We start from the raw sequence: 72,089 nt of genomic DNA, 5'->3' as shown, positions 1-72,089 counted from the left end.
ATCCAAAAAGGTCGCCCTATGGTCTAGGAACACTCTCTTATGGTCAAAACAACTAAATACAATGATTTGAGCACTGAAATCTGCAATTAACACTCACAAACATGTAGTCATGAACGACAAAAAACTGACAATGCTTACACTTAAATGAAAGAGCAAAGAGAGAGGAACATAATGCAAGTTTCAAAACTGAAAACAGATTACCCAATCATTATTTGCGATGATTACAAGTTGGAGCTTCGTAGTCGCTTGAGCGTACATACAATAGATCTCTTTATCTTCTCCAAAGATAAGCCTCTTTCACATTAAAGCTATTGACCTTTATACCTAGGGAATTCTAAATGGAAAGTTGATGACTCACATGGACCTCTATAAATATCATTACAGCATTACAACTCAGGGAATTGATCCACTACTCTGGAATCAGGATTACACAGAGTATTACTACACTAGCTCAAAAAACTAATAGAGTACAATTTAATGGTGTCCAGTTATGTGTCTGGCTAGGTGGATTCCCGTTTGGTCTATCTCGTAACAAGTACCAAAAGGTGAGATGATTTAAAGCTTTGAGGTTGGGTGTGACTCGTAAAATTAGGGAGCATGTAAGGGCAATTAGGCAAGGGCATGGGGCAAGTTGGGAAACATTAAATCTAACCTTAAAGGAGCATTATTTCATGGAAGATTCAGAGCGAGTGACAAAAAGAAAATGAAGGAGCACACAGAAGGTAATTCAAAAGGACAAGCTTACAAACTACAATCTGACATTGAGCTTACTACAGACTTGAAGAAAGTTTTAGAAGAGAGGATTTTGAATAGCAAGGTTGAGTTTACTTTGGGCAAGGTGCTTTGCATAGCCAAGCATGAATTCCATGAAGAAATTACCGACATATTCAAGAGAAAGAGGTAGAAACTTGGAGAGTCTATTTGACCCCACAAGCTCAAGGTGATGCTGTAAAGACACAGGGAGTACATGTGCAAGCTAAATAAGGTGATGAAGCTATGGTAGGATGTTACCAATCTACTTGGAATGTAAGACAAATGAAATTTTCTGTTGATGGGGGGGAAGCTCAGAGAATTCATAGGAGCCACTATTCTAGAATCCACAAGCTGCTGCTGATAAGCACAGAAGAGCCTTAATGTTCAAAGAAAATGATTGGGTCTTACTCAATTTTCCTAAGGCTCGATTAAGGCAAACGCCGGGCAAAAATCCTACGGGCCATCAAAAGTATTATGCTAAACTAGCAAAAAGATACTATGGTCCTTTCCAAATCTTGAAGCCCATCAATGAGACGGCTTATCAACTCAAGTTGCCCAACCATTGGCTTATACACAATGCCTTTCATGTAAGCCTACTTAAGCCCTATAAAGGAGAGCCACCAACTGAACCAATTATTGAAGACCCACCCGAAGTTGAAGACCAAGAAGAGGTGCTACAACCCGAAGCTGTCCTTCGGCATGAAGACAAGGTACTACGACATGGTAAGATAATCCGACGGTATCTTATTAAGTTCAAAAATTATCCTTTTGAAGATGCTAAATGGATGCAAGGAGTACAACTTAAGGATAGTATGAACCTTGTCAATGCTTACAATGCTACATTAGAGTATGCAAATGTACAACTCTCTTTTAAATGACTCATGTTTTTGTCTTATAAGACTAATACTCTGTTTAATTGTGAACAAATTTAACTAGTATGCATGCTTAGAATCATGTTTGTGATGACGACGTCTCTCAAACACCAAGTATAATTTGTCACTCTACTTTGGGAGAATGAAATGGACTAAATAGCAGACATGCTTGCGGCAGCTATGTCTCCCAAGCACCAAATGGATTAGTCATCCATCTTGGAAAGATGTCGTAGGGTAAAAAAGGGATCCTCTACCCGCTAAGTACGATTGACTAATGACTAAGGCTTTATCTCTTCTACCTCATAGTCGAGGACGACTATGATTTCAAGAGAGAGGTAATGTCATAAAATCTAATATCTAACCAACCCAAATGATTTTCTCATATTAAATTGATCACTTAATGTGGGAGAATAAATGGGAACAAGTGTTAAGATATAGATATGTGCTTATAGATCTATCTCAACAAGGGGCCAATAGTAAAGGGGCCCAAATGGGAGATGGTCTATCAAGAGCAAGGCTAACCAATGGAGCATAAGACCTTAGGGTTAGCTTCATTGAAGACCTCCAATAATGTGTGTAAAAGTCCTTTGACCTTAGGTAAGCTAGGGCTGAGCTTGAGGTGGGAGCCCGACCGAAGCTCGAGGTGCTTGTCGTGCTTGAGGTGCTTGTCCTGCTTGAGGTGCTTGTCATACTTGAGGTGCTTGATTAAGATGCTTGAGGTGCTTGACTGGCTCCATGCTTGAGGTGCTTGACTTGGTGCATGATTAAGGTGCTTGAGGTGCCTTGAGAAGCTTGCCTGAGATGCTTGTGGGAACACCCCCTACTTCAAGTGCTTAGTCATGCTTGATGACTAAGGGGCTTGCTCATCCAAAGTCAAAAATATCCCTACAAGGAGGGGGGCGAGCCTACAAGGGGGAGGGGGGGGGGGGGGGGGGGGGATGAGAGAGAACACACACACACACACACACACACACACACAAGGGAAGCCCTAGCTTGAAGAGGTAGCAAGGACACTTGTCAAGTTCCTTCCCATGTTGCCCTCATGGTGTGCCTGAAGCCTATTGGTTGGCCACCCCAGGGGTCCAATGATAATTTAGGATATTTAATTAATTGATTTTTCATTTATCAAGTCCTCTCTCTCAAAGGGGAAAGGGGGACACTTTTCCCAAGGCTACCCATGTTGCTTGTAATGGCTGCTGCTTGTGAATGGATGGCCTGGAGGGGTCCAATGAGCTTCAAGCATGAGCTACAAGGGGGGTTCGACCCAAGCAAGCTAGGGGGGTACTTAGGGGGTATACTCACCCACACACAATCACAAACACTCTCATGGTGTACTATGAAAAGTGCAAGAGCTCCCTCTCCTTCTCCAAGCAAGTAGAGGTTGAGAGCCTACACCAACACTCTTGGCTATGGAGTGCAAATCCATCCAAGAGCCATGCTTCAATGCTTGAGCTTGCCATCTATTTATTCTTCATTACTATGCTATTATGTATGCTAGCACAAGAGTTATGATAAGTGAGGAACTAGCTCTTTCTCGTATGAAATGTTTCTTCTTTCTCTTCCCTACCCTCATTCCCTGCTAGCTCTCTCCACCTTCGAAGGTGTTTGAGGTCTTGGGACTGAGGCTTGGTTCAAGTTTAGGTTATGCTATGATGGTGATGCATGAATCTTTCCATCTTCATTGCTTCACCTAGGTCACAAGGAACACAAAGAATGTATTGTAACAAGTCTCTCTTTATGGGAGAAATCATAATACAAATGCCTATTGGAGGGGGGACCGTCTCCACATAAATCCGGTCCTCAACCGTTGTCATGTTCTCTAAATTCTCTCTCTTGCAAAAGTATTGTCCATGCCAAGTTAACTAATTGCTATAATTATGTTGCTATATTCAATTATGTCTACCCGCTATGCTCACAAAATCATTTCTTGAAAGTACTCTCATTAAATTCCGCTACTCTCAAATTGAATAGGCAAATTCCATTACATTGGTATCATAGCATTTGGTTTCTCTTTTCTTGCTTAAGAAGAGAGGTCCTTAAGTAGCCTATAAATGGTTGATGTTGTTAATTATAACAGAGTAAGTGGATCTGGGATCTAATATCGGTTTTGTTAAGCCCACTATGTGGGAGATGGTGCACACCTCGGGAGCTTTGGACTTAATAATGGAGTCTTTTTAGACTTGCCTATGGCTTTACCATTATTGAGCCATAAGAAGTCCGAAAGGAGCTAGCCCTTGGCAACTCTGCTATGTTAGACCTACTCCTCTACTCTCTATAATTAACCACTTTGAGCCGTGGGTGTAGATACTTAAGAGCCGATTTTCAAAGGCTAAGAGGAGTGGCAACTAAGGTTTTGAACTGCCAAAGCATACACTAAGTATAAACATAAATTTTGTTAACATGGCTGACAATAATCAAGAGAGTAGAATGAACATTGATAGCTTTTATTTTGCACATGAAGGTGCTAATGATGATGCTCCCATGTTTGTGAATTATCTTGTCGCTAGGTTGCAGCAAGCTATGGGCAACCCTGCTTTGCAAGCCGAAGTTACTCAACAACTTCGTGCTTATGGAATTTCCCTTCCTCTCCCAGAGGAGAGAGAGCTTAGGAGGCCTCTTGAAGAGACCCCCAAAAGAAGACTCTCTCCCATTCGAGAGGAGGAATCCAAAGAGAAAAAAAGCAATGAAAGTCTAAGTTCTTCTGAAGAGGTGGCTCCACGAAGACGGCGGTCTAGACGATCGCCTACTCCTCCCAAGAGGAAAAGAGCAATCTATAGTCCTTCTCCTCATCACTCTGAAAGGCAAGAGAGGAAACAAAGGAAGAAAAGGGCTAGGAAGAGGTCACCCTCTTCTCCTTCTTCTTCACCTTCCTCCTCTTCCGATGAAAGTTATGGCTATTCTCCTAGAGAATACAAGAGGGGAGGACATCGCAAATCATTTCCTGCATAGCGAAGGTCACAAAAGCTTAAGAAGTTCAAGGAGGGAGGAAAGAGTATCTCTTTTCTCACCTGCGATGGCACCTTTGGTGCTACCAACAAAGTGTTGGCCTTCATCTAGCAATTTGATGCGGCCTTTGGGGACGAGGTCTTCACAGAGTCCTCCAAGCTACGCCATGTAGCTATGCACTTCCAAAATCAGCTCGTCAATGGTGGGCTAGCCTTCGTGGCAATGGAGAAGCCCCAAAGACATGGAAAACTCTACAAGTTTCCATCATGAAGCAATTTCTTCCAAGCGATACTAAAGATAAAGTTCTTACCAAACGGCGCGGCTTGAAGCTTCTCTCTCATGAGTCTATCAACAAGTATGTAGACAAGTTTTGGGATTTACATCTCAAAGCTACTGTCTTTCAAAAGATAGACTTTGTCGAGCAAAGACAGCAATTCTGTGCAGGATTACCTGAAGAGATGGCCGAATACATCAACTCTCAATGGCCTGGTACTGTTACCGAAGTAATCCATCACACCATGGTTGCTTCACACATCAATTTCCATCAAGGGGCTAGACGTAATGTCAAGGCCATGGAAAACAAAGATAAAAAAGATGCAAAGGGGAAATCCAATGCACAAAATAATTCCCAAGGCACTTCCAACAACAACAATAACAACAACAACAATCGGTCCAAGGAGAAGGGATTTTACAAAGGTAAAAACAAACTCTCTCCTGAAGAGCTTGAAGCTTTTCGCAAGGACCATAAATGTTTCAAGTGTGGGGAGCAAGGACATGGCTATCGTTCTTGCCCCAAGAAGAATACTCGCAATGAGACTCCTAGGGCTTCCACCATCGAAGCTCCAAAAGAGGATGCTCATTGCAAAGGATCATCACTCTCCTATGCTTGGGGAAAGGTAAGAGAGCATGATGCCTTCATCTTGTTTGACCCTGGCTCTACTCTCAACTTCATATCAATAGAGTTGGCCACCAAGTTGGGCATTCAAGCTTTTGAGATGGGAGATATAGTAACAGCTGATGCAGCTTTCAAGGGACAACAAGCCTCTGTTACTCCCTTGATTGGGAAGTTGAGGCTTCATGTCCAAATCTATGTCGACAAAGAAGACTTCTTCATCTCTCCTCTCCAACATCAGGATGTTATCCTAGGGGCACCATGGTTTGATTGCATGGTTGCCAACATGAAGTTCCCTGAAAGGAGAATTTACTTCACCTACAAGGGAAAGAACATGTATATAGATGCTAGTGAGCGTGGTCCCACTATTCCATTTGTAAATCCTCTTTCTTTTGATAAATCAATGAAGAGCTCAGTTTCTGCGTACATGATTTATGTCAAATAGTCTCTAAAAGCTAATAATGTTTCATCAAATGAAAATGATAGGAATCAAGAAGAGTTAGACTTGTCTACTTTTCTAAAAGGATTCCAAGATGTGTTCATCGATGATATCCCTATGGACCTACCTCCAAAACGAGGGGATGATGACCATCGTATTGAGCTCCTTCTAGGAAGCTCACCGCCTAACAAACCTCCTTATCGAGTCTCACAGGCTCAACAAGAGGAGATTATGAGGCAAGTACAGGAATTGGTAGACAAAGGGATGGTGAGGCCTAGTTCTTCTCCCTTTTGTTCTCCAGTCCTTTTAGTGCAAAAGAAAGATGGTACATACCGTATGTGTGTGGACTATCGAGCACTAAACCATATCACTATCAAAAACAGATTTCCCGTGCCTCATGTAGAAGATCTGTTTGATAAGCTACAAGGCTCTACCTACTTCAGTAGGATTGACCTTAAGAGTGGCTATCATCAAATAAGGATAGTGGATGAAGATATCCTAAAGACCGTGTTTCGCACAACATTTGGTCTTTATGAATATCTAGTCATGCCTTTTGGCTTGACTAATGCACTAGCTACTTTCAATCATCTCATGGAGAAAATTTTTAGACCATATCGTAAATTCGCTGGAGTGTTCTTTGATGATATCATCATCCACTCCAAATCTTTGGAGGAACATAAGCAACATCTCCAAGTGATTTTTCAAGCCTTGAGGGAAAACAAACTTTTTCTCAACCAAAAGAAAAGTGAATTCTTCCTTCAAGAGATTCAATATCTAGGTCATATTATCTCTCACGATGGTATTCGTATGGATCCATCAAAGTTAGAGGTAATAAAATCATGGCCTAACCCAAGGAATCTACATGAGCTAAGAAGCTTTATTGGTATGTGTGCATACTATAGACGCTTCATAGCAAAATTCTCTCAAGTAGCAGGACCACTACACGACTTAACAAAGAATAACGTTAAGTTTGTATGGACTGCTAAGGAGCAAAATACTTTTGAAAAACTCAAAGAGAAGCTTACTTCCCAACCAGTCCTCGTGCTTCCGGATCTCTCAAAACCATTTGAGGTCCAATGTGATGCTTGTGGTGATTGCCTTGGAGCGGTTTTGCTTCAAGAAGGGCATGCCATAGCATATGAGAGCCGAAGGCTCAATAGTGATTACAAGTCTTGGGCATATATGAGAAAGAGCTTTTAGCTGTTCTACATGCCCTAGATACATGGAAACACTACCTATTGGGGACTCCATTTATCCTACGAACCGACCACCAAAGTCTCAAGTATTTCATGACGCAAACCAAAATTTCCGACAAACAAATGAGGTGGGCAAATTTTCTTTCGCAATTTAATTTCCATATTGCTCATATAGATGGTAGGCATAATCAAGTTGCCGACGCACTTTCACGACGACCAAAAGTTAATGCGGTGTCTATAGCTACTCACAATGATCTATCCTCTATGATAGATGAGTATGCTACTGACCCTGACTTTAGAGACATAATGTCAGCCCTTGCTTTGGGGAAGAAAGAGGAACCATTCACCTTGCAGGATGGTTATCTTCTCCATGGAAATAGTCTATGTGTTACCCATTCCCTTCGTGAGAAGGTTATGTATGAATCCCATGCTCGTCCATATGCAGGGCATAGAGGTATTCAACCTACTCTCCGAGGAGTAGAGACGTATTTCTATTGGCCTACCATGAAAGTGGACATACAAGAGTATGTTTCAAAATGTGTAGTATGCCAAAAGACCAAGTATGATAGAGGGAAGCAACCTGGATTACTCCAGCCATTGCCTATTCCAAATTCACCATGGGAGAGTATATCCATGGATTTCATCTTTGGATTACCCAAGTCTATCCATGGGAATACAGGAATATGGACAATATTCGATAGGTTTAGCAAGCAAGCACATTTTATTCCTGTCAAAAAGACTATTAAGGCACATCAAATGGCAACTCTCTTCATATCTCATATTTTCAAGCACCATGGATTACCCACATCCATCGTATCAGATAGAGATCCTAGAATGACCACTAATTTCTGGAAAGGTCTCTTTGAAAATCTAGGAACAAGATTGAATTTCTCTTCGGCCTATCACCCACAAACGGATGGCCAAAGTGAGATAGCCAATCTTATGATACTCGATCTACTCAAGACTTATGTTACCGAAGTAGATCAACGCTCACAATGGGAAAAGTATTTACCTCTAGTAGAGTATTCCTACAATAATACTGTACATACTTCTACAAGGAAAGCACCTTTCGAGATCATAGAGGGAAGACCTAAAAGTCCCTTTCTACTCAAAGTACATGGGAAGATCTTCGCCGCCGATGAGTATAGCCGTGACCTACAAGAATCTTTTCAAAAGATTAGGGAGGCTATAGCCATCTCTCAACAAAGGAAAAAAGTTGCTGCTGATAAGCACAGAAGAGCCTTAATGCTCAAAGAAAATGATTGGGTCTTACTCAAGTTTCCTAAGGCTTGATTAAGGCAAACGACGGGCAAAAATCCTACGGGCCATCAAAACTATTATGCTAAACTAGCAAAAAGATACTATGGTCCTTTCCAAATCTTGAAGCCCATCAATGATATGGCTTATCAACTCAAGTTGCCCAACCATTGGCTTATACACAATGCCTTTCATGTAAGCCTACTTAAGCCCTATAAAGGAGAGCCACCAACTGAACCAATTATTGAAGACCCTCCCGAAGTTGAAGACCAAGAAGAGGTGCTACAACCCGAAGCTGTCCTTCGGCATGAAGACAAGGTACTACGACATGGTAAGATAATCCGACGGTATCTTATTAAGTTCAACAATTATCCTTTTGAAGATGCTAAATGGATGCAAGGAGTACAACTTAAGGATAGTATGAACCTTGTCAATGCTTACAATGCTACATTAGAGTATGCAAATGTACAACTCTCTTTTAAATGACTCATGTTTTTTTCTTATAAGACTAATCCTCTTTTTAATTGTGCACAAATTTAACTAGTATGCATGCTTAGAATCATGTTTGTGATGACGAAGTCTCTCAAACACCAAGTAGAATTTGTCACTCTACTTTGGGGGAAGGAAATGGACTAAAGAGCTTGAGGTGGGAACCCGGCCCAAGCTCGAGGTGCTTGTCCTGCTTGAGGTGCTTGTCATGCTTGAGGTGCTTGATTAAGATGTTGGAGGTGCTTGACTCGCTCCATGCTTGAGGTGCTTGACTTGGTGCATGATTAAGGTGCTTCAAGTGCCTTGAGAAGCTTGCCTGAGATGCTTGTGGGAACACCCCCTACTTCAAGTGCTTAGTCATGCTTGATGACTAAGGGGCTTGCTCATCCAAAGTCAAAAATATCCCTACAAGGAGGGGGGCGAGCCTACAAGGGGGGGGGGGGGGGGGATGAGAGAGAACACACACACACACACACACACACACACACACACACACACACACACACACACACACACACACACAAGGGAAGCCCCAGCTTGAAGAGGCAGCAAGGACACTTGTCAAGTTCCTTCCCATGTTGCCCTCATGGTGTGCCTGAAGCCTATTGGTTGACCACCCAAGGGCTCCAATGATAATTTAGGATATTTAATTAATTGATTTTTCATTTATCAAGTCCTCTCTCTCAAAGGGGAAAGGGGGACACTTTTCCCAAGGCTACCCATGTTGCTTGTAATGGCTGCTGCTTGTGATTGGCTAGGCCTTGAGGGGTCCAATGAGCTTCAAGCATGAGCTACAAGGGGGGGTCAACCCAAGCAATCTAGGGGGGTGCTTAGGGGGTATACTCACCCACACACACTCACAAACACTCTCATGGTGTACTATGCAAAGTGCAAGAGCTCCCTCTCCTTCTCCAAGCAAGTAGAGGTTGAGAGCCTACACCAACACTCTTGGCTATGGAGTGCAAATCCATCCAAGAGCCATGCTTCAATGCTTGAGATTGCTATCTATTTCTTCTTCATTACTATGCTATTATGTATGCTAGCACAAGAGTTATGATAAGTGAGGAACTAGCTCTTTCTCGTATGAAATGTTTCTTCTTCCTCTTCCCTACCCTCATTCCCTGCTAGCTCTCTCCATCTTCGAAGGTGTTTGAGGTCTTAGGACTGAGGCTTGGTATAGTTAAAGCTTTCTTCAAGTTTAGGTTATGCTATGATGGTGATGCATGAAGCTTTCCATCTTCATTGCTTCACCTAGGTCACAAGGAACACAAATAATGTATTGTAACAAGTCTCTCTTTATGGGAGAAATCATAACACAAATTCCTATTGGAGGGGGGACCGGCTCCACATAAATCCGGTCCTCAACTGTTGTCATGTTCTCTAAATTCTCTCTCTTGCAAAAGTATTGTCGATGCCAAGTTAACTTATTGCTATAATTATGTTACTATCTTCAATTATGTCTACCCACTATGCTCACAAAATCATTTCTTGAAAGTACTCTCATTAAATTCCGCTACCCTCAAATTTAATAGGCAAATTCCAATACAACGAGTGTGTTGCAAATTTTTGGTCAAGATTTGATGATGCTTCGAGAGTTTGGAAAGATGATCTATTGCATGTGGAAGCGGCAAGCCATGTCTAAAGAGGAATTCTATTCTACATTTACATATAGCCAAAGAGTATAGGTATTCATGAGTTTGTTGCGATCGGTCCTTAAGATGATAATGCAAGAGAAAGATCCCAATTCCATTTGTGAAGCATTAAAAATAGCACTACAAAAGGAGAGAAAGTTGTGTGCTGCTACTACAGGCATGAAGCTGCCTTTGTCAATATGTGGTATGGATAGTGTGGATGACCTTTATGTGCATAAATTCACAATTGCAGGTGCTCATGCTAGCAAGGATAATAGCTTGGATATAGGTGTGGATGCCCATATGTGCAAAGTCAATGCCAATGAAGTATGTAATGCAAGTTTAGAGACCGTACACATGCCTATGGTGCAAATTTGCAAGGACATAGTAGATGAATGCAAAATTTTGAGCACTAGCACGGGAAGTGAAAGGACCCTGGTGGGATGGCCTGAGAATGAACCTCCCAACCTCCCATTAAATAGCCCCTTGGGCCTCATTCCCTATCCACACTTGCAATCGGCCCCTTGGGCCTGGTCCTTGAACACCGGGCATTGCCCTCGGCATGATAGTACTCCCCCCTTGGAGAACCGTTTTCATCCTCGAAAACAAGAGTGATGTTACACTAATGTTTTCCATAGTGGCATCCTTCATGGATCCAATTTTTTGGTTGACCGGAACACAGTTCAGCAGGAGGTTCAATGAAACCAATAGTAACATCTTGATTTTTCACATTGGTGTCCATTTCCAATCATCTTGTGTTGCCGATTCCTATTCAATCATAGTGTGTAGACTCCATTTAGAACACAGATGAGTATGCTAAACGAGTTATCACACAAAGATGTACCCAAAAGAATACCTCTTTTCACTTTCATGAAAGTAACTTGCTAACATAACTCATTAGAGCCAAGTTTAAATTATTGACTTGTTTTTTAATTTCAACAGTTTACAACCCCACCATAACTAGTGTTCAAGGTTGAGAACCTAATTTATACATGAATAGACTACACCTACTTGCAATCATGCTATAACTTATGATAAGAAAAATCCAAGTAGAGCAATAAATGCTTACTAATTGGATCACTTAGTGCTAATGTATGCACTATCCTCTAGCAAAAAATTATGCTTTGTAATATGCCTATCCCCTTGGATAACTGACAGTACTGAGGTGTTTTTCCCAACGGTTTATAGACAGGCTTCCCAGATGACCCGTAAACATGGATCACAATATCAGACAACATTACTAAGCAAACAACAATGTCCGAGTGAAGAACCATCTTGGTTAACGTGAAAAATCCAAATCCACAATACCCAAACTGAGCTATGACCTCTATTGGTGTTTGGTAGATCCAAAAGTAAGCTTAGAGAGATACTGCACATAGAGTGAAAATTTCTTCACAAGCAACTAATGTGATGATTATGCATGATGCTCCAAATCAGCCTTTGCTAAACACTAGGGCCCATAACACCTAGTGTGCATGCATTGAGAAAAGAAAAAGATCCGAACCTGTATATCCATGATTATCCTTCCCAATACTTTTGACAAATGAGATGCTCCTAGCACACATTAAAAAGGAATGTAAATAGTTATCAAAAGAAACTAAATACTTTCAACTGCAGTCATTTGTAAGCCTTGCTGAAACCTCAACCATAATAGAAGGTGAAACAAGTTCTTTTTTGGACTGAACTGATTCTTGAAAGGAGGTAGAAAGGTGAATCTTTGGGTCGGTATCTCTACACTTGGGATGGACTAATCTCATGTTTGGTTCACCGTTATATTTGCTAAATTGATTGCTATATTGATTAGAACTTCTATCATGGGTCATTAGTTCTTTTTTGGACTGAACTGATTCTTGAAAAGAGATAGAAAGGTGAATCTTTGGGTCGATATCTCTAATTTTGGGATGGACTGATCACATGTTTGATTCACGGTTGTATTTGCTTGCTATTCCGATTAGAGCTCCAATCATGGGTCACTAGTTCTTTTTTGGACTGGACTGATTCATGAAAGGAGGTAGGAAGGTGAATCTTTGGGTCGATATCTCTACTTTTGGGATGGACTGATCACATGTTTGATTGACCACTGTATTTGCTTGCTATTTCGATTAGAGCTCCAATCATGGGTCATTAGTTCTTTTTTTGGACTGGACTGATTCATGAAAGGGGTAGGAAGGTGAATCTTTGGGTCGATATCTCTACTTTTGGGATGGACTGATCACATATTGATTCACCGTTGTATTTGCTTGCTCATGTTTGAGTACATTGAGGTTTATTCCCTTCAGGCTTCACTAATACGCTTGTGTGTGATATTGATTATAACACTAATGTTTGGTTTGAATAATACTTGAAAGAAGAGATAGCATACTGAGCTATGTTTATTGGTATTGCAGGCATCCAATAAGTATGTATTCCACTGGGAATGTGAGCGGTGATGTTGGTTTCTCAAGCCTAGCTTCCTTGAGGAGACCTCCTACCTCGATGCTAGGTCCTGCTTCGCAGGGCACCACTTCGCAGGGCAAGCGAAAGGCAGGTTGAAAAAGTCCAGGACCCGAGTGGAATTTGGCCACAAATTTAAATAAGTATCAAGATTGGAAATGTAGCTTTTGTGGCGAAGAGAAATCTGGAGGAGCACCAAGAATAAGGGATCATTTGCTAGGTGGCAATACTAGAATCCAAGGAGGAAAGTGCAAGGGCTTAGGTGCAGAAGAAGCAGCTATGGGCTTAAAAGCTTTAATTGGTAAGCTAATTTCCACGAGCAAAAGATCAAAACTCTCTACTTTCGACCATCACACCCCCGTATCGATAAGATCAAACCAGTATGAGGGATCATTGGGTGTAATGCCCACCAATGGAAGCACTCAAAGTAGGGAACCAACTTCTCATATCGATGGAAGTACGCCTCCAAACCATGGATCTCCTGACTTTCAGGTAGGATCGTCAAAAAGTAGACAGGTTAGCTTATAGACGAGCTTCAAAACACTTGCCTTAGAAGAAGCACAACTTGCACTAGACAAAGCCGTCTATTTCACTGGGGGATCATTGGCCATTGTCACCCGTGATGCATGGAAGTCAGCTTGGAAACGCATTGGGGAGTATGGTGCTGGATTTACCCCTCCAACATATCACCATATGAGAAATCAACTCTTGGATAAATGTTACACAAGCACACAACAGGATATTCAAAGGGTAATATTAAATGCAACAGAACAATCTGGATACACCATAGTTAGTGATGGTTGGTCCAACATTCAAAGGTGGCCATTCATCAACATCATGCTTGTATGTCCTCGTGGTGAATGTTTTATCAAAGCTGTGGATAGCTCTGGTCAAATAAAGTCTGGCAGTTTTATAGTTGTCATCATTGGCGATGCAGTTGAGGAACTTGGAAAAGAAAATGTTGTCCAAGTAATCATGGACAATGCAAAAAATTGCAAGGCTGCAGGTAGAATACTTGAAAGTCACTTCTCTCACCTATATAGTGCTGGTTGTAGTACACACAGCTTGAACTTGGTATTGCAAGATTGGTACAAGCGGGAGGACACAGAGTGGTTCAAATGGATAGTAGACAATGCTCGCTTAATAGTCAAGTTTGTTTTGAAGCGTCAGAGGGTTCTTGACATGTACCGTCAGAGGATGTCTACTATGTTAAAACTGCCGTGCGAAACTATATTTTGCACCAACTACTATACGGTAGAATCACTAATAAAAAATAAGAATGCTTTGATGGAGACATTTGTTTGTGCCACTTTTTCAGAATGGGAGGCTGGTCAAAGGGAGAAGATAAAAAGCAAAATAGGGGTGATCAGAGATATACTAGCTGATCGCCACTTCTGGGATGATGTGGTGGATGTGCACAATGTCATGATGCCAACTATGCTCGCATTATGCCAACTGGATTCTGCCTTGCCTAACATAGGTAAGGTGTGGATGGCTTGGTGGACTGTTCAAGAAAGCCTTGCAAATCCAGAGGAGCCCCATGAGACAATTGTGAAGCCTTGGAAGACACCATTCACTCAAAAGAGGAGAGAAATTTTGAGAAAGTATGTGCATGGTCGATGGGTTGGAGCACATAGTCCACTACACAGCGTAGCTTTCTTATTGGATCCAGGGTATTGGGCAATGGAAATAGACAAACTTGATGAGGAGGTGCTGGAAGACTTTAATGATGTGATAGGCAGGTTTTATGATGATCCTGATGAGCATGCATCAGTTGTTACTGATCTTACGAAGTTTCAACTCAAAGAGGGTAAGTTTGGTATAGAATTTGTGCAGAAACTTGCCACGGAGCAACCAGTGTGGAAGTGGTGGATGATGAATGGTGGTAGTGCACCCACCCTTAAACGCCTAGCTGTTAGAATCCTAGCCCAATGTGCATCCAATTCAAGTTGTGAGAGAAACTGGGGTACATATAAATATGTACATTCCACCATCAGAAACCACCTTCTAAATACAAGAGCTGAAAAAATTGGTGTACATGTTTTGCAACCATCGGCTATTGGCAAGAGTGCAAGTTGAGAACTACAAAGAGGAGATGCCGCGCTGGACTTATGATGTAACCAATGATGAGGTGGACGAAGACAGTGAGCTACAAGGGGAATCTCATGAAGTAGAAACTACATGTACTTTAGAAGAGATTGAAGAGAATTTGGAAATTGAACCAACTTTGACCCGTTGCAGCAAGCGACGATGGTTTAATTAATAGATTATCGAATCCATTGAGTGACTTCAGGTTAAGTTCAGAAACTGTTTATCTTATAATATTTTTTTTATATTTAGTTTAAGGTTTAGACATTTTCCTAATAATAAACAAAGCCCTTAAAAACCTTTACAAGGCCACAAATCACTATTAAAGCTTCATAATATACAAAGCCCTAACAAATCGTTGCATTATCACATATCATAATTGAAGCTGAAGTGAAGACAATTCACAATTCACTAATAAATTCTCACAAGACAATGAGTAAAACTATCCAAGTGATAGTGAAATATTTGTGAGAATATCTTCATTCTCCTGTTGACTCTGACCTTCAAGCTTATTATAGTCTTCAGACATTTTGAACATTGCATATAGCTTTTTGGATATCTCAAACTCACATATAGCACTATGAAATTTATTCATCATGCTTTGCATCAAGCATGATATACGATACATATGTCCGCATGGCAAGCTGAAGTGACCACACCACTCATGAAAGAATGATCTACATATGGGGCAAGGACCACCGTGCTCACCAGAAGCTAGAGGGGCCTCAATAGATGTTGGGTGCTCAATCAATGTGGCAGCATTTTTTTCTTTTATAGTCGCCTCTAACTCTTTTACGTGGCGAGATAGCACCTTCACCTCCCTTTGCAAGTCTCTATTTAGGGTTTCTTCTGCATGAGAGCTTTGTGTAGCTTGTGATGCTTTCCTGAGTTGAGTTTGAAGCTCATCCTTAACTTGGTGCACTTCCATTGATGCACCTTCTAGTGCCAATGAAATCTCTTGCCGTGTGACGGTGATTGCAGTACTGCGAATGTCCTCAACCATCATGTGAGGTGTCCTTGAGCTAAAGTCCACTGCTTCACCCAAGACATAATGCATGTATAAAATCTTGGCAAACCACAATGGACAATCCATATGATGCATAGGATGAACCATAACATCAAGATATATGTTCTCTCCATTGTCTCGTATGTCTGCATTAATGCATTGTGATAGCTTGAGTCGGCCTTTCTTGATGTTGTCATCTGCAACGCCTGGGCATATGGATTTGACCATTTCTCGGTCAATCCTAGTGTTCACCTCTTTCCATTTTGTACCCACTGGGTTGGCCCACTAGGAGCAACGAGCAACAATTCGAGCGGTGTCGTTCACTCCACCGCCTTGACACATGGATCTGAGCCGTACACATATGTGGCCTTGGTCCATGGGCATAAATTCTTGCCATCTAGTAACTCAGGAGCTTGCCAAGGATGAAGCTTTTGCCAGTTTTCATCGGTATTGTTGGTCTTTTGTGTCTCTAAGCCAACACGCAGAGCCAATCCCCAATCAATTATTCCAATACGGGGAGTGAGATCCTTGGTAAAGTCCAACATGATGTTCCATGGATGGAGATCATTGTGGATCACTCCCTCGTCATATGCGAATCGCAATGCCTTCACCAAGGCAAGGATCAACGAGGGAGCATGATTGCACAGGCTCTTGATATGTGTTTTCTTGTCTTCAGAGGGCTGCTCCCATTTAAAGTCTTCAAGGATCTTTCCTTTCCCCTCTTGATGCACAACAAGCGTCGTGAAAGAGCCATGTGGAAGGGGCACTGTCTCCATAAGATCACCTGAAGTTCCCCCATTGAAGTAGGGGAATATCAGAAACCATGGCAACGTTACAGAGTGGGCAATACTCCTCACAATCCCTCTATGGTTGAGATCTACTCCACTTTCTGATGCAAATCTTTTCCACTGATGCTTGGTCTGTCCTTTGAACTCCTTGGCACAATAAGTATTCATTGCAGGAAGGAAACTCATCCCTTTGATTTGAACTTGCCACCCTGTGCCATAAGCCCCTGACCCAAGTTTCTTGATCTTCTTAATGGACTTATTTGGAATGCCCAAAGTCATACTACATTCAGAATTGTATATACTTCTCTCCAGGTGATTGGCAGAAAGCAGTAGAACCCGATGTTCCCTCAATGGCAGCCTCCTCAATAAACGGTTCTCCAACTTGGCTGCTCCCCATAACTCTGGTGATAGCCATTCGCATTTTCTTGCTTAGGCCAACAAACTGTGTGTCTATGTGGGATGCTCGCCTTGACCTCTCCTTCTCAGCTCTCCATCTCACGTTCCAATGCTCTAGCTTACCCTTGTCTACTTCTTGAGGGCATTCCTCTTTCAAATCAGAGGCCACCTTGGGCAAATTGCCCACCCAACTTCTCAATAATGAGATTATTGATTCGGTTGTTTTGTCCGGATATAACAACAAAATTTTGCGGGCAATCTCACAGTATAATGATTGCAATCTAGACTCATCTGCAACAATCTACGCTATATCATCGAGATCTAGTGAACTGATGATTGTAATCAACAATTTTCTAATTTTCTTTTTGAAATCTATCATTGAAGTAGCAGAAGGATCCATTTTGCTTGCAGTGATATTATTGCAAACAACACATTGTGAAATATAACTATGTGCCACTCCATTTGGATCTTTTCTAAATTCTACGTGAAAGAAAAAGTGCAGTATAGACCATAGATCTCGTACGCTTTTGCAATGACACACCTAATCACAATTGCAACCATGTGCCAATGCCTCACCGTACAACAACTTACAAACAGATGCTCCTGTCATTCTAGCAGCAACACACATAGTCGCAATTGCAACCATGTACCGAAGCATGAATGACTGGGAGCAACATAAAACATAGTCACCCTACGCTTTTGCAATGACACACCTAGCCGCAATTGCAACCATGTGTCAGTGCATCCACGCACGGTGACTTCTTTCAAACAGATGCTCCTGTCATTCTAGCAGCAACACACCTAGTCGCAATTGCAACCATGTGCCGAAGCATGAATGACTGGGAGCAACATAAAACATAGTCACCCTACGCTTTTGCAATGACACACCTAGCCGCAATTGCAACCATGTGCCAATGCATCCACGCACGGTGACTTATTTCAAACAGATGCTACCGTCAATCTAGTAGCAACACACCTAGTCCCAATTGCAACCATGTGCCGAAGCATGAATGACTGGGAGCAACACAAAACATAGTCATCCTACGCTTTTGCAATGACACACCTAGTCGCAATTGCAACCATGTTCCAGTGCATCCACGCACGATGTCTTCTTTCAAGATTCAAGCATATGAAACATTATGAAATTATTTAAACACACACATTCATGCATTAGATGCTACCGTCAATCTAGCAGCAACACACCTAGTCGCAATTGCAACCATGTGCCGAAGCATGAATGACAGGAAGCAACATAAAACATAGTCATCTTGCGTTTTTGCAATGACACACCTAGCCGCAATTGCAACCGTGTGCCAGTGCATCCACGCACGGTGACTTCTTTGAAATAGATGCTCCTGTCATTCTAGCAGAAACACACCTAGTCGCAATTGCAACCATGTGCCGAAGCATGAATGACTGGGAGCAACATAAAACATAGTCACCCTACGCTTTTGCAATGACACGCCTAGACGCACTTGCAACCATGTGCCAGTGCATCCACCCACGGTGACTTCTTTCAAACAGATGCTCCTGTCATTCTAGCAGCAACACACCTAGTCGCAATTGCAACCATGTGCCGAAGCATGAATGACTGGGAGCAATATAAAACATAATTATCGTACGCTTTTGCAATGACACACCTAGCCGCAATTGCAACCATATGCCAGTGCATCCACGTACGATGATTTGATAAAAGAAATTTTATACCTTTAAGATTTAACGCAAAAAACTCAAAAAAAAATCAATAAAATAAGGAAGGGATTAAAAAATTACTGCTACACTGCTTTGAGAATGTGGAAAGCTGCCAGAAAGTTTGGTGAAGAAGACTTTTCAATGTACCTCTCTTGTGAAAAAGACAAGCACCGGCGTCGTCTTTATATAGCCACAGCGGGCCCGGCGGGCCTCGAGCCGGTCTCCAAGTCTCCTTGCAGGTCAAAAAAGATGAATGTCAATTAACATAATATTTCTTATTTTGCATTTATATTGTTATTAACCTGAAATTATACTGTGATCACGTCATTTTGAAATCCTTGGTGTGAACTTATCCGGAGTGACAAGCACCTACCCAATTTTCCCACATGCAAAGTCCTAGGAACATGAAGTGAAATGCCTGCAATATTGCACAAGTAACCTTGGGTGTTTCTCTTGCAATCCAAACCCCGTTTTTAAACTTTGTAAGAAAAGTGCTCTACTAGCAGCCAGCCCTTGGCCTTTATCCGGGACCCCCTTTGGGTTGCCCATGTCATACATTCCGTTGGAACTAGAAAGGCTTCCACTACTCCTTGAAATGGAAGTGTGAAGGTTGCAAAAGTTGACCTTCAACCCTTACTAAGTGCTCTTGACCCCAAAACTGGACTCATATAGGCACTCTTAGTGCTAATAGGATCTCCACTGAAATTGGAGTCATATGCACAACTAGATCTTCTTCATACCCAAAAATACATAGTCTAGGGTTTTGTGAGCAGTTGTGCGGTTTGAAATGCTATCTTCATCCATACACCTTGGTAGAGATAAGCCCTTAAGAGTTTAAGACGTCCAAAAACTCAACTTGACTGTCACACTTAACACTAGGTTGGTAACCTAATAAGACATAAAAGTGTCCTTTCAGGGTTTTGAAAAAAACCTCCAAAACCATAGTAGATCCACTTATTTTTTAAAATCCTTTAATGAGGTTATAGTTCAAGGCCTACTACACATGGAAAAAATAAGAAACTTGTAAAATTTCTCATCTTTTGGTCACACCAAGCCTCCAAGGTTGATGGACCAGTGCATTTTCATCAAAACAGTCATTTCTTACGTTTTGTTGCATCAAAATAAGATTATGGATTTTTGTAGGACTTGATATAAACTCCCTAGTTAACTTCAATGGGTTGGTGATCAGAATATATGATTGCTTCTGACTCACTATTTTTTGTTTTGCCAAAATAAATAGGTACAAAAAAGTTGAATTTTTACCATTCTGCAAACCTATTATCAAAGTTTCTATAGCCACGCTCAATACAAATAATATATACATGTTTCTTAGTTCCCTATTGTCCTTTATGTTCATAAGGAGCCATGGAGGATGTCAAAAGAATAATACATCTCTTACCAAGGGGAATCTTGGGGGCAAAGATGAAGTGCTAAATACAGCAAACATGAAAAAAGTGGGTTCAACATTATGAGTTGTAGAATCCCATAGAAACTATTCAATATCTAGCCAAATTTGATCCTTATGACTAGATATGGTTACTACCTACAAAATGCATGTAGTTGTCACAAGAAACTAAAAATATTGAAAAAGCTATATTGATATACTAGAATGTTTCATTTTCTTCTATAATTGAAAAAATCAACCATCGTTGTGTACTATGAAAAATAGGGTATTAGGTACCCCAAAACTCAAGGAATATTAGCTTTATGTTACAATATGCGGCATGGAAAATCAAAAATGCATTTGGATATCATAAAATCCACCAAAAAAATCATAGAAGAGCTAATCTTGGCTAAAAAACTGGATTTGACAATTTTAGTAATTTGGTCATAGCTTACAACTTTAATATTCATTTCTCCCTAGAAGCATCAAGACATGTTGAGGACTACTAAAGATAGTTCTCTAGCATTATAGACCTCACAAACATAAATTATAGAGTGGTATAGTTGCAAAAAGTTGAAAAAAGGAAAAACTAGGACTCGTTTTTTAACACAGTTTAGGTTGTGAAATGTTGTGCAAGGACAAGGTTAAAGATGGAATTGATATTCCAAAAAAATGTCGAGTTTTTTTCAACTCATGAGACAACTTTCTAGATAGATAGCACCTCAAAATCCATTTTGAAACTCTTGACATAATTCAAGGAAAATGGTCACTTAACAGGACATAAAATTGTCCCATTACCAACCTAGTGTTAAAGTGTGGAGTGCGAAAATAATGTCCAAAAAATCACAACTGGCAAGACTTTTGCTTGTCCATGATATTCGATGGTCACTGAACTAAATAGAATTTTTCAATCTTGAAAGAAATCACTTATGGATTACCAACAGATGGCTCTTAGTCTTTCCAAAATAGGTAGCAATAGCTGGATCTTAGCCCTTCTTTTTACCATATTAACATAGAAAGTTTTCAAGAAAACCATGCCTGGTTTCCTTTTTCCTGCATAGAAACTGGAAAGAGAGAGAGATAATTTTGGACGGAGGAAAACCCCTTATTTGAATATGTTGTATGCCAGACCATGATGTGTTTTAGCTTATCCTATAAGCGTACAATGGCACACCCTTGGAGAGATAGGATTAGCTTATCCTCTAAGCATACAACTATGTACTTGTACCATACCCTCATAGAGAGAGGTACCATAAGTCACATCTTGACCCACTGACCGTGTATGTGACCGTGACTGTATCAGGGTAACTTGAAATGTGGTACTTTGACTGTGAATAACATTAATGATGTTTTAAGATATTAGTTACGTATTTTGTCCTTGACAGAGGATCTAGTGTGATAGAGGAATCATATACAATGATGGGTGTTGTACATCCATCATACTATTATGTCATTGAAAAATGGAATGATAAGCCTGCGGCTTCAATGACAGTCTCAATCATGTGAGTGGTTGGTACACATGCCTTGCACAATTAGACTGGCATGGATACATCGCAGTGTGCCATTGCAAAAACTATGAGCTTATATCCTCATAGTGCCAAAGATTTGTGCCAGTATCATTGATCGAAAGTCAATTGATAATACCGTGACACATAATAGAAGACGTTCTTCACAAGTAGTTGGTCGAAGCACGTTGCTTTGTAAAATTGCTTCTTATGAAGTCTGTCCAAGCACTTTGCTTTGCAAAACAAAGAGATCTTTTCTACAATGAAAATTAAAACATAGACAAAAAAAAAACATAACCTGAAATGTACTAACTGTGTCATCCACTTGTGGCGAGGGTTCTGGTAGTAAATTTGGGTAGACATCTTCACAAGGTTCCCCAAGTTTGTATGCTAATAGCATATTCCAAACCATAGAAACCACGATGTCAAATGCCAAACGGGAAGCCTTGCTTCACATAGGTACTCATGGAGTTCTGATGTTCATAGCTAACATATACTCTGACCAATTTGCAATGGCATAGCAAAATAAAGTCAGCCGTGTCTAGCATTCAAAGATTATCGACCTTGTCGAATTGTACGACATAGTGAAAAGCAGAAAAATAGTTGAAAACTATGTACCTCGGATTTGCTTGGCGTGATTACAGTTGTCGTTGACTGATAAATTTTTCTCAATTGACGAAACCTCTGGAAAACTTTGTCAAGGAACCATATCCAAGCAACAATGCAAATCTATAATGCAATAGAGACAAACCCCTAGCAACTTCTCAAGCTGGAATAGGGACTTTTCCCGTCTCGAATGCGGCCCACGGCCATTGTGCATCTTTCATGATTGATTGATTTGTATATATAAAAAACAAAAACTCCATACTGCACCTTACCTTCGGAGGAGTTGCCACTAGTGCCATGCCAATCTCCTTGAGATGCTAGAGAGGCGGTTTTTATGCAAGCCGTGCGTGATTTTGGTTTGCAAACTAATCACTTTGGAAGTACTCACCTTGACTTTCCTTTCCGTAAGATCTTGGCTCAATTGAAGCATGTCTTGCATGCTTTTGTGAAATGCCCTATGCCCTTTACTTTCCCTAGCTGTTGTCCGGACATGATGAGCATGGTGTGATGTGAATCGGTGCCGAAATGCCTTGCACTTCTTGTTAATTCAATTTAGTAGACAACTTAATGGGTATTGCACATGGTGGTGCCTGTCGTGCATGACCAATGCAAGCCGCCTTCTCGCGGTCCTCAACACCTGTATTTCTCAGTAATCAATCGCTGCAACAGCCTGGCAATGGAAATCCCCATCAAATTGGATACTTATCCCACTACAATCATCTCCAATAGACAAGGGATGGGAGAGGGGTATTTTCTCTTGGGCACCTCCCCTTATTTTTTATTATGATTCGCGTAAGTCCAATTTCCCTTGGCCGCATAGTGTGAAAAAAAATACATACAATAGTCCGCCATGGTGCAGCAAGCAATTGAGGACCCCTTTCGCCAAAGAGCTCGCACTCAATTGCTCCCTAGCAACTGCAACTGTGTCAAACCGTGATGCTCTCGGTCTCATGCACCTATGAATCCCAAGCGCGTTGTGTTTTGAGCGGGTCGACACCCCGTCTATTCTCGCTTGAAGAGGCCCTGCACACGAAATTCTCTTGCTCGGATTCTTTCCCTGCTGAGCGGCCATGCCTGCATCCAAGCTCCTCGCCCCTAGTTTGTATGCATGCAAGAGGAAAAGCAGGCGACTCCACGCCCTCATCACTAAAATAGCCATTGCTCTAATACTAGTCAAAGGCCCTTGCTGGGACTACCTGAAAGTGAACCTCCCAAACTCCCATTAAATAGCCCCCTGGGACTCATTCCCTATCCACACTTGCAATCGTCCCCTTCGTCCTGGTCCTTGACCACCAGGCATTGCCCTTGGCATGACATGAAGTGAAGATGATAAGAGTGAAATTGACAAGGATGAGGAAACCTATGATGGTGACACATCTGATGCTTGTGAGAGTTTGTATAATGATATATGTGATGATGGCATAGAGTCACTAGATCCATTGAAGGATATGGTATCCTTGCACAAAGAGCAATGTATCATTTGGGAAGAATCTTTCCAGCAACAAGATATGGATGCTTGCATTGATGATGAGATGGTGGGCTATGGACAATGTAACATTTAATGGCCTAGTAATTTGTGTGTAGTGGAAATTAATATGAACATAGTGGGCATTTCATTAAAATAGATTCCTAATCAGAATTGCAAGAGTGCTTGGATGGAGAGAACAACAAAAAGCATAACACCTAGTTAGATATCATGAACAATACTTTCCAAAGAGAGAGAAATTAAGCTATTGACAACACTTGAGAACCGGATTTACATGGAGCCGGTGCCCCCTCCAAAAGGCTTTGTATTATGGTTTCTCCCATCAAGAGAGACATTGTACAATATAATTCTTTGTGTTCCTTCAAAACTAGCTAGTGCAATGAAGATGAAAGCTTCATGCACTAAGCAAAACACTTATCAAACACAACATCAATTCTCTCCAGTCTCAGACCTAAGACCTCACACACCTTCGAAGATGGTGAAATCTAGGGGGGTATGAGAGTAGATTGAGAGGAACAAGGAGTATTCTTACGAGAAAGATGTACATCTCCTCACATAATCACTCATATTAGCATGGCTTAGCTTAGTAATTAGCATGGTAGAGGAGATGATAATGCATTGAAGCTTGGCTCTTGGTTGGATTTGCATCACAAATCCAAGAGTTGTTGGTGTAGGCCTCCCTTCTCACACGCTTGGAGTAGGTGGTAAGCTTTCCATTAAAGCTTGAGAAGGAGAGAGATTCTTCTTTACTTCACACATGAGATTGTGTGAGTGTGTGTGTGATAATGCCTTGCAAAAATCAGCCCCCTCTCTCTCTTGGTTGACCCCTCTTGCTATTTGCTCATGCTATAGTCTCATTGAACCTCCCTAGGGCTAGCCAATGATAATTAAGCAGTATAAGTGATAGCCTTTTGACATGTGTCCCCCTTTCCCCTTTTGTGAGAGCTTTATGTAATTAATAAATGCAACTAAACTCTCATTGGACCCCTTGGCCAATAGGAATCAGGCAAGCCATTGGGCTGCTGAATGCTCATTGGACCCCTTGGGAGGGTGTCCAATAGTCTTCTAGAGAGCTTAATTCTCATTGGTTCTTTTATTAAGTGTTTTTAAATTAATTAAGCTATATTTACTCTAGACTAATTCTCATTGGTCCACCTCCAAGGCCATCCAATAGGAATTGGGTACACCTTGTGGGCATCTGGGCTAGGGAGGTGACATGTGTCCCTCATTCCCTTTGTGTAAAGGGAGCTTGTGTGTGTGTGTCCGAGTTTCTCTCTCATCCCCTACTCCTAAGGCTTGCCCCCTCCTATGTAGGGATTGATACAGACTTTTGGACACACACAAAGCATCCAATTCCTCCCATGCTTGACCTTTGGACACAACCTTTGAATTTTGGAACCTTAGCATTTTGGAAGTATTAATGGGCTGAACCTTAGGGTCTTTTAAGCCCATTGTTGCACATGGATCGTTTGCAGATGGCCCCCCCTTTGGATCCCTATTTTCCCTCATTTGGATCCCTATTTTCCCCCCTTTGAATCCCTTTTTTTCCTCATTTGGATCCCTATTTTCCCTCCTTTGGATCCCTATTGTGGCCGGTCTACTAGCTTAACCAATATTCTAGGCTTTTCTCCCCTGGAACTTCCTCATATTAAATGATCAATTTAACATGGTAAAATCATTTAAGAGAATTATATATTGATTATTATGACATTACCTCTCTCTTGAAATCATAGTCGTCCTCGACTATGGGGTAGAGAAGATAAATAATAGTCATTATTCCTTCTCTTAGCGGGTAGAGGATCCCTATGCTACCCTACGACATCATTCCACGATGGATGACTAGTCCATTTAGCACTTGAGAGCCTGAGGCTGCCGCAAGCATGTCTGCACATTAGTCCTATCAATCTTCCATAGTAGAGTGACAAGCTCTATTTGGTGTTTGGGAGATGTCGTCTCCGCAAACTTGATCTAAGCATGCATACTACTTCATTTTTGTGCACAATAAAGAAAAAGAGAGTCTACAAAAACTTTGTTCATTTTTAACATTTTGTACATTTGATTACTCTTGGGAAGCATTGAGAAGGTTTAGGTTCCTTTAATTGTATGCCTTGCATCTATCTAGCATCTTCAAAAGGATAATTCTTAAACTTAATAAGATATCATCGGATAGTCTTACCGCCTCTTAGTACCTTGTCTTCATGTCAGAGAATGGACTCGTGCTACAACACCTCTTCTTGGTCCTTGATCTCCGGTGGGTCTTCAGTAGTTGGTTCTTGAGGTGGCTCTCTTTTGTAAGGATTTAATAGGCTCACATGGAAAGCATTGTTTATGAGCCAATGATTGGGCAACTTGAGTTGATAGTCCATCTCATTGATTGGCCTAAGAATCTGGAAGGGACCATAGTACCTTTTTGCTAGTTTAGCATAGTACTTTTGGTGTGCCCTAGGATTCTTGCCCATCGTGTGCCTTAATCGAGCCTTGGGAAATTTTAATAAGACCTGATCATTTTATTTAAGGCTTGGGATCTTCTGTTCTTGTCAGCAGGAGCCTTTTGCCTTTGTTGTGAGATAGAGATAGCATCCTTAATCTTTTGAAAAGATTCTTGTAGGTCCGGCTATACTCATCTGCAACGAAGATATTCCCATGTACCTTAAGTAGCAAGGGACTTTTTGATCTTCCCTCAATTACCTTGAAAGGTGCTTTTCCTATGGAAGTATGTACAATGTTATTGCAAGCATACTCCACTAAGGGTAAGTACATCTGCCATTGGGATCTTTGATCTACTTCCGTTACATAGGCTTTTAGTAGATCGAGAATTGTTAGGTTAGCTATTTCACTTTGGCCATCCGTTTGTGGATGATAGGCCGAAGAGAAGTTTAGCCTTGTCCCTAAATTCTCAAAGAGACCCTTCCAAAAATTATCGGTCATTCTAGGATCTCTATCCGACACTATGGACATTGGCAAGCCATGGTACTTGAAATTTTTTGAAATGAAGAGGGTTTCCATTTGATGGGATTTGATAGTCTTTTTGACAGGTATAAAATGAGCTTGTTTACTGAACCTGTCTACTATCGTCCATATTCCTGTATTCCCATGAATCGACTTAGGCAATCCAAAGATAAAATCCACGGATATGCTCTCCCATGGTGAATTAGGGATTGGCAAGGATTGAAGCAATCCAGGTTGCTTCCTTCTATCAAATTTTGTCTTTTGGCATACCACACATTTAGAAACATACTCTTGTATGTTCACTTTCATGGTAGGCCAATAGAAATTTGTTTCAATTCCCTTTAGAGTAGACTAAATCCCTCTATGCCCCGCATAAGGAGGAGCATGAGATTCATACATTACTTTCTCACGTAGTGAGTTAGTAACGCATAGTCTATTGCCATAGAGAAGATAACCATCTCGTAAAGTAAATGGTTCTTCTTTCTTTCCTAATGCAAGGGCTGAAATCACATCTCTAAAATCGGGATCATTGTGAGTTGCTATGGAAACCGCATTCACTCTCAACCGTCTTGAGAGTGCATCTGCTACTTGATTATGCTTGCCAGCAATGTGAGCAATATGAAAATGAAATTGCAAAAGGAAATTTTCCCACCTCATTTGTTTGTCAGAGAGCTTGGTCTACGTCATGAAGTACTTTAGACTTTGGTGATCCATGCAGAATGAAAGGAGTCCCCAATAAATAGTGCTTCCATGAGTCTAAGGCATGTAGAACTGCAAGGAGTTCCTTTTCATATATGCCTAGAGCTTGCTCAACAGGGTCGAGCCTTCGACTTTCATAGCCTATGGAGTGCCCTTCTTGAAGAAAAACAGCTCCAAGGCAATCACAACAAGCATCACATTGGACGTCAAATGGTTTTGAGAGGTCCGGTATTGTAAGCACAGGTTGAGAGATAAGCTTTTCGAAAGCATTGTTCTCCTTACCAGACCATGTATACCTAACACATTTATTTGTTAGGTCATGTAATGGTCCCGCAATTTGTGAGAACTTTTCTATGAAGCGTCTATAGTATGCACACATACCTATAAAGCTTCTTAGTGCATGGATATTCTTTGGTTTAGGCCATCCTTTTATTACCTCTAACTTTGATGGATCCATTTGGATGCCATCTTGAGAGATAATGTGACCTAAATACTGAATCTCTTGCAAGAAAAATTCACTTTTCTTTCGATTAACATAAAGTTTATTCTCTCTTTAAACTTGAAATATTACCTGGAGGTATTCACTGAAAGAACACTCCAGTGAAGGTTAGATGAGGCCTGAATAGCTTCTCCATCAAGCGGTTGAATGTGGCTGGTGCATTCCAAAATGCATGACAATGTATTCGTAAAGACCAAATGTGGTGTGAAATGCGGTCTTTACAATGTCTTGATCAACTATCCTTATTTGATGATAGCCACTTTTTAGGTCAATCCTACTTAAGTAGGTCGATCCTTGTAGCTTATCAAATCGGTCTTCTACCCGTGGAACGGGAAACCTATTCTTGATAGTGATCCTATTTAGTGCTCTATAGTCGACACACATACGATATGTGCCGTCTTTCTTTTGCACTAATAGCACAAGTGAGAAAAATGGAGATGAGCTAGGCCTAGCCATACCCTTCTCAACTAGCTCATGCACTTGCCGCATAATCTCCTCTTGTTGAGGTTGAGAAACTCTATAAGGAGGTTTATTAGGCGGTGAACTTCCTGGAAGAAGTTCAATTGCATGGTCATCATTACCTCGCTTAGGAGGTAGCTCACAAGGGATGTCGTCAATAAAAACATCTTGAAACCCCTTGAGAAAATTGGATAACTCTAATTCCTTTTGGTTGCTTTTATTTTCTTTTGCTAAAGCATTAGGTTCATTTTGAGAATCTTTAACAAAAATCACGTACACGCAAATAGAGCTATTTATTGACTTGTTGAAAGCTGGTGTATGTACAATGGGGATAGTGTTACCCATTTCCTTAGCATCTATATACATGTCTTTTTCCCTGGACTTAAAGGAGATTCTCCTTTCAGGGAATTTAACATTGGCAGCCAGGCGATCAAACCATGGTGCCCCTAGGATTACATCCTCATGCTTGAGAGGAGAGATAAAGAAGTCCATTTGTCCACATAGATTTGGACATGGAGCCTCAATTTCCCGATTAAGGGAATGACTGAAGCTTCTTGCCCCTTGAAAGCACTGCCTATGGGTAGAACATCTCCCATCTCATAGGCTTGTATGCCTAGCTTGGTGGCCAACTCTATAGATATAAAATTGTGAGTAGAACCAGGGTCAAAGAGAATAAAAGCATCATGTTCTCTTACCATCCCCCAAGCATGGATTAGAGGAGATCCTTTGTGGTGAGTCTGGTGAGTCTCCTCCTCTTGGATTTCAACCAAGGTAGCTCTAGGAGGATCACGGCGGGTGTTCTTTTGGGGACAAGCGTGGTACGCATGGCCTTGTTCGCCGCACTTGAAACATCGGTTATCCTTGCGATAACGCTCAAGATCTTCAGGAGAGAGTTTTTTTGTACCTTTGTAAACCCCCTTCTCTTTAGCTTTGTTGGAGTTGCGCTTAGGAGACTTTTGGACATTGTCCTTCTCCTTAGGCTTGTTGAACCCTTGTTTTCCGTGGGCTTATTATTTCTTTTAGCCCCTGTTTGGGAATTGATTCGAGAGGCTACCATAGTATGGTGTATTACCGCCGATACGGTACGTGGCCTTTGGGAGTTGACATACTCCGCCATTTCTTCGGTTAAAGCCCGCACAAAATTGTTGCTTTTGCTCTCCAAAATCCAACTTTCTAAAGACAGTGGCTTTGAGTTGTAGGTCCCAAAACTTGTCTACATATTTGTGGATGGCTTCATAGGGAGAGAGCTTTAAGCTTCACCATTCGGTGAGTACTTTGTCTTTGGCATCGGTGGCCAAAAACTGCTTCATAATGGAAGCTCTTAAAGCTTTCCAGGTTCGTGGAGCTTCACAGTTGGCTCGTAGGCTAGACCACCATTGCCTGGCGGACTTTTGAAAGTGCATAGCTACATGGTGTAGCTTAGAGGACTCCGTGAAGCCCTCATCTCCGAACGCCGCATCAAATTGTTGGATAAAGGCAAAGGCTTTGTTCGTAGCACCAAAGGTGCCATCATAGGTAAGGAAAGAGATGCTCTTCCCTCCCTCTTTGAACTTATTCAGCTCGGACGACCTCTTCCATGCGGCATAGGATTTTATATGGCCTCTTCTTTTTGATGGTTCAAAGGTTGCACCATCACTTTCTTCAGAAGGTGAAGAATTTGAGAAAGGTGGAGAAGAGGGTGACCTCTTTCTCACCTTTTTCTTGTCTTGATCTTCATCGTCTTCACCATCACTTTTATAAGAGGAAGAGGATGAAGAAGAGGGTGTCCTCTTTTTCGCCTTCTTCTTCTCTTGCTTTTTGTCATCCCTCTTTGAATTATGGTGTGGAGAAGGGTGCGATGGTCTGCTCCGTTTTGGAGGTGATGGAGAGCGTTTAACCCGCCGTCTTCGTGGAGCCATCTCCACCGAGCTGGAGGGAGACTCACTTCTTTCTCGTTCCTTCGATGGAGGCTCTTGAGTTCTCCTTCGAGAAGGAGATGCATCATCAAGAAGTAAATTCTTGAGCCCTTTGTATGGATTCTCTTCTTCTTCCCTAAGAATCCCATGAGCACGGAGCTGCCGTTGCACTTCACTTTGGAGAGATGGATTTCCCATGGCTTGTTGAATCCTAGAAACAAGATAGTTAACAAGCATTGGGGCATCATTATTAACTTTCTCATTAGCAAAAGCAAAGTTATCAACATTAATTTCACTCTCTTTAATATTGTTAGCCATTCTAACAACTCTCATGTGGTGTAACCTTTTTAGGTGTACTTTGGCACTTCAAGCCCTAGTTGCTACTCCTCTTTACCCCTTTAGAAAAAGCACTCAAGCTACTATACCCGTGGCTCGAATACCATTAATTGCAAGGAATAGAAGAGATGGTTGTTCAACACCAAAACAACACCGGCTCTTGTCAAGCTTCTAATAGCTCAATAGTGGTTAAGCCGTAGGCAAGCCACGTAGGAATCCACTATTAAGACCATATCTCTCAGCATTGATGCCCCATTAGCTGCATGAAGGCAGGCACACTGCAAGGCTGAAAAATCCCTATTCTACTTACTCACAACAAGCAATTAATAATACCAACCATTTATAGCTAGCTTGAGGACGTCCCTTCTTGAGCAAGAAAAGAGAAACCTTACCAATCTAACATTTAATGGCCTAGTAACTTGTGTGTAGCGGAAATTAATATGAACATAGTGGGCATTTCATTAGAATAGATTCCTAATGAGAATTAGAAGAGTGCTTGGGTGGAGAGAGTAACAAAAGGCATAACACCTAGTTAGATAGCATGAACAATACTTTCAAAAGAGAGAGAAATTAAGCTATTGACAACAGTTGAGGACCGGATTTACATGGAACCGGCTTTGTATTATGGTTTCTCCCATCAAGAGAGACATTGTACAATACAATTCTTTGTGTTCCTTCAAGACTATCTAGTGCAATGAAGATGAAAGCTTCATGCACTAAGAAAAACACTTATCAAACACAAAATCAATTCTCTCCGGTCTCAGACCCAAGACCTCACACACCTTCGAAGATGGTGAGAGCTAGCGGGGTATGAGAGTAGATTGAGAGGAAGGAGTATTCTTACGAGAAGATGTACATCTCCTCACATAATCACTCATATTAGCATATCTTAGCTTAGTAATTAGCATCGTAGAGGAGCATGCATCGAATCTTGGCTCTTGGTTGGATTTGCATCACAAAGCCAAGAGTTGTTGGTGTAGGCCTCCATTCTCACAAGCTTGGAGTAGGTGGTAAGCTTTCCATTAAAGCTTGAGAAGGAGAGAGATTCTTCTTTACTTCACACATGAGATTGTGTGAGTGTGTGTGTGATAATGCCTTGCAAAAATCAGCCCCCTCTCTCTCTTGGTTGACCCCTCTTGCTATTTGCTCATGCTATAGTCTCATTGAACCTCCCTAGGGCTAGCCAATGATAATTAAGCAGTATAAGTGATAGCCTTTTGACATGTGTCCCCGTTTCCCCTTTTGTGAGAGCTTTATGTAATTAATAAATGCAACTAAACTCTCATTGGACCCCTTTGCCTCCTGGCCAATAGGAATCGGGCAAGCCATTGGGCTGCTGAATGCTCATTGGACCCCTTGGGAGACTGTCCAATAGTCTTCTAGAGAGCTTAATTCTCATTGGTTCTTTTATTAAGTGTTTTGAGATTAATTAAGCTATAGTTACTCTAGCCTAATTTTCATTGGTCCACCTCCAAGGCCATCCAATAGGAATTGGGTACACCTTGTGGGCATCTAGGCTAGGGAGCTGACATGTGTCCCTCATTCCCTTTGTGTAAAGGGAGCTTGTGTGTGTGTGTCCGAGTTTCTCTCTCATCCCCTACTCCTAAGGCTTGCCCCCTCCTATGTAGGGATTGATACAGACTTTTGGGACACACAGAAAGCATCCAATTCCCCCCATGCTTGACCTTTGGAGACAACCTTTGAATTTTGGAACCTTAGCATTTTGGAAGTCTTAATGGGCTGAACCTTAGGGTCTTTTAAGCCCATTGTTGCACATGGCTCTTTTGCAGATGGCCCCCACTTTGGATCCCTATTTTCCCTTCTTTGGATCCCTACTGTGGCTGGTGTGCTAGATTAACCAATATTCTAGCTTTTTCTCCGCTGGCACTTCCCCGTATTAAATGATCACTTTAACATGAGAAAATCATTTAGGAGAATTAGATATTGATTATTATGATAGACAAGGACGTTCTACAGTGAGTGAAGATGATGCTATGACGGTTGATGTGACCTTGGGTCCATGTGCTCTACCTAAGCTAGGCGTTGGGCAAACTCTAAAGGTTGTGATGCAATGGTATTGGGTCATGAAGGTGATAGAAACCACTTCAATGTGTGCAAGGATTTGATGTTATTTCTATCTCCAAGGGATGTCTATGAGATGATGATATGAGACATGTGGTTGTTAAGTATAAACTTCTTGAGGATGGGGTAGACAAGGAGGCTAAAGTGACCTTTTGCTTGCACAATGATCATTTATATGCATTTCGCATGTTTCGATGTATGTTTGCTCCATACCCTCTTATCTGTGAAGATCCTGATTGGCAGTTGATGAGTCCTAGGACAATTTGGCATGAAGAAGTTTGGTTATGATGTGCTATGTGGATTTTTATACATGTTTCCATATTTTCCAATGGAAGATGCCTTGTTTGTAAGAAGAGGATGCTGATGATAGTGTTTTTGAAGAGCGTTTTCAATTTTGGCATGGATTTGTTCCTGCTTGGAGTGATGGTCTCTTGGACATAGGACATGAAGAGCAATTGGTACGTCAGGAAGATGATGTGAGATTTATGATTATTGATGGGATGAGCTTAATTCATGAGATGAATTATAAGATAGCTATGGTTTGGAGTAATTGTGATGACTTACCACATGAGGTGGTACATGCCAACCATGTATTAGATTTAAATTATTCTTGGGATTCAGGTGGGTGGTGGTGTTCTGGCAAGAAAATAGATTATTTTTCATTTGGTGTGAGTGGCATGCTTGGCTACATGGGTGGTTGTATGCAAGTGGATGAGTTTACATATGATCCAGGAGGAATTTTGGGGCTCATTTTGCAATTTTATGTCACTGTTTGATCTGAGTGTTGAGCATAAATGCTTAGTTTGGGGTTGGGAAATGATGATAAACCAATTTTGGTTTGTACAAAGTAGTGCCTATATGCATGTTCATATGTACAAATGGATGTAGATACATGCATTTGGGAGATTTGCAAAGTGGTTTTGAGTTTCAAACATGGTGCAACGTGTGCACATTGTAAGTATTCATGCTTGTGGGCCGACGGTCAAGCACACACACATATCTGGAGAAGGTATCAAAGCCTTTGATGTGGTCCCAAGTGGCTTCTTTTGGCTCTAGGGAAAGTGTGTAATCTTTCTAGAATGCAAATAATTCAAAGCCACAAGTGTGGGCACTCTCATCCCACTTTAAATGGATGTGTGTGTGGCTTTCTGCAAGACTATGTGACACTTTATCGATGCCATTAGGGTTGGGGCTACTCCAAAGAGTCCAACAGAGTGGAGTTTGGTGACGTTTTTGCAATGGTTTGAGAGAGTCCTTTCGTGGTTGGAATTTTTGAGTTTTTTGTTGTTTTTCTTGTATATTTTAGTCTCCATCAAGTGTGATTTTAGGCATGGATCAACTTGACACACTTTGTAGTGTCTGCGCGGGTAGGCAAGGCTCGTAGGTGGAGGTGTTTGGAGTTTGAATTGAGCTTTTGGGTAGTACTTTTATTGAGCTCTTGAGTGGTGGTGTGTGTGGGTTGGAATCTAAGTAAATTCCTTGTGTGGTGTTGAGTTGTCTAGGTGTGTGAGTGTGCGCACGGCGTCTTTTTCTCCATCAGCGTGCCAATTGAAGATACAATCCCCATATGGATGTTGAGGAAGAGGAACAAAAAAACATAAGTGAAAATCAAAGTGCAGATGAAGCGTTGGAATCTATCAATAAAGATGAAATTATGGAAGATCTACAAGGTAATTAAAGCTGCAAAAATTCAAATGTGGCACATACCAGAAGATGTGCAGGTTTAGAGGGGGTGAATGTCGTGTTGTGGCACATACATAGTGAGAACAAATTTTAGTAGATTTATTTTGTGATTTTTTAGATACATAACTATATTTCTCATAATTTTCATATGCAGATCTAAGTATAAACAAAAGCTGTCTATCTCATCCTATTATTCTTCTCAAGGGTAACATATTCTTACTTTACTCTTACTAAAGTATTATGGGAAAAAGAGTCAATAGATGTGCCTCTTTAACTTCGGGAAAAAATCCTTGGTTCTTTATTTTTAATATCTCATTATCACCTCACACTCTAGATGGATTCTATATCTAGCGTAATTTCCAATATATATATATTTTATGTATTTCCCATATTTTTCTTAGATTTGTCTTTTATAGCTACTAGGAAGGTATGAAATCCTAGCAAGACATTAGCTTGCAACAGAGATGCACTTATTTTAATCCATTATTAGCATGATTCTTACAAAAATTTGTCAAGGAGCAATGCCATGATTTTCTATTGCATGAGGTATCCATTGGAATCAAATGGAAGTCTAGGCTGGCGGGATCACAAGTAGACTTTTGCTACCATAAAGATATCCTATTTTGATGATTTTTTAACACATGGTTCCCATCCAAATTGGCAAAATCATATATAATTGGGGTGTATCTTATGAGTTGAAGTCCCCCCCCCCGCCCCCTTTTTTTTTCTTGGAGCCACGATTGAGGATATATGCTCAAAATGGTGGACCCTAGTATGCCCACATCATGCAGGGATAGGCCATTTCAAACTTTGCTAGCTCTTGTTCATTGGCTCCTCTCTTTCTTGTGTAACCCTTGGAGGTTTTCTTCAACAATAAAAGGGACCTCTTATTCCTTGAAAACAATCCATTAGAGAGTGAGTATTAATGCTGAATTGTATTTAGCCATAGACATAAGCCTAACACTACACTTGATCCTTGAGGAAGACTAGCCAATCTTGTAAAAAATCCTTGTAAGTCAACTCTAATCAAAGAAAAACATGGATTTGGTGCATCATTCAAAGTTGGAAATCTTTCCTCTCCTTATCTCTGCATAAAATTAACGAATAAATCTCAAAGGGTTTATAAAAAAAGGTGTATTTTGATTTGTGATTTTATTGGTTGGTTTCCTTGTAGTTATAGGAACGTTGTGGCTAGATTTAGCAATTTCCATTCATCTACATGGATTTGCAATTAGAAATGATCATTACCTTTACAATTGCACATGCATATGAATTTTGTTTCTTCAATATATTGGAAGTTTGCAAGAGTGGGTTTCTACGTACCATGATGCATCGTTATTCTTTAGTCTGCAAAATATTTAAGGCAATGATGGCTTACATTGAGTTACAGCACAATTATAAGTAGATTGGGCCAAAATTTCATTAGTAATATCTCTTTCAATATGCTCTCTTTATTCTGTCAAGAAAAGGGAAAAAGCTAGGCTTCCATGAGCACGGCTCAATATCTATGTATATGCATTGGGTGCATGGAATTTGAAAGCTTGCTAGAGTGCGGGAAAATAAGTACACAAAGCACATTGAAGTGCAGCTATGAGCTAATTTCAACATCGACAATCAGGCCATAGGAGTCCACAATTTTCGGTACCAAGGACAATGGTTACAAAAATTTGGTAAGTACCTTAAATTTAAGTATCAATTTTGAACTCATTCCATCTTGCAAGATTTTCTACAGTGAAAATTTCATAAGAAAATGTTGCTTCGGTCAAGAACAATTTTATAATTAGATGAAGTTTGATAACTAAGCTTCTTAGACTATATTTTTAAGATTGGAAAATATACATATTATTAATCAAATGTGCGATTTGGCAAGGCCAATTCTCTATGAAATCTTGAAAATGTCGATTTCCTTTTGCTTTGACAAGAGTACCAGTTAGCAACTATGAGCACTCACACTATGTTTTCTCTCATATTTTTTATAAACTTATGTGAAGCAAGGCTTCACTTGAGGGCATATTGTATGTGAGCCTCCAAAGTTTGGAACATTCTATTAGCATAAAAGCTTAGGGAATTTCAAACTTGGCAACATGTCTACCTAGTGTTCTAGGAGGTCGGTATGAACCAAGCCACGAGGGCATATAGGGTACAATTGACAAACCCTAAATCTCTCAATATACATGGCTATGAGCTAGATTCATCAACATAGATGGCTACGAGCTAGCTTCAAGCACACGGACAACAAACACGGATTGAAATCCACTCTCAAATGAGAAACTCCTTCTAAATTTCAGGATCACGGGCCATCGAGGGGCAACAAGGTTAGCCAATTTCAAGTTCTTCTCATTTTTGTGTTCAACTGTAAATTTTACATGGATTTTTGGTTGTGCAAAGCAAGTCCTTTTGCATTTCTAATGAGAATCAAGGCTTCCATTTTATACCAAAGTACTATCCATTGACTTGGGATCAAGGATACGGTCACACAAGTTTGTAAAATTGGTAGTGATAGTATATAAGCTCACAATTATGTTTAGAAACAATGAACTATGATGTTTCCATACAATTACAAATCATGCAAGGTATAATGTATGACATGGCTCAAACTGTTGAGACCGTTCTTAAAGACAAAGGCTTATCACTCTACTTTCTTTACATTCACGCATGGCGTGCCATTACAACGAGATTCATTCCACAGAATCATTGTTAACACTTCCAATATACCCTCAGCTACTCTCTTAAAAAATATTTGAGGCTAGTAAGTTTTCTTGTGATCGTTGTATATGTGTACAATGTTGGGAGATTTCAATCATTGTCTTTAAGACTCTATGCACAAGGTGCATCCAATATTGATGAAACTTCCTATGGGTAGCAAGTAGGCATGGCCTAGCTATCCAACATTTGATTCATGAGACATCATAAATAGACTAAATGAGCCTCAAAGTAGAGGATCTATTGTTGAAACACCTAAGAAAATTTAATATGAATATTTTCTTAGGGTATAAGATATTTTTCTCTTCTATTTATGGAGATTTAAGATTCTTTCACAATCTAGTTGTGAATAAGATTATATCTAGAAGAGATCTATTGCTTAGAGATCTCTAGGAGTGGCATTTTAAGTGGCATGACCCAGCTAATATACAATCATTCCATATGTGTTGAAGATCATGGTTTGTTCTCATCGCAATTTTATTTTCAAGAAAATAATACAAAAATCTACCAAGGGATAGTGGACAAGTTCAATTTCCCAAGTTGATTCCAATCACTATTAGACACGGTAGACTATGTTCGTAATTGTTGATTACTAGCTTGAGAATTTTCCATACAGATTCAAACCAAGGGATTTGACATTAGAGACTTTAATCAAGGGATTTAGAGTGAAAATACAACACCCAAGGTTACTAATGCACTATAATTGATTTTTACTAATCTTCTAATTAGTGTTACTAGGTCCTTTCAGGTAGAAGATATAGTCATGTGTACCTGACTCCAGGTAAGTGAAGGCTATGTTCAACCTCTCGGTATCCTTCTAATTTGGTTTTATTTTATTCCTGAGTAGGGTTTGATTGACTTTTTAAAGTAGAATGTATTTGAATACATGACAAGGTCATATGCAAACACAAAATTTGGGCCGTAATGTCCTAGATACATTTTTGTATTATGCAGTTATGGACCTACATGGTAGGATTTGTTTTGGCACATATTGCTACAAGAGGATACACCATGGACTAGGAACTCGTGGAATTTGCTTTAGATGGTGTGGAGCAAAGCTTATGAGGCTCTATCTTACTCATGTCACTAGTGAGTGTTTTTAATAACTGTTGGGCGGTTACGCCACTAGGGGTGGCTATGATAGCGAGAACTCAACCAACAAACAAGAATGTGAGACGAGGACGGAGCTTGACCCGCAGGCGCATGGAAACAAATAGGTGGGTGTCAAATCACCTACTCGACCTTCTAATGACAATCACTACCAAGGAAATCAAACCTAAGTTCTCAAATACGCAAATGACTGAAATCCGCACTACAAACAAATTCTATCTGAAACATGATCTAAAGTCATCGAATCAGCCCCAAACTCAAAGGGGGGTCTCTACACTAGGTAAGGACAATACTCTATGAATCTACAATATAATCTCAACATGTAACCACTCCGTGCGGTAAACGCGTATGAAGACAGGCCGAAAAATTCAGGTGACAGAATTCTGATTCTGATGGTACTTATGTGTAGCTCTACTTGCTGCAGTTCTATAGATATATGGCACGCTCAATTCCGACACATAGATAGGGAGAAAACTCACATAGAAGCTCATGGGAGCTCACCTCGTGTAGAAGCTGAATGCGTGCACGCTTGGTATCGGTGCGTAGTTCTCGCCGTTGCTAACACAATGGCGATGTCACTTCTCCAAGGGAGGCTTCGTAGCTTGCGTAGCAAGAGGATAAGACTCTCTGTCTCTCACTCTCTCAGACACAGTCACGGCGCTTCGAAATTTATCTTGATTAATGATTCAAAACTTGTCCTTAGGTTTACAATAATTGGCTCTTATACTTGAGCCGTGGAGGTGTGAATACATCTCTAATCTAACTACATAAGCAGGTGAAACTACTTGGGGAATACAAGCTGGAAACTCAATTGAGTCTCGCTAATTACAATGAATCGGCTCCATGAAAAAATGAAATGTCGAAAAGACATTTATTACAATAAGTGTTTACAAAAATATGAGTGTGAGCAAAAATGTATAGGTGTAGTCCTATACTCAACACTCCCCCCCTCCATGTTCATGTCGTCCCTGACATGACATCCTTGCTTTGTCTGTAGTGGAGTCCCGTTGATTTCAGCATCTGAAGATGTGACTCGTATCTTAGGTTTCCAATGGTCAGTGTAGGGCCGAATATCTTACTTTCATGAGTAAAGAAACCAGTATAGAATGCCTCCTCAAAGGCCTGCAGTGGAAACTCCGCATAAACATGATTCTCTGATAAAAGAGGTGTAATACTTTTGGAGATGGCTGCAAGGCTAAATCATACATCATATATGTGACTGTGTCGGCTGTTGACAACAATGTTGAGTTGGTAGCTTTATCTGGCGTGAACACTTCAGTGCAAGCCAGTAATGTTCTGCAAATCTTTTTGAGCATTTGACACGAAAGGTCAGGAGAGCTAGTAAAGAGCTTAATGGTGCCCATTAGGGTTTTCACCATGTAGCCCTAACTTATTCTCTCTCCCACCTTCGGTCCTGGCATCTTGGGGTAATTAAGCCAATTCCATTTCTTTGCTGTGATTCTATCATGTTCTTTCCAACTCCTGACTCATGGCACTGGACAGAATGTTGCATCTTCTCTAACTTCCTTGGGTATTTCCACCAAATAGATTAGGTAGGTTGGATACTTTGTCAACCACCCTTTTCTCCATCTCGGCTCGGAGTCTACTATCTTATTTGATTCCTCCTCTTTGGTGATGTCGCCTTCGTATAGCGTGACATACTGCTCTTCTTCTATCCTTTTCTTTTTCTTTATCACTTCAAACTTTAGCAGAGGAAGGGGCAATGTAGGTTGCATCCACTGTTCTTGTAGCACCTTAGTATCCACCCCTTGAAGTCCAATGGAGAGCAAGAGTCTTCTTTCCCACTCCATGGCCGCCTTTGCACTCTCCTCTGTTGCCTTCTCTATCTACTCGTGCAATCTTTTTTCCTCATCCTCGGTAAGTCTTGATGTTGCGGTCTCGTCTTGTGCAGGGGCTCGATCTTCACTTGTTTTGGCTTCCCCAGTCTGTGGAAGCTCCACGGCTGCCCCGCCCATTTCTTCTTTCTGATCCTCTGTATATTTTATCACTTTGTCTTACAAATCTTCGAGCTGCTTTTGGAGGGCCTCATTCTCCGCTCTTAGTGCTTGGGTCTCTGATGTTAGTCGTTCTTCAACAGCCAATAAGCCCTCCGCAATGTGCAATCTCTACACTTGCTCTAGCCGCGATTCTCTTTGTAAACTCCGGATTTGATCTTCCAGACTGGGGATTATTGCTCCCTCTGGGTCTACTCCTACTCTGCTAGCTCTTGGTGTGGATCTTCCAGACTGGGGATTATTGCTCCCTCTGGGTCTACTCCTACTCTGCTAGCTCTTGGCTTCTTGTGCACTGGCCACCTCTCTTGAAGCATCAGCAAGTTGGAGGATTAGTCCATCTCTTTCATTTTCTGCTTCCAGGAGAAATGCCTTGAGGTACTCTGATTCTTCTAGTGCACTCTCATATTTTGTTTCCATCTCATTTTCTCTCTTTTTCGCTTCTTTTTTGTTGTCCCTCATTGCCTTTGATCGGGCTTTGATCTGCTGCAACAATTGATGCACTTTCTGGATATCTCTTTCATCCTCATCTTTGAGCTCATCCTGTGTCTTCTCAGGTACCAACCTTCTCTCTCTGTCGAATCGATTCTTGGTCCTCCTCTCCTTTCCTCTCTGTTATTATTGTGTTAAGACAATGCCATACACAACTTTGAGGGCCTCTTCTTGAGTATATCCTGTGTCTACTAGAACATCATATTGCTCTTTCTTCATTTGAATTGGATCCGTTGCCTTCTCCTCTTGCTGTATTTCGGGCTTTTCTGGCACATCCACCTCCAGTTCAGTAGTCGTTTCCTCCACTATCTTTTCCTCTCCTTCAGGACTAGACTCTTCTACCTTGTCCTTGCCCTTGTCACCTCCTTTTAATTCACCTTTAGTGTGTTGAACTTCTACTTCGGTGTATGGCTCTACTGGTTGCTGCTCCAATATAGCTTCTGATTCTTCATAAGCCTTGATATATTGATCGTACTGATCAATATGGGATCTGGTTGAGCTAGCTTTGGGTCTGGTATGCACTTTTCCTCAAAATCTCTTTTTAAAGATCCCTCGGCTCTAAACTGTTCAATCAGCCTCTCCATTCTGGCGGCTTTCTGGCTCTTAGTTTGCTTGGGAACAGGTTTCTTCTTGGTCTTCTTCTTGAGGGGCTCGTCTGCTTATTCTTCTGGCTCGGCAACAATCTCTAGCTTCCGCCTTGACCTTGTTGACACTCTCTTCGTGACCTCTGGCTAGTCTTCATCTTCATCTATCTCTTTTAGCCATTGGTTTTGCGGGGGAACCTTTGGCCATTGGTCCCTTGCTTTGATAGCTTCATAAGCTATCTTAGTCAACACTTTGGCTCCCCCAATGTACTTTGGCTTCTCTTTTTGCAAAGCAATTACTTGCTCATGAATGTGCTTAGCATAATTGACTTCCTTCGGGATGTTGCTCTTTATTGCAAGTGATGGTTGTGGCAATGGCATGTGGTGGTGTGGTATACTTTTGTGGTCTTTTGTTGCATATGTGTAAAAATTGGTTGTAGAGCCGACAAAGCTTTGCCGCTCTTGGATCTGCCATGTCATCATAGGTGACATTTTGCTTCTTTGGCCCATACACTTCTATAGCTTCTCGTCTTTCTCTGACTGAGCTTCCTTTGTTGTGCAACTTCAGAGCATCTGCAATGAGCCGAGGAGTGATAATCACTTCAACTTTTTCTCCATCCCACGCTGTGAGTGTAGCCATTCCATCTTTCTGTATGGTGGTTACCAACTCATACACTCTTTGAGCATCTACTCCTGATGTCTGGAAGTAAAAAAATTGCGGAGATCTACTCTTTCTAGGTATCTGCTTATCTCCTCTGTTCTGTTGTAGTCCACTAGTTCTTGGGGAGTCATTTGGATATCCATTGTTTGTCCCCGTGGGTCTCTGAAAGCACCTTGGTATATCTTTATCCCCTGTTCTCCTAACACTGCTTCTTCTATCCAAGTCTTTGTGAGCTTGAGAGTCTTTGGGGGAATAAAAAATGTCTTGGCTTATGCTATTGCTTCCCTGAGTGTCGGTCTCTTTCTCTTTGATGACGACTTCCCCGAATCCATGGATCCTGTCACTCCAATTTTAGAAGTTAGCATCTTTTCAGTATTGAAAGCTGAAATTAAGCTTTTAACTATCCAAATGACTTAAAAATTGAAACATAAGCTATTCAGGGTCTAAGGATGCAATTCATATGGAAAAATATGACATTTGAGTGCAAAATCATGCTGGAGACATCGTACGCGTATGATGTCTTTTGTGTCAAAATGGCTTGATATTGGCTGTGGTTGTAGCTGATAGTGCATACATCCATTCTATATGCCTGGATTTGAATTTGGGTCCCATTTGGTCAAGTTATGGTCATTTTAGTCCTGGTCAGGTTTTTTGCAAGATATTGAGGGGGAATTGGATTTTGTGATCCAAATTGGATGAAACTTGGTGGTTGGCTCTCAAATGGCATGTAGATCCCTTCTGTGTGGTGGTTGCAACCTTGAAATGCAAAAATCAAGTAGGGAGACATCATACACGTATGATGTCTTTTTGCATAAAATTAAACCATTTTGCATTGTAAGCTTGGATTTGGCTTTATATAGGCTTAGACCATGATTTTATGAAATTTGGGTACAGTTTGGACTAAAATTGGCTCTGGAGACATCATACGCGTATGATGTCTTTTGTGTCATTTTTGCATGAGATTGGTTATGTGGGCTCCTCATATGATAGTAAAGGACTGTGTGTACTCAAATCTGGACTTGAAGTTGAGTATGATGAATTTTGGAAAGATCAGGCTTTAAAGAGAGGATTTTTTGCTGATTGGGCTAATAGAGTGATCCCCTTAACCAAATGTTACCAAACTACATATGTGGCATGTATTTGATATATATAATGGATATATGATGAAAAATGATCATTTTGGCTCTGTATGTGCAAAGTGACATAATACGCGTATGATGTCTTTTTGGCTAAAATGGTACTTTTTGGTTCCAGATAGCTTGTGCATGCGTTGAACAACATCCCTACAAAGTTTCATTGAGTTTGGAGCTATTTTGGCAAATTTAGGGCCATAAGTCGGTTTTTTGTCCTACTTTGCGTCTTTTTAGTTTCCAATTGGTTTTTCAACTCCAAATCTCATGATACTTTGAAAATTTGATGTTGTTAGCATGTAGAAAGAGGCTATGCATTCATGTGTTCAAGATGATGTGAAAATCATGTTGTGAGTCATCATACGCGTATGATGTCTATTATTGATAAAAAGTGTTTTTTGTGCAAAGCATGGTTTGTGCTAGTGCCCTAAGCCCTGCTAACTAGTTTTCAACCTTAAAAATCACCAGTTTAATTAAAAGCCCCCTTTGAAGGCATTTCAGTCTCCGAAGTCGTCTTTTGGTGTTGGAGTTGATTTTCCTCAATCTTTCTCCTCGAGAGTTGCATCCCGAGCTCATTTGAGGTGTTGGGAAGTCTTCTATGTGGTTCGACTCGACTTTGGTTCCTTCTTTTCCACCTTTAGCCATTTGATTGACCGAAAGCGTCTTTTTCACCATTGGTAAGTAAAACGGCTTTCTTTTGGGTTTTGCTTGTACACATGTGTCATTGATGACTATTTGAACTTGCTTGTGAAGTTTCATGGCAGTCGGTCGTCAATTTTGGCCGTTATGGCAAAATGATGCTTTGTGTGTCTACCGCCAAATCGGTTATTTTGACCCACTTTTGGTGGTCCAAACCTGGAGATACTCCATGGTTGCATTGTTCTCAATGTTGTCAAGCTTCTTGCGAAGTTTGGTGTTGTTTCGACAACTTTTTCCTGTTTGCCGCTTGCAGGCTCTCTTGACCTAGGGTTTTTCCAGTTGGTCTTTCTCGTACTTTGAGAGTTAGGAAGTCATCTTCTACACTAGCGTAAGCCACCTATTGGTTCTCGCATGGTTTGGTTAGGCGGTTGTGCCTCTACCTAGCATTCTACCCATTTCCCCGTCTGCTCTTGTTTCTTTGTTTTGGTTAGTTTTCGTGACAAAAGTTAGTGATAAGCATCAAAAGCTTATGGCAACGATTCTACCTCTCATATCTGGAGTCCTCTGAGCGGTCGTAGAAGGCTGTAGAAGGTCGGATGTTCCTGTGTGCTCTTTGCTCTCTCCAAGTGGGGAATAGTGCAAATGAGCTTGTAAGTGAAGTAAAAAATACTTAACTGTGCACTTCCCGGCTCACTTGTTACCAAATTTGACATGTGCTCCTATCTCGTCATGAAATGCACTTTAGGATTTGAAATTTCTCAATTTGGACTCCGTTTGACCTGTTTCTGAGAAATTTGTCCACTTTGCCAAAATTCTGTCATTTCGGGCTTTCCGCAACTTTTCCCGAATTGTGCCCAATTTTTATCATGGGTTTCTCTTGTCATTAGGATCATCACCATCTATTCTTTTCTTTTTTCTGATCTCGTTTCACCTGTTTTTTTATTTTTGTTTTACTTTCATTAAGAAAATCCTTTAAAAATAAATAAAAATAGCAAATTGAAAGAAAAAAATTCATAAAATACACCATAATTATCTGGTAGCCCCATACACTTATTTGTGGTTTCTCGGCTTGGATTACCACTTTTTGGCTCCAAAAACACACATATTTAGTCATATTTACAAACTTAGAGACTGAAATTCATCATTTGACCTCTTATTATTGCAAAACAAAGTATACATAAAGGCATAGATATTATCAATATCCGCAATCAAACATAAAAAAATTGAAATCATGTCAGACACTGCCCTCATAATACCATTTTCTTTGTCCTTATTGCTTGTGTTTCTATATACCTGTATACCTCCCTCCCTCCCGGACGACTATGAAGTGTCTGAGGGTGAAGCATTGTAGTTGTTGTGGTCATGCCGGGTGAATTCAATTGTAGAGCGATGAAATAGCAATAGTTGCAATAATGCCGCTCTTTGTTTGATTGTCAGGTTGTTGGGCAATATTTGGGTTGTTTGTAGCACTTGTGTTGTAGAATCAGTACCTGGGTTCTTATTTACATTTGTGTCCTTTTTTATAATCCAAATCTGCTTCCGATTTGTCTGTGCTTGCCACAAACTCTTTGCTACACAAATCTGCTTGACTTTAGGTTGTGATGGCTCTGTCCTTGAATACTGAGGATTGTCTGTTGATTGTACTGAAGGGAGTTCCTGTTTACAAATCTTTAGAATCCAAATTTCCTTGGTATGGCTTTGTGCTGTCAGCAACTTCTTTGGAATCCATATCAGTTTCACTGAATTTGGCTGTCTGATACTCTGTTGTTTGGTGTTGAAGACTTTGTTTTCCACCTTTGTTCTCTCTGGCACAACCTTCTTTGGCCTCCATACCAACTTTGAGTCTGTCTTTATCCAAGGTTGAGATGTGCGTGTATTTTCTTTCTTCTCTACCCATGTCTGAGATTTCTTCTTTGAGGAGCATTCGGGTTGTGTAGAAGTGGCTTTTGGTTTCCATCTCTCCTTCTTCACCTCTTTAGGTCGTTTACCCTTGTCACTGGATTCTTCAGCTTGCACCTGTACGGTTGATTTGGAGAATGGAATTGATTGACTTTATTCCTTATATTTGACGTTAATTGAATTTGAGCACCAATTAATCATCGCATTGTACTGCTTTTGCCATGGTTGCCTTAGTGCCATTGGCAACCGTATTGTACGAATGTCTTTGTACCATGAATATGGTTGAATATCCATGAATATAGTTTCCATGAATATTGACAATTTATGTATGAATATGTCTTTGTACCATGAATATGTCTTTGTACGATATGGATTACCAATATGCGTAGCTTTGTCTTCAACCACATAAAACATATGTGGATACACATATTGATTTATATGTACGTGCACTATTGTGCATCCGATTGCCTTAATTGAGTGTGCTGAATAACTCTTGAACTCCTGTTTGGCAGTTTGCAGCTTAGTGTTATGTTTCAATTGTTTGTACAAACTGGCTTAAAGCAGGTTAGCTTGTGCTCCTGAATCCAATAGTGCTCTGGCTTTAATCTGGTTTGGCCCCACTTTGACCTCGATGATGGGATCTACTTTGTCTTCACCCATTTCTGATACACTGACTGCGTTTATTCGAAAGGCTCCTTCATTGCGTTGTCGCTGACGCAGTAATCTTCTTTTCTCCATTCTTTCTTTTGCTTCCGCTTGCGCTTCCTCAACAATATTTTTCTTTTTCTAAAGTCGCAGTTTATCTTGATGTATTTTGAGAAGCATGTCCTGGGTTAGTGGCAAATGATGCTTCTTCAATTTGCATCCACTAATCCAGTTTGGCATTTCTTCTCCGTCTAATGTAGCAAGCTTGATGGCCCCGCTTGGTGATAGATCTTTAATCACAAGTGGTCCCATCCCTCACTTTTTAAATTCTTTGCATGCTGTTTTAGAGTGTATACTAGGACAAAGTCCCCAATCTTAAACTCTTTAGTTCGTATATGCTTATCAAAGAACTCTTTTTGTCGCCTTTTCTGAGCGTAGATTGAAGCCATGGCTTTTAAGCGAAGCTCATCTAGCTTTTCAAGGTCGTCTAATCTATCTGAAAGCTCATGTCCTATCCACTTTAATTACTTAGCTACTCTCAGTGTTGGAATTAAAAATTATATTGGTAAAATAGCATTCAAAAAAAAAACCATGCTGTACGGGGTCGTTCCTATCGATGTTTTATATGCTACCCTATACGCCCATAATGTCGAATGCAATTTCTGGTCCCAATCAGTTCTCGACTCAGATACAATCTTTGTAAGGACCGTGCATATGGTTTTGTTCGTCGCTTCAACTTGTCCATTGGATTGTGGATGATATGGAGCTGATTTGTGATGTATTACCATGAATTTGTCTAGAAGGATCTCTATCACTTCATTTATGAAGTGTGTGCCTCGATCACTCACAATTTCTATTGGTAATCCATATCGTACAAAGACATATTCATACATAAATTGTGCCGTGGTCCTGGCATCTGCTTTTTGAGTTGCTTTTGCCTCAACCCACTTTGTTAGATAGTCCGTTGCCACAATGATGTATTGTGCATGAGTCCTATATGCAGGAGGTGAGATAGGTCCAACATAATCAATCCCCCATTTTGCAAAGGCTCTTGCTCCCATCATTGGTCTAAGCGGCATATCATCTCTTTTCAGTGGTACTTGACAATCATCACATCGTTTTACATATTCCTCAGCGTCCATGTGTAATGTTGGCCACCATATTCCTGTAGCTAAGATAATTTTTGCTGTCTTATCACCTGAGAAATGGCCTCCACCTACTCCTCCATGAGCCTGCTCTAGGATTATCACATACTCTCACTCCTATGCACATATCCTAAGCTGGTTTTCCTTTCCTCTCTTATAGAGTTGATTTGCTATTAAAGCGTTGTCAGGAGTTTTTTGGAGCAAGGGATTGCGCATATGTACATACCCATGCATGGTGCATCGAATAAAGGATTGCCCATTTTCCATAAATAGGTGGTTACGTGGGGCCCACATGTGTACAGGTAGGACTGCATGTACATAGTGCATCAATTTTCACTTTTACTAGTACCAGTGTGTTTTTTCTATAATAATGAGGAGTTGGTAGCGCGTAAAACTTCTTGAGGAAGATATCCGCGGGCCGACGACATGAGGTAAGCAGGTGCTTCATATGGCATCTAGTGGCGTCATGACGGTGAATGGGGTCAATACTTGCATGCGGAGAAGTACGGACACAACGTGAGTGTTTTCTTGTGAGAATTATGCAGAAAGGTCATCATGAGGACCATCTTTTGGGGCCACTTCACATGGTTGCGAGACGCATTATTGAAAAATGTTGAGTGGCAGGTGTGCGGATGATGCAAAAAGGTGACAACTATGCACTGCGAGGTCAGTTTTTAGCCTGTTCCGGGTCCGTTTGAGGTCATCTAAAAGGTCAAGGGTGCCCAAGTAATAAAGCTAAGTGTGGGAACTGAGAAAAATGAGAGAAGACCAGGAAAAACGTGGAGAAGAGAGGAGGAACAGCCGAAGGTGTGTTTTTGGGGTTTTTGGAGCCTGTTTTGGTCGTAAACTGCTCATCCGATGTCGGATTTGAGCACTTTGACATTGCAGACTGGGGTTTTGGGACGTTCCGAACGCGATGGCGCTGTCCATTTTGCCAAATTCCTCAATATTTTTATGTTGTTTTGGCTGTGTAAGTTTCTCCTATGAGCGAAGCTTCTGCTCCAATTTGTGATTGTATCTGGTATCTTTTACCCATATTGTGTGAGCTATTTGCCCCATTGGTGTTGGCCCAAGCTCAATTGTATCTAAAAATAAAAAATTCTCCTCTTTTGAGCTGAGTTTTTTGGGTGTGTGTGTGTGTGTCTGTGTGAAGTGGGCAAGTGGATAGTCTCTCTCCTCTCACTCCAGAGGTGTGTTCCCGGTCTCGGCCAGGTGTGTTGTGTAAGCCGAGTGGTGCCCCATACTGTGTGTGTGTATGTGTATCATTCCAAGAGTATGTTTCGGGTCGTTATAGAGGCGTTCTGTGTGTTTCCATCCCGCTCACATTCTTTTGGCGCCCCCACGGAGGATCTTCTTCGAGTACCTTCTGCTTTGAGCTTCAAGCTTCAAGATTCGGGGCTACAGGTTACAGGTTACAGGGATAGGTACATGTACAGGTGATTCACACAGGTAGAGGTAGCTGGAGTACAATGACATACTAGCAGTGGTGTCACTTGCAGCTGTTGTGGGTATGCATCATTTGGCGCCTGTTTGAGCGCATTGTCTGTTGGATTGTACGTTACTTGTTGAAACTGCCATTGTATGCATTTGTGGAGCCATACTTGGTTTTATTTGGCAGTCCCTGCCATTTCTGAGACTTGGTCTGGAAGATAGTCATTGCTGAGACTTGACTATACGCGATTTGCATTAGCCTTCGTGTGAGGGTCGATAGCATGAGGTTTTATTGAGCTGGGGGATTCTCAAATGTGGAGATCCTTTCGGTGATACAGGTAGCTGGAGGACCCTTTTCGTGACCTTGCCATAGGCTATGTACTAGTGATTCCTACTTGATGCTCGGGTTCTATTGTTGACAGTTTATGCATACATATACAGTCTATATTTTGCGTTCTCACTGCTCTACTTCTGAGGAAACTCTGTCAAAATTTTTTCAAGTTATGATGGCTGGTCTTTTGGTCTTTTAAGGCACTTATGATGTTACGCTACTGAAATTTTGGCAAAATCAGAGGATAACATAGGTGTGCTTTCTTGGGAGCTGTATGGTTGACTTTAATGGATGATCAAAATGGCCCTCAATTCACTCCTTTTCATTTAACTCAGAGAATCCAGATAAATGTTCATGTGTCCAGGAAGATTTTTTTCTAGCAGCGCATAGTCTTTATGTTCGGGCCAAGAAGATTAAGGGAGATACTAGAATTTCCTTTGCCTGTTGTAATTCCGATGATCAACTATGAAAACTCATTTGATGTGCATGTGTTTGTTCTTATCTAAAGCTGAGCTCCATTGAAGTTTCTGGGGATTGGGTAGTGAAAAGTTTTGGGTTTTTGCACGTGTGTTCGAAGAGGTTCTTAAAGCATTAAACTTGGGTAGCCATGGCTTTCTCTTATCCGGAATTTCATGGAGGAAGTGGTGAAGATGCGGAAGACTTTCTGGAGCAAGTCGAGGTGGCATGCATAAGCAACAATATGTGTGATGAGGAGAAGATTTTGAGGCTATTTGGATTGCTTTTGAAAGATGAGGCCCGTGTTTGGTTCATGGATTTGGAAGCTAAAGAAGCAGTGGCTTCTTCTTATGGTTTGAGTCTTGACAAGTTTATAGAAGCTTTTTTAGAGCGTTTCCAGGTTTTTGAAGATGCAAATGCACTATGGAATGAGCTCAATGCACTTAAGCAAGGTTCTTGTCAAGGTGTTGATGCCTATGTACAAGGTTTTACAGATTTATGGACTCGTTGGTGTGTTGCTCTTAAGGATGAGACCACCCCTTGTTCATTGAAGAAAAGTTCTTTTGTTGATGGTTTGTCACCTTGGTTGCGGTTCGAGGTTGAGTTGAAGAGGCCCAAGTCTCTTGAAGATGCAGTATGCATTGCAAAGCACAAGGAATGGAAGTTCAAGAGTCTTGAGGAACATGGTATCAGTACAGGTATGCATGTGAAAAATGGATTTGACATGGAAGATGAAGTTAAGCCTAAGCAGGTGAAAAGTAGCCTATCCTATGATGTTTCTCATTTCTTCCCAAGTTCTATTGTGAAGCGTAAAGAGTTCTTGCAGGTTGACAGGTTTATGGAAGAGCCTAAAGAGGTGATTAATGCTTTGGATACAGGATTGAAAAGTCTTGAAGAGGATGCATTGGCTACTTGTGTACCTTGTGATTCTGGGTGTGAGTGTGAGGTTGAGGTTATTGATAATGAGCACGTATCTTTGGATACTAGTTCCTTGGAAATTAGGGAAGAGGGCAAGGTTGAGAGACGTTTTGTGGATTTGTTGGATGTGGAGCCTGTTTTGAAGTCATATTTTGATGTATGTGCAATGATTGAATAGATTTGTGAGCATGATTATGGTTTAGAGCAGGGATCTATATTCTTGGAGACTGATGAACATATGCTAGAAGCTATGGATAGTGGTGCTATTCATGATTATGATGTGGATAAAGTTATGTGTGATGATGAGTATGCTTATGATGATGAGAAGGGGTTTGGCATATATGAGTCCAATCTCAGCTATGTGGATGCCTATGCTAGGGATATGTGTGCTGCGGGGATACTTTTGTGCTTTGGATATCAACAACTTTACCTTCACAAAATTCTTTTAGCTACTTGGGTGCATGATTTTCAGGTTGTTGCTATGGCTGGTGAAGCCAAGATGCCAGGTGATGAGTCACTTGAGTTGTCTCTATCGGTTGTGTTGAATGTGGCATGCAATATTTATGCTTTTAGAACTCCAGACATGGCGGATGTGTTAGTTGGATATTCCTATGGTGCATTTTGGTTGATTGTTGACAAATGTAGGTGTGGTGTTATGATGCTTCTTGTGAATCAGGCGATATGCCTTAGGCCTATTGATCCAGGTGGAATGAGCATCTACTAGTGCTGCTGCTGAGCATGAATGCTCTAATAGGCTACGGGGTGGGCAAATTATGTCAGGAGTTTTTTGGAGCAAGGGATTGCACATATGTACATACCCATGCATGGTGCATCGAATAAAGGATTGCCCATTTTCCATAGCCAGGTGGTTACGTGGGGTCCACATGTGTACAGGTAGGACTGCATGTACATAGTGCATCAATTTTCACTATTACTAGTACCAGTGTGTTTTTTCCATAATAATGAGGAGTTGGTAGCGTGTAAAACTTCTCGAGGAAGCTATCCGCGGGCCGACAACATGAGGTAAGCAGGTGCGTCATATGGCATCTAGTGGCATCAGGACGGCGAATGGGGTCAATACTTGCAAGCGGAGAAGTACGGACACAACGTGGGTGTTTTCTTGTGAGAATTGTGCAGAAAGGTCATCATGAGGACCATCTTTTGGGGACACTTCACATGGTTGCAAGATGCATTATTGAAAAATGTTGAGTGCCAGGTGTGCTGATGATGCAAAAAGGTGAGAACTATGCACTACGAGGTCAGTTTTTGGCCTGTTGGGGGTCTGTTTGCGGTCATCTAAAAGGCCAAGGGTGCCCAAGTAATAAAGCTAAGTGTGGGAGCTGAAAAAAATGAGAGAAGACCAGAAAAAACGTGGAGAAGAGAGGAGGAACAGCCGAAGGTGTGTTTTTGGGGTTTTTGGAGCCTGTTTTGGTCGTAAACTGCTCATACGATGTCGGATTTGAGCACTTTGACATTGTAGACTGGGGTTTTGGGCCGTTCCAGACGCGATCGAGCTGTCCATTTTGCCAAATTCCTCACTCTTTTTATGTTTTTTTGGCTGTGTAAGTTTCTCCTATGAGCGAAGCTTCTACTCCAATTTGTGATTGTATTTGGTATCTTTTACCCATATTGTGTGAGCTATTTGCCCCATTGGTGTTGGTCCAAGCTCAATTGTATCTAAACATCAGAAATTCTCCTCTTTTGAGCTGAGTGTTTTGGGTGTGCGTGTGTGTGTGTGTCTGTGTGGAGAGGGCAAGTGGATAGTCTCTCTCCTCTCACTCCAGAGGTGTGTTCCCTGTCTCGGCTAGGTGTGTTGTATAAGCCGAGTGGTGTCCCATAGTGTGTGTGTGTGTATCATTCCAAGAGTGTGTGTCAGGTCGTTATAGAGGCATTTTGTGTGTTTCCATCCCGCTCACAGTGTAATCTCGCGCTTCTGTTTGTACCGCTCTTTAACGAGCTTTTGAGGTTCCCTCTGGAAAAGTTCTGTTTGTGAGATATTCAACAATATAATGACTCTATTAAGGAGCGATCATTATCTGATACAATGTTGAATACTCAGTTGGCGGTTTTGACGAACATGTAATACATACCGTGACATATTCATGTACACTCTCTTTCATCCCTGGCCAGTAGACTCCCAGTTGTAACAGATTCCTGTACGTCTTTCTTCTTGAACAATGAAATGCACATTCGTGAACATGTGCTTCTCAAAGATATATGTTATATTCTTTAGGATTGATGCATAACCTTAAAGTTATTGGTGCCTAAGTGATACAACCTTCCTACAATCAACTGAAGATTGTGGGATTGCTGAATAATAACTTGTTTCTGGTTGTATCATTTTCGTTCAAACTCTCCTGCATAGGTTAATAGACTAACAACATCATGAGACCACTTTGGTATCATTTCTATGTTGAATAAGTACGCATATGGCATGCCATCATCTACACCTATAGGGTCTTCTCCATTCGCCAAACTCGAAAGGTGATCAGGTCTGAGATGTGTCTTCTCTTTCTTTACTACTACCGTGAAGTCGAACTCTAACAAGATGATGAACCATCTTACTATCCTTCCCGTATTGCATGGTTTGTTCACTAGGTAGAGCAAGGCTTGATGATCTGTGAAAAACACAAACTTATTTGCTAGAAGATAATGCCGAAATTTCTTCATAGCATAAATCATTCCTAATTCCTCTCGCTCCGTTGTTGTGTAATTTCTTTCAGCATTGTTGAGCTGTCAGCTAGCATAGCAGATTGAAAAATCCATGTTTCCTTCTTCTGGCTGAGCCAGATGCATCCTATTTCATATGATGAAGCATCTATATGCACATGGAATATCTTCTCCCAATTTGGTGATTTCAAGACTGGAGCAGTGATGAGTGACTCTTTCAGTTTCTTGAAGGATTCCTCACACTCCTCTGTCCATTCGTAATTCACTATTAGCCTATAAAGTGGTTGGCCTATTATAGCGTACATGTAAATGAATCATCTATAATATCCACAATGTCCCATAAAGCTCTGCACTTGTTTTGCGTTGGCTGGTATAGGCATATCCACTATTACTTTTATCTTTTCCATATCCGTGGATATTCCGCTATGTGAGACAATATGTCCAAGAATTATGCCTTGTCGGACCATAAACACACACTTCTCAAGATTGAGACAGATGCGATATGTCCTACATTTCTCGAATACCTTTCTTAGGTGTTCTAGATGCTCATCTCTCAAAAGACAGTGTACACACAAATCATCCATGTATATTTCTAGAAACAACCTCAAGTACTCTTTGAAAGCATGAGTCATCAGCCTTTGGAATGTTATAGGAGCATTAGTTAAACCAAATGGCATAACTCGATACGCATAAATTATCCATTCCATTGCAAAAGCTGTTTTGTGTTGATCCTCTGGCGCAATGGCAAGCTAATTATATCCTGAAAATCCATCTAGAAAGGAATATGCTCTTTTCCCCGATACACGTTCTAGAACATGATCAGTTATCGGCAAGAGATAATTGTCCCTGATTGTCGCAGCATTTACTTTCTTCAAGTTGACACACACTCGAAGTTTCCCGTGTTTCTTAGGCACTACCACAATCGGAGATACCCAATCCGTGTGTTCAATCTCATATATGAATTCAGCTTCCATTAGCTTGTCTATTTCCTCTTTGATTTGTTTAGCAAATGTGTCATTATATGTGTACGGTTTCAAAGGGATTGTATGTTGGCATATTGATGGATCGACTCCTTTCAAGTCCTTGTACGACCATGCAAACACATCCCTGTATTCTCTAAGAAGACTCAAATGTCTCTCTTCTTCTTCCGTTGAAAAATCTGTAGCTATGTATACCGGTCTAGGTTCCTCTCATGGAGTTGCTAAATCAACCTTTTTAGCGTCCTCCGGTCCATCATAGTATTCGTTCTCCTTTCTTTCTCTGATAGGCTGGATTAATATCACCTTCCTATCCTCTATCATAAATTTCCTGTAGTGAAAGGGAACATCCATGTTTCCCTTGACATTGACATTTTTGTCCTCACCACTCTCAATTTAAGTCGCCAAACTTCTTTCAGAGTTTTCTTCAACTCTCTGTATTTGTTTCGGCGTTCTAATTTGGACTCTTTGTTTTCCTTGTTTCTAATGTTCTTTTCCGCTTTATCTGTTTCGGTATTCGTTCCACTGGGTTGAACTCGATTTCTTGAGCTTCGTTTGTCTTTCCGTGAGCTCGTTTCCACATTTCCTCTCATTCTTCCGGAAATCTTGTCCTTGACACAATCGTCCGCATTTATTAGCATTAGGAATTGGTTTTTCCCTCTTACCCTAGGCATCGGAGTGTTTCTAACTCCTTTCATTTTTCTCTTTTCTCTGTAGCGTTTCTGGCGTTTTTCAGTCTGATTTGGGAAGTCGTAGAATCTGACATCCTTTATGGTTTCCTCGTTCTCGCTTGAGTTGTCTGTGGACTTGTTGTCAGCTTCATTTTCCCATTTTGGATGATCGAGAATGTCGTGAAACATCTCCTCTTCATCTCTGTTGTCTGGTGTATCAATCTTTTCAGTCTCCTTTTTGAGTACAGCTCTCATCATGAAGTACGGAACCACATCATATCCATCTTTATCACAGAACTTCATTGTGGGACCATCTTGAATTGCACAAGCATCTAGGGTTGCTAGAATGTGTGTCCATTCTAGTGGTTCAAGTGAATCCTCTGGAAAGGGTTCACCTATATAATTTTTGTCTTCAATTGCTCTTTCTAAAACACATTCTTCACGCTTCAGACTTCCACAGTTCGAAGCTCAGCACATCCATAACTCTTTGGGTTTGCCTAACCAAGCTGGAAACTCTGATCCTGCCAAAGTAGCAGAATCAAACTCTGCACTTGGTGTTCGGTTCACATCCTTGTAGCTATGGTCTTTTAGGTTCACGCGAGTAGTGGTTTCCATATGTCTCAAGTATATGTGGTCGTAACCCCAATCCTGGACCATTTTCAACTATCTCATGAACGGTCTTCCAAGTATAATATCATAGTTATTCTCATTTCCAAAGTCAACAATAGCAAAAGTATGCTCGTATTAAATTCCTCAAGAAGTCACTACAACTTTCTCTAATAGTCCCAAAGGTCTCTCCATGTGTCCGTCCGCTAGTTGGAGTTTCAACCTCGTTTTTTAGATCGCCGGTTTTTCCCATTTTTTCCAGATTTCTTTCGTATCAATGGCTACTCCAGCCCAGCTGTCAAGTATTGCCATCGTGTTAACTCCCTAGAATTTCCCTCTTCGCCTTCGCAATACTCTCCGACCTTGTTCAAAGGTATAGGCTTAGCATTTTTTTGTGGCGTACTCAGCTCTTGTATGCCCTCTTGCAGTTTTGTAGTTGGGTCTTTTATCCCAAATTTCTCCAAGCATTTTCCTACAGTTGCCCACATGTTTGGTCGTAGTCTCAAAAGATCAGCTACGGTGATAGTGCATGTTACTGGTGTTGACAAAATCTCTATCAATCCTTGCGAGTCTATAACTTTTTTTGAAGAGATTCCTCGTGAGGGAAGCGCTCTGATCTCAGATTTTGCTTCATATTCTCCTAAGTATGAAGGTAAGGTTTTCAACGAATGAGGTTTACTCTCTACTGTTCTAACAGAGCCTCCATCTCCCCAGTAAGAATGCAGATCTAAGTCCACTTGAGATCCTGACTCAAATCCCTCTATGGGAGGATTCCTGGCGTCCTTTTTCCCATTAGTCTAATTAGCTTGATAACTCAGCTCGTTTGCAAAGTTTGCCTTTGTCACTTGTTTCCAAAACTCATTGTAATCCTCATCTCTTCCGTAAGACCTCTGTATCACAGGATGAAAACTCTCCATTTCTTGATCTGTGGGGTTCATCACTATATGTTCATCCCCGTGCATTTTTTTAGTCTTTTGTGCACTACTAGGCTTTTCAACTACCCAGGAGAGGATAGGCTCTTGATGAATTGGGTTTTGCGTTCCACAATTCATTGGTTCTCTAGGTAGTTCTAGCAAGGCTTGTGCAGTCTCCATCATTCTCTGACACATTTCGAGACTTTTATTTTCCAATTTCACATTTGGATAGGTCAACCAATGTTGTTCTTGTGTTTGGCTGCTCTTTAATCTCGCTTCGTAAGCTCTCATCAGTGCATCCAATGGTTTGTGTACTTTGTCGACTAACACTGATCCCCCTGAGCTCACACTCGTTGTCTCTTTGACGCTCTTCAGTTTCAAAATTTTAGAGTCCATTTCCTGTATTCTGTTTTGAATCTCAAGTTTCTCTAATCTGTCTTTTGTTTGTTTTAATTCCTCAGCTAGAATCGCGTCTTACTGTTCTTTTTTGAGCTTCATGTGGGCTTTCCTAGCTTTCCATGTGTTTCTATGGCTTCGTCGTCCTTGACTTGCCAATTCTGACTCTAACTTTCCATTCTCTGTTTCTCTATTGGTTTTCTTTGCTTGAGCTCTAGTCACAACTTGTGTCGGTATCTTGGTTTCATTTTCAGACCCACTACTAGTAGGAATCGACTCTAGCATGTTCAATGTCGTATTTTGCACTTTGTTGGGATTCATTGAACAATCCTCAATGAAGTGAGTGACACCACACTCTATGCAATATGCATTTATTCTAATCATCTCTATGTGTGGACAAACATTCATCAAATGGTCACCTCCACACTTATAACAGGGTCCCAATGCAGGTCTTAGTGTCGCTTGATTTGTTCTTTGTGGGTAGGCTAGTCTTTGGCCTGACAACCCACCATGAGCTATGAGCATAAGTGTTCTTGCGTCCAAGTTATACCTCTCTTCATCTGAGGCATGTGCGGTTGTTGGTGGTCCAACATTTCCTATCATGATCCAAGGTTCTACTTGTTTTGGTTCTTCAGGTGGGTAATACACAGTAGGAGCCGTGGGTGCACCGGAATCTTTGTAATAAGTCTGAACATGCACTAAAGCTCGTTCTTCCTGATTCTCTAGGGTGGGTGCATATCTAATACCCACTGGTCTCACTCCTGGTAAGGGTGGTTGTTGCCCCAATACCGCCTGTGGCCTTTCTATCCCCATAGGTCCTCCAGTACGTTTCTCGTTGGGTATCTAGGTACTGGATGTACTTGAGGTGGTGCTATTTGAGCTGGAGGTGCATACTGACGCTCCTTCACATAACCCTTGTTGTAATATCACTCTTCTATTGAATGATTCATCCATTTTTGTTTCATTGCACACCATTTCAATATTGGTTTTGGCATTGGTTTAGGGTATGGTGCTAATCTCCTTATAGCATCTTCTATCATTTGTTCCATGTTTGGTACTGTTGTTGTTTGGATATTCTTCTTAGTGGTGGTCTCGCTAGCTATGGATGATGAGCTACTCGATGCGACATCCGTATCCGTTGTCACCTCTCCATAAACAGCACAGTTATCCATTAAGGACAACGCTTCTCTGGTCACTTGCCCAAAACTTGTACAAGATGTTAGGTGCAAGTCTTTCTTGAGAGTGTTATTTCTCATCCCTTCTGTAAAGAGGACAGATAGTCTGTCATCTTGCGGTCGTTCCCGTACTAGACATCTCTCTATGTATTGTTTGAAGTGAAGCAAAGCTTCCTTCACCTTTTCTTGATCCTTCTGTTTGAAAGCATATATTTGGGATACCGTGTTGTGTTTGATCCCTCTTTTCAAAAATTCCTTGGCAAACTTTCGTAGAAAATGGTCAATGTCATGGAAACCTCCGCCATTCAGTGGTTGAAACCATGTCAATGCCGTCCCTTCTAAAGTAAGACCAAATCCTTCATATTGTGTGTATAAATCTGTTATCTGCTCAGCTCTTAAGACTTGCTTAAAGAGTGAGACATGTGCATACAGATCTCCTGAGCCAGTATACTTATTCGGTATACACATGGACACTTGAGATGGTCTCATGCGTCTATTGTCTGCCACCAATCTCATTGCTCCTGTATCCGAACTAAAACTTTCTCTTGCGTCATGGACTTCATGGGCTGCTCTAGTTGGCTCCCTTGCCACGAATCTACTACTAGGAGGCAAATGTGATGGTGCTGCTGCAAACATCGGACCTACCGTAGTATGTGTAGAGAATGGAACTTCACTACCTCGATTCGTAGCCATTGACTCTATAGAATGTAATGTTCCCATTGGGCTTGGCATAGAATAATGAGGTCGACTGAAAGATTCAGGTACATGAATCCTCTCTCTACCTGTTGCCATCGGGTCTGGCATGACAGTTGTAGGTGCTGGTCCTAGTGGGCTTGGAGTGACATAATAATGGTGGAGTGGTCCCCCAAAGTATGTGTATCCTTCCAACTCTTTTTTATCGATTGCTCCATATCGTCTTCCATACTTATCGTATGCGACAATCTTCGTTTTTGATCCCTCTATGTAGGTAAAGACATAAAGTCTTTTTCGCTCTGTCAACTCATCAACATAGGGTTCCTCGCATCTATAATAGAGACCTTCCTCTCCATTATTATACTTGTATAACCCCACATAGACGTTGTCTGTGTTGATTCTCAAAGTTTCATTTTCTCGTCTTAATCTAGCATTAGGGAAGCTCATTGTTGGTGCTTTCTCTTCGGGTTCTTCATCTACTTTGTCTTTCGTGCCCATCAATCCCCACTTGTACACAATGTTAGGATTCAAAACTACCATGTAACATTTAATGGTCTAAAACTTATGTGTAGCGGAAATTAGCATGAACATAGTAGGAGTTCATTAGAATATATTCCTAATGAGAATTACAAGAGTGCTTGGGTGGAGAGAGCAACAAAAAGCATAACACCTAGTAAGATAGCATCAACAATACTTTCAAAAGAGAGAGAAATTAAGCTATTGACAACAGTTGAGGACCGGATTTGCATGGAGCCGGTACCCCCTCCAAAAGGCTTTGTATTATGGTTTCTCCCATCAAGAGAGACATTGTACAATACAATTCTTTGTGTTCCTTCAAGACTAGCTAGTGCAATGAAGATGAAAGCTTCATGCACTAAGAAAAACACTTAGAAAACACAACTTTAATTATCCCCTTTCTCAGACCCAAGACCTCACACACCTTCGAAGATGGTGAGAGCTAGCAGGGTATGAGAGTAGATTGAGAGGAAGAAGGAGTATCTTACGAGAAAGATGTACATCTACTCACATAATCACTCATATTAGCATAGCTTAGCTTAGTAATTAGCATGGTAGAGGAGATGAGCATGCATTCAAGATTGGCTCTTGGTTGGATTTGCATCCACATGCCAAGAGTGTGTTGATGTAGGCTTCTATCTCACAAGCTTGGAGTAGGTGATGAGCTCTCCATTAAAGCTTGGGAAGAGATAGTCTTCTTTACTTCACACATGAGATTGTGTGAGTGTGTGTGTGATAATGCCTTGCAAAAATGATCCCCCTCTCTCTCTTGGGTGAGCCCTCTTGCTATTTGCTCTTGCTTTTCCCCCATATGACCTCCCCAAGTCAAGCCAATGGCTATTAAGCAGCATAAGTGATAGCCTTCTGACATGTGTCCCCCTTTCCCCTTTTTTGAGAGCTTAATCAATTAAAATTAATTGATTGAAATGAATTAAATCCCCATTGGACCTTTCCCCATTCTGACCAATAGCAATTAAGTAGCCCATTGGGCTGCTCAAATCCTATTGGACCCCTTCACGTGCTGTCCAATAATCATCTAGGAGACTTAATTTTCATTGGTTCTTTTTATTAAGTGTTTTAAAATTAATTAGGCTAAGTTTACTCTAGCCTAATTCTCATTGGTCCACTTCAAGGGTCATCCAATAGGAATTGAGCACACTTTGGGAGCAACTAGCTTAGGCATCTGACATGTGTCCTTCATTCCCTTTGTGTAAAGGGGGCTTGTGTGTGTGTGTGTGTGTGGATTTTTCTCTCATCCCCTACTTGCTAGGCTTGCCCCCTCCTATGTAGGGATATGCAAGACTTTTTTGGTCACACACAAAGCATCCAATTCCTTAAGGTTGACCTTTGGACATAGCCTTTGAATTTTGGAACCTTAGCATTTTGGAAGTCTTAATGGGCCGAACCTTAGGGTCTTTTTAGCCCATTGTTTCACATGGCTCTTTTGCAGATGGCCCCCCCTTTGGATCCCTTTTTTCCCTCCTTTGGATCCCTATTGTGGCCGGTCTGCTAGCTTAACCAATATTCTAGCTTTTTCTCCCCTGGCACTTCCCCATATTAAATGATCAGTTTAACATGAGAAAATCATTTAGGAGAAATAGATATTGATTATTTTGACATTACCTCTCTCTTGAAATCATAGTCGTCCTCGACTATGGTGTAGAGAGAATCCCTATGTTACCCTACGACATCATTCCACAATGGATGACTAGTCCATTTGGCGCTTGAGAGCCTGAGGCTGCCGCAAGCATGTCTGCACATTAGTCCTATCAATCTTCCATAGTAGAGTGACAAGCTCTACTTGGTGTTTGGGAGACGTCGTCTCCGCAAACTTGATCTAAGCATGCATACTACTTCATTTTTGTGCACAATAAAGAAAAACAGAGTCTTATAAGACAAGAACTTTGTTGAGTTTTAACATTTTGTACATTTGCTTACTCTTGGGAAGCATTGTAAGCATTGACAAGGTTTAGGTTATCCTTTAATTGTATGCCTTGCATCCATCTAACATCTTCAAAAGGATAATTCTTAAACTTAATAAGATATCGTCGGATAGTCTTACCGCCTCTTAGTACCTTGTCTTCATGTCGGAGAATGGACTCGGGCTGAAGCACCTCCTCTTAGTCCTCGATCTCCGGTGGGTCTTCAATAGTTGGTTCTTGAGGTGGCTCTCCTTTGTAAGGCTTTAATAAGCTCACATGGAAATCATTGTGTATGAGCCAATGATTGGGCAACTTGAGTTGATTGGCCATATCATTGATTGGCCTAAGAATCTGGAAGGGACCATAGTACCTTTTTGCTAGTTTAGCATAGTACTTTTGGAGGCCCATAGGATTCTTGCCCATCGTGTGCCTTAATTGAGCCTTGGGAAACTTTAACAAGACCCAATCGTTTTCTTTAAAGTCTTGGGCTCTTCTATGCTTGTCAGCAGCAGCCTTTTGCCTTTGGTGTGAGATAGAGATAGCATCCTTAATCTTTTGAAAAGATTGTTGTAGGTCTCGGCTATACTCATATGCAGCTAAGATCTTCCCATGTACTTTAAGTAGCAAGGGACTTTTTGATCTTCCCTCAATTACCTCTAAAGGTGCTTTTCCGGTGGAAATATGTACAGTGTTATTGTAAGCATACTCCACTAAGGGTAAGTACTTCTCCCATTGGGATCTTTGATCTACTTCCATTACATAGGCTTTTAGTAGATCCAGAATGGTTAGTTTAGCTATTTCACTTTGGCCATCCGTTTGTGGATGATAGACCGAAGAGAAGTTTAGCCTTGTCCCTAAATTCTCAAAGAGACCCTTCCAGAAATTACTCGTCATTCTAGGATCTCTATCCGACACTATGGACATTGGCAAGCCATCGTACTTGAAAATTTGTGAAATGAAGAGGGTTGCCATTTGATGTGCTTTGATAGTCTTTTTGACAGGTATAAAATGAGCTTGTTTACTGAACCTGTCTACTATCATCCATATTCTCGTATTCCCATGGATAGACTTAGGAAATCCAAAGATAAAATCCATGGATATGCTCTCCCATGGTGAATTAGGGATTGGCAAGGGTTGAAGCAATCCAAGTTGCTTCCCTCTATCAAATTTTGTCTTTTGGCATACCACACATTTAAAAACATACTCTTGTATGCTCACTTTTATGGTAGGCCAATAGAAATATGTTTCAATTCCCTTGAAGGTAGACTAAATCCCTCTATGCCCCACATAAGATGGAGCGCGAGATTCATACATTACTTTCTCACGTAGTGAGTTAGTAACACATAGTCTATTGCCATAGAGAAGATAACCATATTGTAAAGTAAATGGTTCTTCTTTCTTCCCTAATTCAAGGGCTGAAATCACATATCTAAAGTCGGGATCAATAGCGTACTCATGTATCATTGAAGATAGATCATTGTGAGTTGCTATGGAAACCGCATTCACTCTCGGCCGTCTTGAGAGTGCATCAGCTACTTGATTATGCTTGCCAGCAATGTGAGCAATATGAAAATCAAATTGCAAAAGAAAATTCGCCCACCTCATTTGTTTGTCGCAGAGCTTGGTCTGCGTCATGAAGTACTTAAGACTTTGGTGATCCGTTCGCATAATGAAAGGAGTCCCCAATAAATAGTGCTTCCATGAGTCTAAGGCATGGAGAACTGCAAGAAGTTCCTTTTCATATATGCCTAGAGCTTGCTCAATAGGGTCGAGGCTTCGACTCTCATTGCCTATGGCATGCCCTTCTTGGAGCAAAATAGCTCCAAGGCAATCGCCACAAGCATCACATTGGACCTCAAATGGTTTTGAGAGATCCGGTAGTGTAAGCATAGGTTGAGAGATAAGCTTTTCTTTAAGCTTTTCGAAAGCACTGTTCTCCTTAGCAGACCATGTATACCTAATGCTTTTCTTTGTTAGGTCATGTAATGGTCCTTCAATTTGTGAGAAATTTTCTATGAAGCGTCTATAGTATGCACACATACCTATAAAGCTTCTTAGTTCATGAAGATTCCTTGGTTTAGGCCATCCTTTTATTACCTCTAACTTTGATGGATCATTTGGATGCCATCTTGAGAGATAATGTGACCTAAATACTGAATCTCTTGCAAGAAAAGTTCACTTTTCTTTCAATTAACATAAAGTTTATTCTCTCTTAAAACTTGAAATATTACCTGGAGGTGTTGCTTGTGTTCGTCTAATGAATTAGAGTAGATGATAATATCATCAAAGAACACTCCAGTGAAGGTTCGATGAGGCCTGAACAACTTCTCCATCAAGGGGTTGAATGTGGATGGTGCATTGGTCAAGACAAAAGGCATGACAATGTATTCGTAAAGACCAAATGTGGTGCGAAATGGGGTCTTTACAATGTCTTGATCAACTATCCTTATTTGATGATAGCCACTTTTTACGTCAATCCTACTGAAGTAGGTCGATCCTTGTAGCTTATCAAATAGGTCTTCTACCCGTGGAACGGGAAACCTATTCTTGATAGTGATCCTATTTAGTGCTCTATAGTCGACACACATACGATATGTGCCGTCTTTCTTTTGCACTAATAGCACAGGTGAGCAAAATGGAGATGAGCTAGGCCTAACCATGCCCTTCTCAATTAACTCATGCACTTGCCGCATAATCTCCTCTTGTTGAGCTTGAGAAACTCTATAAGGAGGTTTGTTAGGCGGTGAACTTCCTGGAAGAAGTTCAATTGCATGGTCGTCATTACCTCGTTTAGGAGGTAGCTCACAAGGGATGTCGTCAATAAAAACATCTTGAAACCCCTTGAGAAAATTAGATAACTCTAATTCCTTTTGGTTGCTTTTATTTTCTTTTGCTAAAGCATTAGGTTCATTTTGAGAATCTTTAACAAATATCATGTACATGGAAATAGAGCTCTTTATTGACTTGGTGAAAGCTGGTGTATGTACAATGGGTATAGTGTTACCCATTTCCTTAGCATTTATATACATGTCTTTTCCCTGAACTTAAAGGAGATTCTCGTTTCAGGAAATTTAACATCGATAGCCAGGCGGCCAAACCATAGTGCCCCTTGGATTACATCCTCATGCTTTAGAGGAGAGATAAAGAAGTCCTCTTTGTCCACATAGCCTTGGACATGAAGACTCAATTTCCCGATTAAGGGAGTGATTGAAGCTTCTTGCCCCTTAAAGGCGATGTCTGCGGGTAGGACATCTCCCATCTCGTAGGATTGTATGCCTAGCTTGGTGGCCAACTCTATAGATATAAAATTGTGAGTAGAACCAGGGTCAAAGAGAATAAAAGCATCATGTTTCCTTACCTTTCCCCAAGCATGGCATAGAGGAGATCCTTTGTGATGAGTTTGGTGAGTCTCCTCCTCTTGGATTTCAACTAAGGAAGCTCTAGGAGGATCTTGGCGGTTGTTCTTTTGGGGACAAGTGCAGTACCCATGCCCTTGTTTTCCGCACTTGAAACACTGGTTATCCTTGCAATAACGCTCAAGCTCTTCAGGAGAGAGTTTGTTATTACCTTTGTAAACTCCCTTCTCTTTAGCTTTGTTGGAGTTGCCCTTACGAGACTTTTGGACATTGTCCTTCCCATTAGGCTCATTGGAACCCTTGTTTTCCAAGGGCTTATTATTTCTTTTAGCCCCCGTTTGGAAATTGATTTGTGAGGCCACCATAGTATGGTGTATTACCGCCGATATCATACGTGGCCTTTGGGAGTTGACATACTCCGCCATTTCTTTGGTTAAGCCCGCACAAAATTGTTGCTTCTGCTCTCCAACTTTTTGAAGACAGTGGCTTTGAGTTGTAGGTCCCAAAACTTGTCTACATATTTGTGGATGGATTCATAGGGAGAGAGCTTTAAGCTTCGCCATTCGGTGAGTACTTTGTCTTTGGCATTGGTGGCCAAAAAATTGCTTCATAATGGAAGCTCTTAAAGCTTTCCATGTTCGTGGAGCTTCACCGTTGGCTCGTACGCTAGACCACCATTTCCTGACGGACTTTTGAAAGTGCATAGCTACATGGCGTAGCTTAGAGGACTCCGTGAAGCCCTCATCTCCAAATGCCGCATCGAATTGCTAGATAAAGGCAAAGACTTTGTCCGTAGCACCAAAGGTACCATCATAGGTAAGGAAAGAGATGCTCTTCCCTCCCTCTTTGAACTTCTTCAGCTTGGATGACCTCTTCCATGTGGCATACGATTTTCTATGGCCTCGTCTTTTTGATGGTTGAAAGATTGCACCATCACTTTCTTCAGAAGGTGAAGAATTTGAAGAAGGTGGAGAAGAGGGTGACCTCTTTCTTGCCTTTTTCTTGTCTTGATCTTCGTCGTCTTTACCATCACTTTCATAAGAGGAAGAGAATGAAGAAGATGGAGAAGAGTGTTTCCTCTTTCTCGCCCTTTTCTTCTCTTGCTTTTTATCATACCTCTTTGAATTATGGCGTGGAGAAGAGTGTGATGGTCTTCTCCGCTTTGGTGGTGATGGAGAGCGTTTAGCCCGCCGTCTTCGTGGGGCCATCTCCGCCGAGGTGGCGGGAGACTCACTTCTTTCTCATTCCTTTGGTGGAGGCTCTTGAGTTCTCCTTCGGGAAGGAGATGCATCATCAAGAAGTAAATTCTTGAGCCCTTCGTACGGATTCTCTTCTTCTTCCCGAATCGGAGAGAGACCTCTTTTGGGAGTCTCACAAGGAGGCTTCCTAGGTGTTCTCTCGTCATGGTGATGAGCTTGGAGAATTCTGTGAGCACGGAGCTGCCGTTGCACTTCGATTTGGAGAGATGGATTGCCCATGTCTTGTTGAAGCCTAGAAACAAGATAGTTAACAAGCATCGGAGCATCATTAGTAGCTTGCCCATTAGCAAAATCAAAGTTATCAACATTAATTTCACTCTCTTTACTATTGTCATCCATTCTAACATATTTTAGGTGTATTTTGGCACTTCAAGCCCTAGTTGCTACTCCTCTTTACCCCTTTAGAAAAAGCACTCAAGCTACTGTACCCGCGGCTTGAATACCATTAATTGCAAGGAATAGAAGAGAGGGTCTTTCAACACCAAAACAACACCGGCTCCTGTCAAGCTTCTAATAGCTCAATATGGTTAAGCCGTAGGCAAGCCCCGTAGGACTCCACTATTAAGACCATAGCTCTCGACGGTGATGCCCCGTTAACTGCACAAAGGTAGGCCCACTGGAAGGCTGAAAAATCCCTATTCTACTTACTCATAGGCAATTCATAATACCAACCATTTATAGCTAGCTTGAGGACCTCCCTTCTTGAGCAATAAAAGAGAAACCTTGTGCTCTGATACCAATGTAACATTTAATGGTCTAAAAACGTATGTGTAGCAGAAATTAGCATGAACATAGTGGGAATTTCATTAGAATAGATTCCTAATGAGAATTACAAGAGTGCTTGGGTGGAGAGAGCAACAAAAACCATAACACCTAGTTAGATAGAATCAACATTACTTTCAAAAGAGAGAGAAATTAAGATATTGACAACAGTTAAGGACCGGATTTGCATGGAGCTAGTCCCCCCTCCAAAAGGCTTTATGGTTTCTCCCATCAAGAGAGACATTGTACAATACAATTCTTTGTGTTCCTTCAAGACTAGCTAGTGCAATGAAGATGAAAGCTTCATGCACTAAGCAAAACACTTAGCAAAAACAACTTTAATTATCCCCATTCGCAGACCCAAGACCTCACACACCTTTGACGATGGTGAGAGCTAGCAGGGTATGAGAGTAGATTGAGAGGAAGAAGGAGTATCTTACGAGAAAGATGTACATCTCCTCACATAATCACTCATATTAGAATATCTTAGCTTATGAATTAGCATGGTAGAGGAAATGAGCATGCATTCAAGCTTGGATCTTGGTTGGATTTGCATCCACATGCCAAGAGTGTGTTGATGTAGGCTTCTATCTCACAAGCTTGGAGTAGGTGATGAACTCTTCATTAAAGCTTGGGAAGAGATAGTCTTCGTTACTTCAGACATGAGATTGTGTGAGTGTGTGTGTGATAATGCCTTGGAAAAATGAGTCCCCCTCTCTCTCTTGGGCGAGCCCTCTTCCTATTTGCTCTTGCTTTCCCCCCATTGGACCTCCCCAATGCCTATTAAGCAGCATAAGTGATAGCCTTCTTACATGTGTCCCCCTTTCCCCTTTTGTGAGAGCTTAATCAATTAAACTTAATTGATTGAAATGAATTAAATCCCCATTCTGACCAATAGGAATTAAGTAGCCCATTGGGATGCTCAATTCCTATTGGACCCCTTCACGGGATGTCCAATAATCATCCAGGAGACTTAATTTTCATTGGTTCTTTTTATTAAGTGTTTTAAAATTAATTAGGCTAAGTTTACTCTAGCCTAATTCTCATTGGTCCACTTCAAGGGTCATCCAATAGGAATTGAGCACACTTTGGGAGCAACTAGCTTAGGCAACTGACATGTGTCCATTCCCTTTGTGTGAAGGGGGCTTGTGTGTGTGTGTGTGGCTTTGTCTCTCATCCCATACTTTCTAGGCTCGCCTCCTCCTATGTAGGGATATGCAAGACTTTTCTGGTCACACACAAAGCATCCAATTCCTTAAGGTTGACCTTTGGACATAACCTTTGAATTTTGGAACCTTAGCATTTTGGAAGTCTTAATGGGCTGAACCTTAGGGTCTTTTTAGCCCATTGTTTCACATGGCTCTTTTGCAGATGGCCCCCCCTTTGGATCCCTACTGTGGCTGGTCTGCTAGCTTAACCAATATTCTAGCTTTTTCTCCCCTGGCACTTCCCCATATTAAATGATCAGTTTAACATGATAAAATCATTTAAGAGAACTAGATATTGATTATTATGACAACCAAGTACATGATACCTTCATCATCTAGGTACCTATCTCTGCTATAGCTCACAGCCACTAAGTCCTTGAACTCACTTCGTCTATCTTCTATTTTCACACAGTAGCGGTCCATACCATCTTTGTAGATCTTGTCACCTTGCTTGTTGTCATACTGATACTTAATGAATAATAGCTTCATTGTGGCCAAAGGGTTTGATGGTCCTGCTGCCATGTTTTCTCTTTTGTTTAAGTTCAAACATCCTAAGTGTTCAGTGAAAATCTCGTAAGATCTCTCTGAAGAAGTATCAGAAATACTTCCTTCAAGGATCGGCTCTAACGGTCGCACTACACTTTGGTTTACACTCTCCTCGGTTGATATAACACTCGCTTGTTCTCTTTGTCTCGATTGGTTATTCTGGAGATATTTGCTGAATCTCAAATTCATCAATCCCCCTAGAAGAATATAGCTTTTCAGTCTCGGTAGTTTGTTTTATCCTCGTTTCTACGATCAAAAGTGATCCAAACTGAATGACACTTCGTCAAATGGTTTTTTTTGTCAATTGGAAGACTTCTGTGATCTCAAGTAAAAATTTTGTATCAGCTTTGCTCAAAAAGACATTATACACGTATGATGTCTTTTTTCCCAGATTTTTGATATTTTTTCTTTGCTCACTCCCATTAGCACCCTTATGCTCTGTCCACTCACAAAATTCAATTTGAACTTTGGTTGTGCAAGTTATGGCTAGATTAGGCTTTTCTGGGCAATTTCCCGATTTTTGACTTACCTGGGGTCAAATGTGATCCAAATGATATGAAACTTGAAATACAAGCTCTAGACAACTAGTACAAAGGATCTGTGATAGAAAAATGTCAAAATTTGCCCAAAATTAGGTTGGAGACATCATACGCGTATGATGTCTTTTTGTCCAAACTTGATATTTCAGTTATTCACTATGTTTGCAACAATGTTGTCAAGTCAAAATTCAAAAATCGCATCAGCAAGTGCAAAAAGACATTATACGCGTATGATATCTTTTTTCACAGATTTGCCCAATTTTCTATTTAAGCTTTTCCAAGTGTTTATCTTTGAGTTTCAAGTGTTTTATCAAGTTTAAATGCAAAAATGAGCTCTGAATCAATTTTCCCTATTCTTTGCGTTTTTTTTGCACTCTGACTTGGTATTTTGAGTTTCTAGAAGTGTTAAAGCCCTTGTTTTATGTTGATCTTAGGGTAAAACCCCCCTTCTAAACACTTTGGTAATGTCAAATTTTCTGTTTTGGTCTCTGTTTAGCCCCTAAGACATCATACGCGTATGATGTCTAAAGTTGCAAACTCCCACTTTTTTGGCACAGAACTCTTCCAAGAGCTCTCTTAAGTGCTCAACAATACTCAGTTTCACAGAAAATTTCTCTTAACTATGTTTATGCAAGTTTCACTACCAAATCAACGGTTTAGTGATGCAACATGCAAACAACACATCAAGCAAATAAATCACTGATTAATAGCTCTAGATCAGGATCAAATCAAGTCCTACCTAAGCTACTTCTAATCATCAAATGGGTTTTTGCAATTGTGAATATAAAGAGATTCACTGCCACACACGGACTAGTAAATACCTCAATCTCAACAACCACTCAACACCAACAAAAAACAATCTAATCCAAACTAAAAAAACTCTCAAACACGAAAGACCCACGAATCTACAAGTTTCCTAGTACCTCTCAAGGATCCTCGAAATCCACCACTCCTAGACCTCTCTAACTAAAATATACAAAGTAAATGAAACAATTCACCTCGTAGGATTATTCTAAGGTCACCTACTTAGGGCTCTCGTCCCCGGCAACGACGCCAAATGTTGGGCGGCTACGCCGCTAGCGGTGGCTATGATAGCAAGAACTCAACCGACAAACAATAATGTTAGACGAGGACGGAGCTTGACCCGCAGGCGCATGGAAACAAATAGGTGGGTGTCAAATCACCTACTCGACCTTCTAATGACAATCACTACCAAGGAAATCAAACCTAAGTTCTCAAATACGCAAATGACTGAAATCTACACTACAAACAAATGCTATCCGAAACATGATCTAAAGTCATCGAATCAGCCTCAAACTCAAAGGGGGGTCTCTACACTAGGTAAAGACAATACCCTATGAATCTACAATATAATCTCAACCTGTAACCACTTCGTGCGGTAAACACGTATGAAGACAGGCCGAAAAATTCAGGTGACCGAATTCTGACTCTGATGGTACTAATGTGTAGCTCTACTCGCTGCGGTTCTATAGATATATGGCACGCTCAATTCCGACACATAGGAAGGGAGAAAACTCACATAGAAGCTCGTGGGAGCTCACCTCGCGTAGAAGCCAAATGCTCACACACTTGGTATCGGTGCCTAGCTCTCGCAATTTCTAACATAATGGCGGTGTCGCTTCTCTAATGGCAGCTCTGTAGCTCGCGTAGCAAGAGGATATGGCTCTCTCTCTCTCTCTCTCTCACTCACTCTCTCAGACACAGTCACGACGCTTCAAAACTTATCTTGATTAATGATTCAAAACTTGTCCTTAGGTTTACAATAATTGGCTCTTATACTGCAGCCTTGGAGGTGTGAACACATCTCTAATCTAATTACATAAGCAGGTGAAACTACTTGGGGAATACAAGCTGGAAACTCAATTGAGTCTCGCTAATTACAATGAATCGGCTCCATGAAAAAATGAAATGTCGGAAAGACATTTATTACAATAAGTGTTTACAAAAATATGAGTGTGAGAAAAAATGTATAGGTGTAGTCCTCCGCTTGACAATTACCTTCACAAAAAAGTACATTTTACACTTGAAAGAATTCATTTTTTGTAACATCCTTCTATGAGAAATGTTCCACATGTGGAGAATATGACTCTCTAGGACTGACCCTGATGCATGTTATTTCAATTATGTGTTACAAAGAAGTCCCAAGGTGCTAATCGCATCCATTTGTTAGACCATTCTGAGCACATCGTACAAAGAGCAATTTCAGTGGCAAAAAAAAGCTGGATACCTAGTAAGGCTTGATAAGGTTACAATTATTGTTATTCAACTTTAACAAATGGTTGTTCACAAATGTAGCAAAGTATATTTGGTAGTGAATATGTTCTATTTGGTACCTATATGTGATTGACATCTAGGTACCAAATATGTGAAAGACATGCTAGCATATTTGGACCATAACAGAATGTGAAAATGAATATGTTTTATTTTCACATTTGATTATGGTCCTCTGGTCCAAATATGTTAGTATGGATTCCACATGGAAAGAATTTAGCTCTTCCCATGTGGGTTGTGAGCATAGAGTTAGCCATAATCATTGGCAAGTATGATCATGGATATTCTTAGTAGGTTTTAAAGCATTTCACACCATGTGTGCGGTGTTTCTACGAGACTAATTATGAGTTACAAAGAACCAATAGAGGTCATGGCTTGATTTAGGTGCTTGTAGACAAGTTGATTAAACTTTGCACAATTTATTCAATTCACTTTTTCAATCTATAAAGTTAACCAGGTTGCACATTATTGCTTACTCAACAATGTTGCAAGGAATTGTGATCCTTGTTTACCAATTATTGTGAAGGTGGGAAAACACACATCAATACCGCGAATCATCTAGAGAGGATATGAAAATTATAAGTGTTAATCTTGTGCTAAAGGATATGCTAAGTGCATACATTAGAAAAAATAAATCTAATTAGAAAAATTATCTTTTTAATTAGAGTTTTGTTGACATGAGGCAAAGCACGTCTAGTCCCTTCATGTTTCAATCGTTTTCTCAACCTTGATCACTAGTTATGGTGGAGTTATGTACTAATAATGAATGATAACAAGTAAATGACTTCATCTTATGTAAGCATGCTACTTTCATGGAAAGTGTGAAGAGGTATTCTTTTAAACATCTCTTGGTTGTAGTAACTTATTTAGCATACTCAAGTGAGTTCTAAATGGAGTCTATACGCTATGTTGGATATGAGCCGGCTACACAAGATGGTTGCAAAGTGACAAAAATTTAAAAAATCAAGAT

The sequence above is a fragment of the Adiantum capillus-veneris genome, chromosome 7, assembly GCF_014529385.1.
Source record: "Adiantum capillus-veneris isolate H3 chromosome 7, ASM1452938v2, whole genome shotgun sequence".
NCBI lineage: Eukaryota > Viridiplantae > Streptophyta > Polypodiopsida > Polypodiales > Pteridaceae > Adiantum > Adiantum capillus-veneris.
The sequence above is the reverse complement of the archived record's forward strand: the minus strand, read 5'-3'. Positions refer to the sequence as shown.